The sequence below is a fragment of the Pseudoliparis swirei genome, chromosome 16 (assembly GCF_029220125.1).
Source record: "Pseudoliparis swirei isolate HS2019 ecotype Mariana Trench chromosome 16, NWPU_hadal_v1, whole genome shotgun sequence".
NCBI classification, from domain to species: Eukaryota; Metazoa; Chordata; class Actinopteri; order Perciformes; family Liparidae; genus Pseudoliparis; species Pseudoliparis swirei.
The window spans coordinates 2459135-2530020 of NC_079403.1; the positions used below are offsets into that span (position 1 = coordinate 2459135).

The 70886-nt window shown below is 41.6% G+C and overlaps 7 protein-coding genes across 13 annotated transcripts in view; 1 reads left to right on the forward strand and 6 right to left on the reverse strand.

Moving 5' to 3' along the window:
- The window catches only part of cip2a (cellular inhibitor of PP2A), a 16485-nt gene extending 15019 nt beyond the window's left edge, over positions 1–1466 (reverse strand). Inside the window, exons 1-3 of one of the 2 annotated variants that reach the window (XM_056434631.1) lie at positions 1423–1466; positions 1104–1218; positions 708–810 (exon numbers count right to left, since the gene is read on the reverse strand). In XM_056434631.1, coding sequence (XP_056290606.1) covers positions 708–810; positions 1104–1205 — 205 coding nt within the window. In that variant the 5' untranslated portion in view covers positions 1206–1218; positions 1423–1466. Of the gene's footprint in view, positions 1–707; positions 856–1103; positions 1219–1422 lie in introns of both variants that reach the window. The other variant, XM_056434630.1, reaches the window with a different exon arrangement.
- A 1962-nt stretch (positions 1467–3428) lies between these two features.
- si:ch73-264p11.1 (uncharacterized protein LOC100000923 homolog) lies at positions 3429–6498 on the reverse strand. Its single transcript, XM_056434169.1, has 4 exons — positions 6337–6498; positions 4196–4259; positions 3697–3928; positions 3429–3630 (listed from the first exon to the last, which is right to left on the reverse strand). Exons 1-4 carry the CDS (start codon positions 6477–6479, stop codon positions 3587–3589), a joined length of 483 nt encoding a protein of 160 aa, XP_056290144.1. The 5' UTR covers positions 6480–6498; the 3' UTR covers positions 3429–3586.
- A 3892-nt stretch (positions 6499–10390) lies between these two features.
- Positions 10391–12469, forward strand: lipib (lipase, member Ib). Its single transcript, XM_056434661.1, has 8 exons — positions 10391–10442; positions 10627–10677; positions 10809–10898; positions 10981–11148; positions 11450–11539; positions 11652–11751; positions 11827–12000; positions 12385–12469. Exons 1-8 carry the CDS (start codon positions 10391–10393, stop codon positions 12467–12469), a joined length of 810 nt encoding a protein of 269 aa, XP_056290636.1.
- A 1761-nt stretch (positions 12470–14230) lies between these two features.
- On the reverse strand, positions 14231–23952 carry zgc:112982 (uncharacterized protein LOC503771 homolog). Of its 2 annotated transcripts, none has more exons than XM_056434232.1 (11): positions 23762–23952; positions 23453–23495; positions 22262–22915; positions 21166–21915; positions 17785–17954; positions 16707–16827; positions 15800–15872; positions 15592–15713; positions 15131–15242; positions 14866–14959; positions 14231–14494 (listed from the first exon to the last, which is right to left on the reverse strand). In XM_056434232.1, the coding sequence occupies exons 2-11, from the start codon at positions 23485–23487 to the stop codon at positions 14466–14468; spliced, it is 2160 nt and encodes a 719-aa protein (XP_056290207.1). In that variant the 5' UTR covers positions 23488–23495; positions 23762–23952; the 3' UTR covers positions 14231–14465. The 2 variants fall into 2 exon arrangements, with proteins under 2 accessions (XP_056290207.1, XP_056290206.1); XM_056434231.1 differs by having other exon boundaries at positions 22262–22918.
- An 815-nt stretch (positions 23953–24767) lies between these two features.
- map7d2b (MAP7 domain containing 2b) lies at positions 24768–49490 on the reverse strand. 5 transcript variants are annotated; one of them, XM_056433968.1, is made up of 16 exons: positions 49304–49490; positions 48353–48436; positions 43855–44015; positions 40007–40145; positions 37739–37828; positions 34479–34568; positions 31735–31829; positions 30941–31014; positions 30661–30872; positions 30360–30498; positions 30028–30208; positions 29329–29433; positions 29192–29255; positions 28488–28659; positions 27000–27270; positions 24768–26417 (listed from the first exon to the last, which is right to left on the reverse strand). In XM_056433968.1, the coding sequence occupies exons 1-15, from the start codon at positions 49338–49340 to the stop codon at positions 27003–27005; spliced, it is 1911 nt and encodes a 636-aa protein (XP_056289943.1). In that variant the 5' UTR covers positions 49341–49490; the 3' UTR covers positions 24768–26417; positions 27000–27002. The 5 variants fall into 5 exon arrangements, with proteins under 5 accessions (XP_056289943.1, XP_056289942.1, XP_056289940.1 ...); XM_056433967.1 differs by having other exon boundaries at positions 27000–27249; positions 31735–31853; XM_056433965.1 differs by having other exon boundaries at positions 31735–31853.
- A 4747-nt stretch (positions 49491–54237) lies between these two features.
- On the reverse strand, positions 54238–65623 carry eif1axb (eukaryotic translation initiation factor 1A X-linked b). Its single transcript, XM_056433735.1, has 7 exons — positions 65465–65623; positions 63725–63808; positions 61857–61960; positions 61597–61647; positions 61226–61307; positions 56955–57046; positions 54238–54796 (listed from the first exon to the last, which is right to left on the reverse strand). Exons 1-7 carry the CDS (start codon positions 65478–65480, stop codon positions 54791–54793), a joined length of 435 nt encoding a protein of 144 aa, XP_056289710.1. The 5' UTR covers positions 65481–65623; the 3' UTR covers positions 54238–54790.
- A 2348-nt stretch (positions 65624–67971) lies between these two features.
- si:dkey-226l10.6 (zinc finger and BTB domain-containing protein 24) overlaps positions 67972–70886 on the reverse strand; it is a 2978-nt gene continuing 63 nt past the window's right edge. Inside the window, exons 1-2 of the mRNA XM_056433732.1 lie at positions 70702–70886; positions 67972–69897 (exon numbers count right to left, since the gene is read on the reverse strand). The exon at positions 70702–70886 is cut by the window's right edge and continues 63 nt beyond it. Coding sequence (XP_056289707.1) covers positions 68740–69897; positions 70702–70716 — 1173 coding nt within the window. The 5' untranslated portion in view covers positions 70717–70886 and the 3' untranslated portion in view covers positions 67972–68739. The remainder of the gene's footprint in view (positions 69898–70701) is intronic.

Genomic DNA, 70886 nt, shown 5'->3' on the forward strand with positions numbered 1-70886 from the left:
CATGTGTGAAGGGGGGTGCATGTGTGCGGTGTGAAGGGGGGTGCATGTGTGCGGTGTGAAGGGGTGCATGTGTGCATGTGTGAAGGGGGGTGCATGTGTGCGGTGTGAAGGGGGGTGCATGTGTGCGGTGTGAATGGGGGTGCATGTGTGCGGTGTGAAGGGGTGCATGTGCGGTGTGAAGGGGTGCATGTGCGGTGTGAAGGGGTGCATGTGCGGTGTGAAGGGTGCATGTGCGGTGTGAAGGGGTGCATGTGTGCGGTGTGAAGGGGTGCATGTGTGAGGTGTGAAGGGGTGCATGTGTGCGGTGTGAAGGGGTGCATGTGCGGTGTGAAGGGGGCATGTGCGGTGTGAAGGGTGAGGTGTGAAGGGGGGTGCATGTGTGAGGTGTGATGGGGGGGTGCATGTGTGCGGTGTGAAGGGGGGTGCATGTGTGCGGTGTGAAGGGGTGCATGTGAGGTGTGAAGGGGTGCATGTGTGAGGTGTGAAGGGGTGCATGTGTGCGGTGTGAAGGGTGCATGTGTGCGGTGTGAAGGGGGGTGCATGTGTGCGATGTGAAGGGGGGTGCATGTGTGCGGTGTGAAGGGGGGTGCATGTGTGCGGTGTGAAGGGGGGTGCATGTGTGCGATGTGAAGGGGGGTGCATGTGTGCGGTGTGAAGGGGGGTGCATGTGTGCGGTGTGAAGGGGGGTGCATGTGTGCGTCGCGTACCGAGTTGCGACAGCAGGGAGACGATGGCGCTCGTCAGGGTGGGGATGGTGTTGGGGTTTCCAGCCAGCTCCACCAGCCCCCTCACACACTCGCGGGACATGACCTGACCCGAGGAGAGCAGCTGGTCACATTTGAGGCCCGACACGTCCTATAAACACACAAACAACACTGTCAAGCTTTCATTTAAACATTTAAAGCTACAGACCTACCCATGTGTCATGTGGGTTATAATCGCACGGCTAACGCAGTCAAACTCTGCTGAGGGGGCATGACACCTACATAATTATGACTTCAAATCTCATCTCATACTTATATAGTATAATACTAGAAATGGGCTTCCGTAGCTTTGTTTGTAGGGTCAAAGGTCACGGGGTCGCAGGGCCCTGAACGTCTCACCTCCACCAGCTTCTGGAGCTGCGCGGCGTTCTGCGTCGTGCGGCCGTCTCTGTACTGCTGGACGGCCAGCAGCAGGGACTTCAGGCACGTGGTCACGTCCATCACCGGTGAGCTTCTACAGGTGAGGCAACACGGGGGAACAGGAGCAACTGACGTTAACGTTTCACGACGTCCATATTGAGGCTAACAGTTCACCGCTTCATAACAACAGCGAGTGAAACGACATCTAAACGCGGTAAAAACATTATTTTCCGGTGTTAATATACTTTAAGCCAATACGGTGAATATTAATAGTGCTGTTATGTTTGTGAAAGGCTACCTGTGGTGCTTCTTTTTCGCCGGGAAACAACAACAACAACAACAACCGGCTTCTTTCGGCAGCTACTACTTCTTCCCGCTTCCAGCTTCAAACGGGAAGGAGCGTACCATGTGTGAGAAAAGGCGGAGGGGGGGTCACGCTACAGCTATAACGTTTACATTAATTCGTGTGAAATATAAATGAATTCTGTATACGCCTGAAATAATTGTATTTTAGATCTAACAGAATTAAAGTTAAATGTAAGATTTCCTCGATGAATAAGGCGAACTAAAAAGTACCTTACCCCTTTTCCTGTCTTGGGCGAGGCCATGTGAGTCACGTGACGTGGTGGGGCGGAGCATTACCAGCCGTCGTAGTAAATATATAAAATATAATGCAATACAAATAATAAGATACAAAATAAAATAAGTATACAAAATCAATTATAATGAAGAAAAATACAAATAAATAATTAAATAGAATATAATAAAAATGAAGTCTAATATAATAAAATATCAAATATAATACAAAATAAAACTATTATTTCATCATCATTTATCAGGTCTATGCTGGGTGGTGTACAATGTACTAGTCTACTTTACTTCATGTTTCTTTTATTTTAATCATATTAAAATAAACTTGATTATAATGTCCAGTCCAGATCATCAGCTTTATTTATATATATATATATATATAGCAAAAATAAATATACTTATATTCGAGAACTGTGGTTGATACTATCAGACTCTATAGTTGTAACTAATTTACTGGACTTGTATTCGATTTTTTATTTGAAATGACATTACAGATGTTTTCTGATACATGTGGTCACTAAAGAATTGTGGCCAAGGTGTGTACTGTGTGCTGAGTGTAGATGTGTGTAGATGAGTGTAGATGTAGATGTGCATTTCTGCTTCTGTTTCCGTGTGTGGAAACTGTGGCTAGACCGTCTGGAAACACCAACGAACATATTTATAGAAATATATATTGATGTGCGTGTGTGTGTTTGTATGTATATATATATATACAGGACTGTCTCAGAAAATTAGAATATTGTGATAAAGTTCTTTATTTTCTGTAATGCAATTAAAAAAACAAAAATGTCATGCATTCTGGATTCATTACAAATCAACTGAAATATTGCAAGCCTTTTATTCTTTTAATATTGCTGATTATGGCTTACAGCTTAAGAAAACTCAAATATCCTATCTCTAAATATTAGAATATCATGAAAAAGTATACTAGTAGGGTATTAAACAAATCACTTGAATCGTCTAATTAACTCGAAACACCTGGAAACACATTTTCAAATGTTTGATTTTGTTTTGCTGTTATAAATCTTTTTTTTAACTTGGTCTGAGGAAATATTCAAATTTTATGAGATAGGATTTTAGAGTTTTCTTAAGCTGTAAGCCATAATCAGCAATATTAAAAGAATGAAAGGCTTGCAATATTTCAGTTGATTTGTAATGAATCCAGAATGCATGACATTTTTGTTTTTTTAATTGCATTACAGAAAATAAAGAACTTTATCACAATATTCTAATTTTCTGAGACAGTCCTGTATATATATATATATAGTTAGGTAGGAAAACAGTCACCCTTGTGCTCTGGTTGTTTCTCTCGATGTTTCTTTTGTTTGAGAACAATAAAAGTTTCTGTGAGTTTCCTCTCTTAACATGTGTTAATGTGTCTCAGTCTCAAGTCTCTAGTCTTCTTCTATACAGCATGATGTCATCATTTATACTTTATGGTCATTTAGAGTCAACAGGCTATGAAGCAGGGGGCGCTTTAGGGGCGGGGCTTAATGTGACTGACAGGTTTAATCTTGATTATTAAACCCTGGCAGAAGTTGTTGTACCTAACCTCGTGGTGAGGCCGTGATGCTGACTTCCTGTCTGAAACCACACGTCCTGCTCGCTCCTCACGATGTCGTGTGAAACTAAACAGACGCAGAGCGGGAGTCCCAGAAATTAAAATGTATAATTATGTAAGATATTAATTAAAAAAGCATCACCAAGTGAATTCCATGTATTTATTGTGTCTCTTATCTCGTTATTATTCCCACTATTTATTTTTCAACTGCAAGTGGACGCCACGTGTCCGGCGTGTGTCCGCCTGACGGACGCTCGCCGGCCTGTCAACGTCGGCCGCGCTCCTCGGGGCTCGACGACGTCGGAGACGCTCACGGAGGAAGGACCTCCACGTAGACGGAGGAGTCGGGAACATCTGGAGGAGCACGAAGGAAAGGTCAAGAGGTCAAGAGACGCTGCCGCAGAGACGTGGGCAACGCACTCTGGTACTCGGGCTCGTCCTCCGATGTCCTCGGAGACTCGGGAGGAGCAGGAGGCGCAGGAGGAGCAGGAGGAGCAGGAGGCGCGCGCGGCTCCCGGGGTTTGATCAACATGGCCGTCTTCCTCTTGACCGCGTGGCGCAGCTGAACGCTCAGGCCCTGGTTCCTCTTCTTATAGTGGAGGATCAGATCGTCCAGGGTCTTAAAGAACGTCTCCCCGGCACCTCCTGCTGTCTGGAGGAGCAGCGTGTGAGGAGAAAGAGGAGGGACGCCTCAAAGAGGAGGAACACGTCAAAGAGGAGAGACGCCTCAAAGAGGAGGAGGGACCCCTCAAAGAGGAGGAGGACCCCTTTGCAACGGTCACTCTGTGTCTCACTGCAGTCATTTGATCAAATCCAAAAAGTTAAAAAGAAAAACTGAGATATCACATGGTCACAAGTATTCAGACTATTATCAAAAACAGTTACCACTGTGTGTGTGTGTGTGTGTGTGTGTGTTTACCATGAGAGTGAAGTGTCCAGTGTGTGACTGCATCATTCTGTACGTATGCACCACCTTCTGTTTACTGTAAACAACAACAACATGCAGACATCATTCATCAATTATATTATTGGGAGGATTTTCTTTTCTGTAGGGGTTTTAGTCGTGGATGATACATTTATATATTTGTATATATATATATGTTGTGTATACACACTTCACACACATATATATATATGTGTTGTGTATATACATATATATTCATATATATATGTTGTGTATACTCACTACACACACAGACACATATATATATATGTTGTGTATTTATACATATATATATATATTCATATATATATATAGGTTGTGTATATATACATATATGTTGTGTATACTCACTACACACAGACACATATATATATGTTGTGTATATATACATATATATATAGGTTGTGTATACTCACTACACACACAGACACATATGTATAAATATATTAAATATATATATACACTACCGTTCAAAAGTTTGGGATCACCCAGACAATTTCGTGTTTTCCATGAAAACTCACACTTTTATTTATCAAATGAGTTGCAAAATGTATAGAAAATATAGTCAAGACATTGACAAGGTTAGAAATAATGATTTGTATTTGAAGTATTAATTTTTTTCTTCAAATTTTGCTTTCGTCAAAGAATGCTCCTTTTGCAACAATTACAGCATTGCAGACCTTTGGCATTCTAGCTGTTAATTTGTTGAGGTAATCTGTTGAAATGTCACCCCACGCTTCCTGAAGCACCTCCACAAGTTGGATTGGCTTGATGGGCACTTCTTGAGGACCATACGGTCAAGCTGCTCCCACAACAGCTCAATGGGGTTGAGATCTGGTGACTGGCCACTCCATTACAGACAGCAAGCTGCCTGCTTCTTCCCTCAATAGTTCTTGCACAATGTGGAGGTGTGCTTTGGGTCATTGTCCTGTTGGAGGAGGAAATTGGCTCCAATCAAGCGCTGCCCACAGGGTATGGCATGGCGTTTCAAAATGGAGTGATAGCCTTCCTTATTTAAAATCCCTTTTACCTGGTACAAATCTCCCACTTTCCCAGCACCAAAGCAGCCCCAGACCATCACATGACCTCCACCATGCTTGACAGATGGTGTCAGGCACTCTTCCAGCATCTTTTCACCTGTTCTGCGTCTCACAAATGTTCTTCTGTGTGATCCAAACACCTCAAACTTGGATTCATCTGTCCAGAACACCTTTTCCAATCTTCCTCTGTCCAATGCCTGTGTTCTTTTGCCCATACCAATCTTTTCTTTTCATTGGCCAGTCTCAGATATGGCTTTTTCTTTGCCACTCTGCCTAGAAGGCCAGCATCCCGGAGTCGCCTCTTCACTGTCGACGTTGACACTGGCGTTTTGCGGGTACCATTTAAAGAAGCTGCCAGTTGAGGACCTGTGAGGCGTCTATTTCTCAAACTAGAGACTAATGTACTTGTCTTCTTGCTGAGTTGTGCACCGGGGCCTCCCACTTCTCTTTCTGCTCTGGTTAGAGCCCGTTTGTGCTGTTCTCTGAAGGGAGTAGTACACACCGCTGGAGGACATTTTCAGTTTCTTTGCAATTTCTCGCATGGAATAGCCTTCATTTCTAAGAACAAGAATAGACTGGCGAGTTTCACATGAAACTTCTTTTTTTCTGGCCATTTTGAGAGTCTTATCGAACCCACAAATGTGATGCTCCAGATAATCAACTAGCTCAAAGGAAGGCCAGTTTTATAGCTTCTCTCATCAGCAAAACAGTTTTCAGCTGTGCTAACATCATTGCACAAGGGTTTTCTAATCATCCATTAGTCTTCTAAGGCGATTAGCAAACACAATGTACCATTAGAACACTGGAGTGATAGTTGCTGGAAATGGGCCTCTATACACCGATGGAGATATTTCATTAGAAACCAGACGTTTCCACCTAGAATAGTCATTTACCACATTAACAATGTAGAGAGTGTATTTCTGATTGATTTAATGTTATCTTCATTGAAAAAAACAATGCTTTTCTTTGAAAAATAAGGACATTTCTAAGTGATCCCAAACTTTTGAACGGTAGTGTATATGTTGTGTATATATACATATATATATTCATATATATATATATGTTGTGTATACTCACTACACACACAGACACATGGCTCCCTGGATGCTCTCGCTGTCTCGGATCAGAAAGGCTCCGCTCCTGCTCTTCTTCCCCAGGAGAGCCTCACACTCCGTCTTGGAGATGGCGCCGTGGTAACACGCCGGCAGAGCTGCTGCCATGGCGAGGAGAGACGTCTACCACGACCACCACACACACACACACACACACACACACACACACACACACACACACACACACCCCCACACACACACACACACACAGTCTCAAAGCAGCTTCATTTCTAAGACCTGCAGCCGTACGCTCCCAGTAGGATTGAATTCCGGGGCCATAGAAGTCCAGAAGGAGCTGATGGTGTTTTGCAGCCGCTCAGATGAAAGGAAGAGAAAGGTAAAACGAGAGAGAGAGAGAACACAAAAACAGAAGAAAACGACAGAGGTAGCCTCACAGTTAGTCACAGGAAGTGGAAGTGTGTGTGTGAGAGAGAGAGAGAGAGAGAGAGAGAGAGATTACTTGTGTGAATATCTGCAAAAGCAACATCATTATTGTTGTTAGTATATTTAGTTTATTCTTATGACTCACAACTTGGCGTTTATCCCTTCAGATCCTTTGGCATCATTCAGACGTCTCTCTGACTTCCTGTTTTCGAATGTTTAAGAACGTCTGACTATTGCATATGTGTGTGTGTGGATGCTAGTACCGATGCTACGCTACTAGCATGAATATTTGTTGAAACATCAATTCATTGCCATAAACACCTGCACATCCTCCACCTCCCCAGTCACCCACGGTGTCCCCCAGGGTTCTGTGCTGGGTCCCCTCCTCTTCATCATCTATTATGGTTTCCACTCTCACCGCTACGCTGACGTCACCCGGCTCTACTTCCCCTCCGAGACCGTCACCTCGCTCGCCCACTCCACTCTCTGTCTCACTGAACTATAGCTTAGCTTAGCTTAGTGTAGTTTAGCTTAGCGGAGGTTCTCCAGTTTTCTTTTTTACCCAAACTGTTTCTATATTTAGATTTGTTCTGTCTGTCTCAGCGTTGTGTAAAGAGTCTTTAGGGAGCTAAAGAAGAGCCAAATAAAATGTACTATTATTAATATCATTGCTGTTGTACCCGCCTCGTCCTGCAGGGGGCGCTGAACGCTGCCTCCAGACGGCGGGGCATCTGGGTGGAGCTGAGAGACCTGAACCTCCCCGCAGCGCTGCATGGCTTCAGAGGCCGAGGCCGCCAGGAACACACACACACACACTCGCGCCCCCTGTTGGTTTCGGCTCTGCAGCTCGGTGTTGGGCTCCGCCGTCTGTCGACATGATGCTGATCTGCAATGTCCTCACTACTCAGGAATAAAAGTTATTTTTTATTTTCACGTCCCGTGTCTGACATATTTTTTGTGCGTTTCATTTGTATTTTAGTCGCTCAGATTTCTTTTTGCTTGACATTTCCCAGAAATCTCCTCAGTCAGTCCAACAGGATAAAAGCTGCGTCATGTTTTTAACTTCTGTTGAAGCCGTTCTGAGCGTTCATCCTCTGGGGAACGAGAACGTTCTGTCTGCCTTCATCCGTCAAGTAGTTGAGACATTCCACTGAAAACCACAAATGTTCACCTCATGGTGGCGCTAGAGGAAGACTCAGAGGATCACCAAAGTCCTGAGGGTTTATCCTCTGGAGGCCTGTTGAGATATGACCATGTGACTAAACCGTTTAAAATGCTATATTTGGGCCAATCACAGCCCTTTATTGTAATAAAACACACTCTGATTATTTAATATATTTAAGTGACCCGTCATGTGATCAGAGAATCAGAGCGTCGCTGGTTGTGTAATCTCCTCCTCCGTCATGTGACCCGAGGAGAGGCCTCCAAGGTAAGCTCTGTAAGCCTTAAGTTAACTGGTGACCTCACCTCGACCTTTAACCTGGCGGCTCACCTGCCAATCACTGTCCAGTCCTGTAGAGACGCCTGCAGCATTGAGGTATTTATCATAATCTGGTGCAATAAATCATATTAAATCTGTTGTATTAAATTACATTGAATCTGTTGCATTAAATTATATTAAATCACATTAAATCTGTTGTATTAAATTATATTAAATCACATTAAATCTGTTGTATTAAATTATATTAAATTACATTAAATCTGTTGTATTAAATTATATTAAATCACATTAAATCTGTTGCATTAAATCATATTAAATCACATTAAATCTGTTGCATTAAATCATATTAAATCACATTAAATCTGTTGTATTAAATTATATTAAATCACATTAAATCTGTTGTATTAAATTATATTAAATCTGTTGCATTAAATCTATTAAATCTGTTTCATTAAATCTATTAAATCTGTTGTATTAAATGATATTAAATTACATTAAATCGGTTGTATTAAATCTATTAAATCTGTGTCATTAAATCTATGAATTCACAAGCTGTGGATGCATCTTGTGGATCTGTGACGTGTCTTAGACGCCTTGAAGAATCGATCCCGGTTGAGGTGAATGCTGTGTTGACGATGACGTCATCTTCCATTCATAACTCAGTGATGTTAGCTGCTGGTCTACAGCCTCCATCTGTTGGTGTGTTGGTGTTGCTGTTATTGTTGTTGCTGTTGTAGTTGTTGTTGTTGTTGTTTGAAGACGTAGTCCAGATACCAGAGGTCAATAAAACAACTGACCTGCAATAAAACGCTGACTCTACATCAAGAGCCTCACTCAGCAGACGTTGTCGTTGTGTTCTCCACCGGGAGTGAAAGCCGAGCTAGCGTAGCTTAGCATTACGTCTGCGTAGCTTAGAATTACGTCTGCGTAGCTTAGCATTACGTCTGCGTAGCTTAGCATTACGTCTGCGTAGCTTAGAATTACGTCTGCGTAGCTTAGCATTATGTCTGCGTAGTTTAGCATTACGTCTGCATAGCTTAGCATTATGTCTGCGTAGTTTAGCATTACGTCTGAGTAGCTTAGCATTACATCTGCGTAGCTTAGCATTACGTCTGCGTAGCTTAGCATTACATCTGCGTAGCTTAGAATTACGTCTGCGTAGTTTAGCATTACGTCTGCGTATCTTAGCATTACGTCTGCGTAGTTTAGAATTACGTCTGCGTAGCTTAGCATTACGTCTGCGTAGCTTAGCATTACGTCTGCGTTGCTTAGCATTACGTCTGCGTAGCTTAGCATTACGTCTGCGTAGCTTAGAATTACGTCTGCGTAGCTTAGCATTACGTCTGCATAGCTTAGCATTACATCTGCGTAGCTTAGCATTACATCTGCGTAGCTTAGCATTACGTCTGCGTAGCTTAGCATTACGTCTGCGTAGCTTAGCATTACGTCTGCGTAGCTTAGCATTACGTCTGCGTAGCTTAGCATTACGTCTGCCACATCGACCTCAAGAGTCTGTAAATTACAGCCGGCTGCGTGAGTACAGGGCCGCGGGAGCTATTAATAACCACGACCGGTGGAGGCTCGGCCAATCACAGAGCGGGGATCATTTGATCCTCTTCACTCCAAACTCCAAACCTCACAAGGAATATAAATACATGAATACTAAATAAACACACGTTCTCTTCAGTGTGAGTGAAATCTGAAGAATGAGTTTTTACTTTAAATGTTTTGTTTGAGCGTGAAGGAAAACGTCTGTGAATCAGATCCGTCTTTCAAAAGTTGTTGAACTTTTCATCTTGAAACTCATTTTCTTCACTTCCTTTGTAAAATGTCCACTCCCTCCTTCCTTCCCTCATTCCCTTCTTCCCTCACTCCCTCCCTCCTTCCTTCAGAGCTCCTTCTCTCTCTCCCTCCCTCTTTTCTTCCCTCACTCCTTCCTTCCCTCATTCAGAGTTCCTTCTCTCTCTCTCCCTTCTTCCCTCCCTCCCGCATTCAGAGCTCCTTCTCTCCCTCCCTCTTTTCTTCCCTCACTTACTCCCTCCCTCCCTCATTCAGAGTTCCTTCTCTCTCTCTCTCCTTCGCTCTCTCTCTCTCCTTCCCTTCTTCCCTCCCTCCCTCCTTCCTTCAGGGCTCCTTCTCTCGCTCCCTCCGTCCTCCCCTCTGTCTCCTCTTCATCTCTGGTCTAGGAGGGAGGATGCTGCCCCAAAGTCTTCTGGGTCTTCTGGGTCTCCTGGCGCTCTGCAAAGGTAAGCTGCTGCTCAACGTTGAGGATCCATTGATCGATTGACTGATCTATTGATTGATTGGTGGATGAAAAACATTAAATAAAGTGTGTGACTGCAGACAGTTTATTTTACCCCCCCCCCCCCGATCGGCTCCACTGGGATGTTTAAGTTAAGGTCTGCTGGTATGAAAGTAAATATACACGAGGCCTAACCCTCACCAACCATGTTGTGGACGTGCTGCACACCGACATGAACTGTGAGCTCAAAAACATCAGTTACACTTTATTTAGATGTTTTTGTATTTTTCATCTGATTGTTTACGTTGTTTCATGTGTGTATTCAGTTGTTGTTGTTGACATCATGTTGACATGTTTCCATGGCGATCAGCGTTCGGGCTGCAAGGAGCTCACGGACACATCGACTACTACGCCAACGGGGGGGCCGACCAGCCGGGCTGCCCCCAGAGCATCTTTGCAGGTCAACACACACACACACACACACACACTCACTCACACACCCTCGCCCCCTCTCCCCCCCCCTCTCCCGGTCCTCCCTCCAGGCAAGGCGTACTTCGTGTGTGACTACCAGCGCTCCGTGGTTCTGTTCCTGTGCGCTCTGAACCGGACCTGCAGCCTGACCGGCTACCCGTGCTCGTCCTACGGCGACTTCCTGGAGGGGCGGTGCCTCCGGTGCGAGAGCTTCAGGCCGGCGCCCTGCCCCGTGCTCGGTAGGAGGGACTCGGAGACACGGCGCAGCACCAGAGACGGGCTTTATTATTTTATTTATTTATGAAATGTTTTACTTTTTTTTCGTTTTAAATTGTTAATTACATTATTATTATTATACTGTATATGTATTTTGTATTATTATTTAAATATATTAATAAAATAAATTGTAATAATGTGTATATATATAATTTTAAAATAATTAAATAAAAAGTAAAAGATATAAATAAAATAAATAAACCTGTCTGCTCACCTGAGTGTGCGTGTGTGTGTCTGTGTGTGTGTCTGTGTGTGTGTCTCCAGGTTACGATGTGAGTCCCTGGAGGGAGACTCTCCTCAGATTGGGTCAGACCAGAGTTTTCTTCAGCACCACGTCAGCTCCGCCCTACAGGAGTGAGTCACATGACAGCGAGGACCAGTACGGAGGACCGGTACTAGTGCATAGTACTCTGTACTAGGACCTGTTTGTAGTACTTATATACTTGTGTTTCATCATGCTTTACAGAGCTGGTCTACCTGGTGACCTGGAACCAGTACCTCCGATGGGGGGTGGTCTACATCCGGCTGACCAGTGGCAGAACCTCCACCGAGGTCCGCATCGACCAGTGAGTCTTAAGCCCCCCCCCCCCCCCCCACCATACATAAATGAAGACCTCCTCGGACCCCCCTGTGCCCCCCAGGAAGCTGGTCCGGTTCGAGCAGTACACCTCCACGCGGCTGCTGGCCCAGTTCGACGAGGACCTGCAGCCGGTCCACAAGATCTCGATGCGCATCAACACCGGCAACGTGATCGGCCCCCGGTACAAGATCCGCCTGCTGCGGGTCCGCTTCACGCCGCTGGAGCGCCCCGACAGGTCGGTGCTGGACCCCCCAGTCCTGATGGACCCCCAGTCCTGATGGACCGTGAACAAGCAGGACTGGGGCCTTGGTTCTTTTTCGAAGATAATAATAATAATAATTATTATTATTATAATAATTATAAATGGTATAAAAGCAGCTTGATCAATTTTATTGTTTATTATTATTAATAATTTTAATAAGTATGTTATAAGATTCCTATAAAGTGCTATATAAATCTAATTTATTATTATTATAAAAGCAGATTAGTAAATGTTTAATGTAAATTTAAAATAATTAATATTATTATAAATAATATAAATATTTGTTATAAAAGCAGCTTGTAAATATTTACAGGAAATGAATAATAATAATATTAATAATAATCTTCCCCTCTTCAGGCCTTTGATGTGCCGCTATGACATCATCCTGGAGGAGAACGTGGAGGTGGCGTTCCGACCTTTGCCCTGTAGCTCCGCCCCCTGAGCCCCTCGAGGTTCAGGCGTGAGAAGAGTTCAGGAAGAAGGTCAAAAAACATCTGAAGTTATGAAGATTAAAGTCGAAAGAACCTGAAATATTAAGATTATCGTTGTGAATCCGCCCAGAGACCAAATAAAAACATCAAATACAAGATAGTTAAACTGAGATTATAACGGGACTTTATATTATTATATATTATGATATTATCACTCCGTTTCCCTGTGGGTTTATAAAAATGCTGTAAAACGTATTTTTCACTCGATTATGGAGATAATAATTTATTAATGATTAACCCAGAAACTCAATTTATTAAAATATATTTTTTTCTTAACCCTTGTGTTGCCTTCGGGTCATTTTGACCCGATTCAATATTTAACCCTCCTGTCGCCTTCGGGTCAATTTTACCCGATTCAATGTTTAATGTTGGTGTTCTTTCGGGAGTCAACAAACAAACATAAAGTACCTCACACTTAAACTTGGAAAACAATATTAATTCTAATAAATTTCTGGAGATTTTAATAGCTGGGGTCATATTGACCTCAAGGGTAAAATATGTTAGTAAATATAAAGGCAACAGGAGGGTTAAACATTGAATCGGGTCATATTGACCCGAAGGCGACAGGAGGGTGAAACATTGAATCGGGTCAAATTGACCCGAAGGCAACACAAGGGTTAAATGACGTCAGATTTAAATATTTTATTTTCATTTAAATGCTTGTGAGGCATTTTCCTTTCAATAACAGAGCCAGGATGTTATACTGGAACACATTATACTTTATATTCATAATAATATTAATTAATTGTATTTATTAAAAAGACAATATTTAAATAAAATAATTTAAAAGTATTACATTTTTTAAAAACTATTAACGTGCTGGAGACACTTTTAATTTCCCTTTAAAATCCCACCACGTCTAAATGTTTGGAGAACATTCAACGAGATTTACTCTTTTTGATCGGTCCCATTGATCAGTTCTATTAATCGGTCCTATTAATCTATTGATCAGCTTCTATCCTTGCCCCTGGTGGTCAGCTGCTTACTTTTGGGATTTGAACCATTCACAAGTTGTTTCCCTTCAGCAGCTTATTCACTGAACTGAGCTTTTATTTTGAAACCACTCAGGAAGTGGCTCTTTTTTTACTTCTTTTTTAAAGTGTTTTGTCGGTAAACGTCGTAAATGTTGAAAACGACGACGATCGACTCGTAAATGTGTAAACCGTCGACTTTGTTTTATATTTTGTCTTTTCACTCGAGGTTTGAAATAAACGTTCATTTGAGAAAAAACTGATTCATTTATTTTATTAATTTGTGTGGATCATTTATTTAGTTTATTTAATCTATTTATTTAACTCCAATCTAAAAATGATTTAGTATTAAAGCATCTCTGCCAGCATTATTAGTTGATTACATCATTATTAGTTGATTTCATCATTATTAGGCATAAGACAATCTTAACTTGCACTCATCGTTTATTGGACGTTATATTTACCGAGTTCATTAATTACATTTATCAACATTTCCTGATCTTCATCCTGAAGAAACAAGTTAAATCTCCTTTAATCTTTTTTATTGAAAGTTAATTTCTGACTTCAGAACCGTAGAATTCTCATAAATTAGGTTTACGGTATATTTATATTATTATAAATGACGTTAAGCTCCCCGTAAAACAATAAAACTATTAGTTGAGTGAAATGTTGAGAAATAATTTCAGAGTTTCACAGATGGAAAATATAATTATGCACAAATAAATTAAAGTGAGTAAGAAATGTGACGAGTGTTGAATTTATTCAGCCGCAGCCGAGGCGGTGACACCGAGACAACAACAACAACGTCAGTGAGCAGCTCAACAGCGTCGGCTCAGAACTGAAAACAGTTTGAAATAAAGACAAAAAGAACAGAGACGTGAGAAAGAAAGATGGAGAGAATGTGAGCTCTTCATCGCCGCTGCTCCTCTTCATCGGTTTACACTCATTTCATTCTTTCACGAGGTCAAGAGTTCAGTCACCAGTTATTGTTGTTGTTGTTAGGACCTGAGAGAGAGAGAAGCTTTTTTATTATTATTATTATTGTATTAAAGATATAATACAAATATAATAAATATATAAAGCTGGATTAAATATAAAATAAAGATATATTAAAAATATAATAAAGATATAAAGCTGTATTAAATATATATTAAAGATATAATAAAGCTGTATGAAATATATAATAAAGATATAATAAAAATATAATAAAGATAAAATGAAGCTGTATTAAATATATAATAAAGATATAATAAAAATATAATAAAGATAAAATGAAGCTGTATTAAATATATAATAAAGATAGAATTAAGATATATTAAAAATATAATAAAGATATAATACATCCGTATTAAAGATATAATAAAGATATATTGTACCTGCGGCTCCGCTCCGGTTGGATCTCTCGGCGTCGACTCGGCTGACAGGGCGAGAGTTCCTGCGCTGAGCGTACGGAGCTCCTCTCCTCGGAGCCTAGAGACAAGAGGTCAAGAGGTCAACCACCCACCGGGTTAGGATCACGTGACCTTCTGACCCTCACCTCGTGACCTACTAACCTCTGACTGCTCACCTCGTGACCTCTGACCCTCGACTCACCTTGTGACCCTGTGACCTCATGACCTTGACCCTGTGACCTCTGCTCACCTCGTGACCTTCTCGTCTCCGGCTGGTGTCCTCCATCCAGTTGGAGAACCCGTCCTCCTCGTCGTCCTCCTGCGTCGGCTCGTCCTGGTCGCTGTACTCGAAGCTCGGCATGCTGGGAAAACACGTTTTAATTCATTATGAGTGAGTGGATAACGATCGCAGCTTTATTTTTAAAAGAGAGATAAAATAAATCCGATGCTTAATTAGCTTGAGTAAATATATTTAATAATCTTAATGTATCATCTTGAAATAAATTTTAAAAACACTTTCGAAATATTTTTACAGTATTTCAAAATCGTACTCTCTTTGATTGTGTCAGTAATAAAGTCTTGAACACAGGCTGGAGGCCTCTGGCCTCAATGTCTTAGAATGCACTAAAGGAAGAATCTCATTGGTTGCTAATCCAATGGAAGAATCTCATTGGTTGCTCCCTCCCAGGCATAACGGGGGTGTAATCCCACCTGCCGGGCCCCAGGGGGCGCTGCGCCGCGCCGCTCCCCGATATCGTGACCGTGACCCCATCCAGACGCTCCTGGCGCCTCCTCTCCAGGTCGTGCCTCAGGTCGCCCGGGCCTCGGACCGGCTGTCGTCAATAACAACGGAGAATTAAAAACAACAACAACAACAAATAGAGTCAATGTTCTCGCGGTCGTCATGACGCCCGTTTACCTGCAGAGGGCCGAGCCTGGAGAACAACGGCTCGTCTTCGTCGAGCAGAGAGTCGAGATTAAAGCTGAAGCCTCTGGAGGAGAAAGAGCTTTGCTTTATGATATTATATATACATATATATATTCTATAAATATATTTGTTATATATATAAACATTTTATATATATATAAATATATAAATATATGTTAATAAAAATATATATATATATATTCTATAAATATATATTTAAAGAAATATATATAAATATATTCTATATATATAACATAAATATATTCTCTAAATATATATAACATATATATAAATATATTCTCTAAATATATATAACCTTTATAACATATATAAATATATTCTATAAATATATATAACATTTATAACATCTATAAATATATATATATAACATTTATAACATCTATAAATATATTCTATAAATATATATAACATTTATAACATATATAAATATATTCTATAAATATATATTTAAAAAAATATATATAAATATATTCTATATATATATATAACATATAAATATATTCTATAAATATATATAACATATATATATAAATATATTCTATAAATATATATAACATATATATATAAATATATTCTATAAATATATATAACATATATATATAAATATATTCTATAAATATATATAACCTTTATAACATATATAAATATATTATATAAATATATATAACATTTATAACATATATAAATATATTCTCTAAATATATATATAACATTTATAACATCTATAAATATATTCTATAAATATATTCTATAAATATATATAAATATATTCTATAAATATATATAACCTTTATAACATATATAAATATATTCTATAAATATATATAAATATATTCTATAAATATATATATAAGATGAAGACTCCGTGGAGACGTACCGGTTGGCGCTGAAGCGTTGGTCCAGCGTCAGCTCCTCCGACTCTTCTTGGGCGTAAACGTCTTTTCGGACCGTTGAGAATCGTTCGTTCAGGGAGACGCCGCCGCCTCGGAAGTATTGATCTGTGGGCGCCATGGCAACGGCAGGACGGAGAGTTTAAGGGTCTGGAGACACTTTGTTGAGACGCTAAGCGAGACATGTTAGAGTACTGAGAGATATATATAAATACATTTACATATATAATATATATAAATACATTTACATATTATATATAAATACATTTACTAAAATAATATATATAAATACATTTACATATATAATATATATAAATATAAATACATTTACTTAAATAATATATATAATACATAAATAAATGTACTTGTATAATATATAAATACATTTACTTATATTTTATATATAAATATATTTACTTATATAATATATATATAATACATAAATAAATGTACTTATATAATATATCAATATATTTACTCATGCATTTAATTTGATAAATTACCAAATCATTTTAAAATTACAAAACACGACAAATAAGGAGGAGATAAGGTGAGGGAGAAAGAGTGAGAGGAGACAAGGAGAGGAAATAAGGTGAGGGAGAAAGAGGGAGAGACAGCAAGGAGAGGATAGGAGAGGAGAGAAGGAGAGGAAATAAGGTGAGGGAGGAAGAGTAAGAGGAGACAAGGAGAGATAAGGAGAGGAGAGGAAATAAGGTGAGGGAGGAAGAGTAAGAGGAGACAAGGATAGATAAGGAGAGTAGGAGAGGAAATAAGGTGAGGGAGGAAGAGTAAGAGGAGACAAGGAGAGAGGAGGAGAGGAGAGTAGGAGAGGAAATAAGGTGAGGGAGGAAGAGTAAGAGGAGACAAGGAGAGATAAGTAGAGGAGAGAAGGAGAGGAAATAAGGTGAGGGAGGAAGAGTAAGAGGAGAGAAGGAGAGATAAGGAGAGGAGAGAAGGAGAGGAAATAAGGTGAGGGAGGAAGAGGGAGAGGAGACAAGGAGAGGAAATAAGGTGAGGTAAGAAGAGTGAGAGGGTAGGAGAGGAGGACAGAGGAGAGGTGCCCACCCTTCACCAGGTGCACCAGGCTGATGATCTGGCGGGCGAAGCTGGCGGTGTGGACCGAGGACTCGCGGTACGTCCCCGAGTGCTCCAGCATGGGCAGGAAGTCGAGCCGCTGGCGGCCGACGTGGGCGAGGTCCACCGCCAGCTGCCGGTCGGACGAGAAGCTGGGCGAGCTGCGAGGGGGCGGAGCCAAAGCAGCACGCACGTCACACCGGCTCCGGTAAACAACGACTTGTTTGTTTGTTTGTTTATCTTTAGCTCCACTCCTCTGGCTCACTCCTTGGAAACATAAATGTTCTAATGTTGCGCAACATGTGGATGTTTGTGTGTAAACAACAACAAATAAACAGCTTACCTGAAGGACTTACCTTCCCAGATCCACGTCCGATTTTAAACTTGAAACTTGAAACTATCGCAAACAAAAAGACGGCGAGCGGCGATTAAAGAAAAGAGCGGCGAGCCGTTTGGCATCCCCGCCGGCAACGCCGTCTTCCATCGCCGTGGAGACGGCGACGTGTTGGTTCTCCGTGTGACAAACGACGAATCAAGAGAAACACGGACGCTGCTCCTGGAGGTCGATCCTCGACTTTGAGAGACGGGAGAAAGTTCTTCTGTTCTGACATCGGTGCTCCAGGTTCCTCCGGTTCTCATCAACTTCACGCTTCATTCCTCTTGTTTGTCAGTTCCACGACTCTCAACACGACTCAGTTATGTTCCCGGCTTCCACTCTTCTTCTCGTTTTATACCTGCAGCTTCCACTCTTCTCTTGTTTTATACCTGCAGCTTCCATTCTTCTTCTCTTGTTTTATACCTGCAGGTTCCACTCTTCTTCTCTTGTTTTATACCTGCGGCTTCCTCTTCTTCTCCTCATTTTATACCTGCAGCTTCCACTCTTATCTTGTTTTATACCTGCGGCTTCCACTCTTCTTCTCTTGTTTTATACCTGCAGCTTCCACTCTTCTTCTCTTGTTTTATACCTGCGGCTTCCACTTCTTCTCCTCGTTTTATACCTGCAGCTTCCACTCTTATCTTGTTTTATACCTGCGGCTTCCACTCTTCTTCTCGTTTTATACCTGCAGCTTCCATTCTTCTTCTTCTTCTCGTTTTATACCTGAAGCTTCCACTCTTCTTCTCGTTTTATACCTGCAGCTTCCACTCTTCTTCTCGTTTTATACCTGCAGCTTCCATTCTTCTTCTTCTTCTCGTTTTATACCTGCAGCTTCCATTCTTCTTCTCTTGTTTTATACCTGCAGCTTCCATTCTTCTTCTCTTGTTTTATACCTGCAGCTTCCACTCTTCTTCTTCTCGTTTTATACCTGCAGCTTCCATTCTTCTTCTCTTGTTTTATACCTGCAGCTTCCACTCTTCTTCTTCTCATTTTATACCTGCAGCTTCCATTCTTCTTCTTCTTCTCGTTTTATACCTGCAGCTTCCACTCTTCTTCTCTTGTTTTATACCTGCGGCTTCCACTCTTCTTCTCGTTTTATACCTGCAGCTTCCACTCTTCTTCTTCTCGTTTTATACCTGCAGCTTCCACTCTTCTTCTTCTCGTTTTATACCTGCAGCTTCCATTCTTCTTCTCTTGTTTTATACCTGCAGCTTCCACTCTTCTTCTCGTTTTATACCTGCAGCTTCCACTCTTCTTCTCTTGTTTTATACCTGCAGCTTCCACTCTTCTTCTCGTTTTATACCTGCAGCTTCCATTCTTCTTCTCTTGTTTTATACCTGCAGCTTCCTCTTCTTCTCTTGTTTTATACCTGCGGCTTCCACTCTTCTTCTCTTGTTTTATACCTGCAGCTTCCACTCTTCTCTTGTTTTATACCTGCAGCTTCCACTCTTCTTCTCTTGTTTTATACCTGCGGCTTCCACTCTTCTTCTCTTGTTTTATACCTGCGGCTTCCACTCTTCTTCTCTTGTTTTATACCTGCAGCTTCCACTCTTCTTCTCTTGTTTTATACCTGCAGCTTCCTCTTCCTTCGCCGCTCTTCCTCTTCCGTTTCTCTCCGTTTCTCTCCGGTTCTCTCGGCTTCACGTTCTCCTTCCTCCGGCGCCGGTTTATTCGGCGCTTCTTTCCTCCTGTCCATCCGTCGCCATGACGACGATGTTCACGGAGGGAACCGGCTCCAGTGTTTCCGCGTTGAAGATGTTTACGTTTCTCTTTGATGACGTTTCAGTCCCTTTGATGTTTCTGTTCTTTGAAGTTCTTCTTCTTCACGGTTTCCTGCCGTTTATTTTCTCTCTTTTTCTTCTCCTCTCGGTTCCTGACACAAGCTGAAGGAAACTAAACGCCTGAGTGGTCAGAACATGGTGGCTGTGCTCCTCTTCTTCCTCCTCCTCCTCCTCCTCTTCTTCTTCCTCCTCCTCTTCCTCCGGAGGCTGAAATGAATGAACGACGCTCTTCAAAACGTCTTTCACTCTTCGACCAATCGGATCGTCTTCCAGCGACGCCAGCTCCTCCTCACCGGTCGGTGATGAGCCACCGAGCGGCGTAGTGTCGTTGGTCTCCTCTTCCTCCTCCTCCTCCTTAGATCTGGTTTTCCCTCCAGTCTCATCTTCTTGTGGAGAGAAGTGGGAGGGGCCACAAGAAGCCCCTCCCACTTCTCTCCATTGCAGTTTCCCGCCGGTCATTTCTTCTTTTCTCAATTCCACGCGTTCAAATCTTCGTCTTCCGTCGACGCCGCTTGAGGAAAATTAAATATGAAGTTTCTTCACGGCGACGCCCAGATGATGAGAATCAGAACCGGTTCCTCGAGGCCTCGGCGCCCCGTCAGAACCGTGGAGCCAGGTCTCGCCGCTCTGACCTCCGGAGCGGTCGGATCCATTTCTGCAGAAAACTCCTCTTCGCACACGCCGGCGCGGGTCGAAAAAGTCGTGCATCCTCTGGTCGGCCTTCGGGGGGCGTGGCCTCTCGCAGCCAAAAGAAGAGGAGAACGATCTTCTTCTTCTTCTTCTCCCACCGTGTGAATCTCCAGACACGTGAGAGTTGAAGGTCTCCGGCTGGTGAGAGCTCCTCTCGTAGAAAACCTCCAGAGACGCTCCTCTTCCTCTTCTTCAGTCTCGTGGAAGCGTTCCTGGTGTCTTTAACGTCTCTTTATTTATTCAACTATTTTATGAACTACGTCCATGTAGGCGAGCGCGTGGCGTGAACCTCCACGACCGGCAGGTTCTGGTTCCCGTGACGTCACCGTGGAGAACCTCCCGGAGGCGTCCTGGTGGCTCCGTGAAAAGGTTTCCTCCTCCTCCTTCTTCCTCCTCCTCCTCCTCCTTCTTCTTCCTCCTCCTCCTCTTCTTCTTATTCTTCCTCTTCCGTGGGCAGCTTGAAGAGAAGTGTGAACTTTCCCCTCCCCCCTTCGTCATTAGATGATTACATGTTTCATACTCTACCTGTTGTTGTTGTTGTTGTTGTTGTTGTTGTTGAGCGGTCGGCTCATGTCGACTTTGATGGTGAGCGTTTCCTCGGCGGCGCCGCTCTTCTGCTCGCTCCAGCCTCGCTCCCTCTGGCGAGGCATCTTGGGGTCCGGGTCGCTCCTCTGAGGCCTCCGGGGCCCCTCCCCCTCCCCCTCCGCCCAGTCGGGCTCCCCGTCGGCGGGCTCCTCGAAGGCGTCTCCCCTGAAGGGTCGGCACGCCGGTCTCTGCTCTTCGCGAGGAAGATCTTGGTACCCCTGGGAGGACGGCTGTGAGCGCGGCTGAGTCCGGAGCGGTCCGGTTCTGCCGCCTTGGCCGCGGCCGATCTGGCCTCTCGCCGGGTGGGGGGGCCCCCCCCTCCCCCCGTGGGCCGCCGGGCCGTATCGGGCGGCGTTGGGCCGGTCCGGCGGCGGCGCGGCGCTCCTCTTGGCGTCGTGATAGTCGGAGTCCCTCCAGGCGTCTTGGAAGTGGCGTCCTCTGGCGTCTCCCCGCTCCTCCGGCGCCCCGAAGCGCTCCGGAGCCGAGCCGGCCGGGCGGGGGGGCGGGGGGCTCCTCGGCCGCTCAAAGTCCTGGCCGGGGTCCCACCGCGGCGGCTTCCCCCCGCCGCCCGCGATGCCGTGGTCGTGCTCCACGACGAGCGGCCCCGAGTGCCGGGCGCCGCCTCCAAACTTATCTTTGGGGGCGTCGCCCGAGTAACGCTGCTCCCCAAAGTCCTCCTCATGTCTGAACCTGTGGCAGCACAAGAGGAGGTGACACGGTTCAACATTCAGCATTACTCAGACTTCACATGAGGATTCATGACGCGCGACATTAACTCGGGACACATTCTACATCAAACATCTCACGACGAGTTACAGCTTAAAACTACGAGCTGCTGCCGGCGCCTTCAAAGAAGAGCGACGCGAGGAGAGCGCACGCCATGCAGACGACGAGGCCGCCCTGCGTTTTGCATTATGGACAACGAGGTGACCGACAACGAGGATTCTCTCGGCGCTACGGGGGAAATCAGAAAGATGAGAATTCCTCGGCATTCTTCGTTTTCCTTTTTTTTCAAAGCATTTCTCTGAACATTTACCCCAGGTGAGCGCCGTCATCCATTTCTCTCCTCTGCCTTTTAAAGGCGGGGTTCCTCTCCGGGAGGGCCTCCTCTCTCCGTTTGTCTCTGCTGGGGCCCTGTGGGGGCCTCCTTCCTCTCTCCCTACCTGCTCCCCCTCTTTGGTCTTCCAGCCTCCCACCAGGACTGAGGTCCCTGAACCTCCCTCGCCCCCTGCCCGGCTCCCTCTGCTGGTGGTCCGGGTGGCCCCTCGGTGCCGGCGGCAGCTTTTCCCTCATCACCCTCGGAGGTGACGGAGCCAACCTCGGTCTGTTTTCAAATCTCTGAAAGAGCTCTCGAAAGCCTCCTCTGCGCCGGTCTCCGCTCCCTCCTCTTCCTCTTCCTCTGCCTCCTCCATCATCACGCAGCGGAGAGGGCACGGGGTCTTCATCAAAGCTCGTCACACTGTGATGTGGCGACGGCCTCCGCCGGTAGAACTCCTCCTGGTTCGGATGGCGCTGCTGCCCAAAGTGCCGGTCATCTGGGAACAGGGGGGATCTCCTCTGGGCGTCGGGGCGCATGTCCTCCCCAAAGTAGTTCCAGTGGTCTTCGGCGTCTTCTCGGGAGCGGTGGCTCCTCGCCGACGGACCCCCGTTAGCTTTGTGAGGATCGAAGTCTGGTTCGTCCCACGGGAACCTTCTGGGGAGAAATAAATGTTGGGGGGAAAAAAGTTAAGCGTTCACGTTGTGAGGTTATTTTTATTTATTTTTTTAAGGTAGAAGTTATCACATATTGTATTTATTCAAAAACATAATATTTTTCTTTTTAGTCGTCTATTTATTACGTTTATTATTGTTAAAGATTAGGTTCAAAAAATTAAATGTCATCATTATCACTTATGTTCTTGAATATATATATATATACACACAAATATACATATAAAAGTTGATTTCACGTTCCGTTATGTTTAAAGTTATCATACTTTCTACATTTCTTTTTATTTATTTATGTTTTCACAAAACAATATAAATGTGAATGTACCTATAATACTGCAACTGTATTTTAAGTTTTATTTTAATTTGACCATTTCTTTTTCAACAAAACAAATAATTATTTCGTCCATACTTTGCAGATAAATATTTTAAAAATCTTACAAATATTTATCCTAAAAAAAAAAGATCTTACGTTTTAACTCGTATATGAAAATGATATGCCATATATAAATGTAATTACCTGTAACGTGGCGATCCGGACCGCGGCCTTGACATGTGTGAACCTTTAATGAACAGTGTTTTAGTTTAGTCACATTCATCTTTTCGTCTTATTAAAGTACATTTTGTTGCTTTGTTGACAAACTTCTTCCTCAGCCACGAGCTCCATTACGTTTAAAGTCACGACTTCCGGCTCACGAGACACATAACAGCGCGTTTAACATTTTACACATCTATATTAAACCCCAAAAACTATCAGAACATTTTCAAAATAAACAATACAGTAAGCTAACTCCTAGCCGGCTAAGCTAGTTAGCAGTTAGCTTCTCACCTTCGTCCTCGTCACGCCCCAGACTGTCACGCGCTGACTGTCACGCGCTCACTTTAGCTACAGCGGGGACCGGAAACACCCCAAAAAACACGCGAAATAACCGTTTGTGCTTTCGGACTAAACACCTCTTTACTGCCAAATAAAAAACCCAAAGCGAGCTGAGAGTTTATCTTTGAAGGCTGCGAGAAAGAAATGGCTGCGAGGGATCGTCACTTCCGGCGAGGAGCTGTGCCAGCGTGGCCACTTCCGGCGCAGTCTTTTCAGAATAAATGTATAAAGTTGTGCAAATCCTTTTTATATATATATATATTATATACATGTATGTATACATAAATATATAATATATTTATTTAAATAAACAAATATATAAATATATATGAGGTCCTGGATCCCCGTGAGGGCCTACTTGAAGCAGACGTAACGTTGTGTATTTATATTGTAGTACTTTGTGTAATTATATTGTAGTACTTTGTGTAATTATATTGTCGTACTTTGTGTATTTATATTGTAGTACTTTGTGTATTTATATTGTCGTACTTTGTGTATTTATATTGTTGTACTTTGTGTATTTATATTGTCGTACTTTGTGTATTTATATTGTTGTACTTTGTGTATTTATATTGTCGTACTTTGTGTAATTATATTGTCGTACTTTGTGTATTTCTATTGTCGTACTTTGTGTATTTATATTGTTGTACTTTGTGTATTTATATTGTCGTATTATGTGTATTTATATTGTAGTACTTTGTGTATTTATATTGTAGTACTTTGTGTAATTATATTGTCGTACTTTGTGTATTTATATTGTCGTACTTTGTGTATTTATATTGTCGTACTTTGTGTATTGTGCAGATTGTACCAGGAAAATAAAAAGGAAATGTTAAAATGTTCTTTGGTTAATACACGTGACCTGTTTCCATGTTGAAGGTCAAAGGTCAAAGGTCAAAGCTGTATTGGGTCGTTATGATGAACTGTATGCAGGAAGTAACACAATAAAAGTCCTGACTCCGTCTTTTGCAGATGAGTTTTATTCCAGTGCAGCGTCAACACAGTGAGATAATATGATAAAGAGTCTGCTTGAAGCTCGACGCGACACGTCTCGTGAAGGTTAACATCGCACACAGGTTTGTTTACTACTTCCTGTTGCCCAAAGCGTCCGGCGGCCATGTTTATATATATGTATACGAGTATCTACTTATCTCACCACCACGAATGGCTCCACGACGTCTCGGGTTCCATGCACCACGTCTACAATGACATATTCCACCAAGCTGCGGGAAATCATATCGATGAACACCGCGGCCATATTTATTTTGTGTTTTACTTCATATACAAGAGGAGGGGGGGGGGTTCACATCTTCAGTCATGTTTACCTATAAAGACACGAAGAAGAGAACAAGGAGATGAAGTTCATTTTAAAAGCACTAAAGCAACGTCTTCACCAGGAGGGGGCGTGTCTGACCGATGATGTCATCAAGCCGTTGGGATTCCAAGAGGCCGACTCACACGTATCTTGTTGACAGCCCAGAAGAAGAAGAAGAAGAAGAAGAAGAGTGTATTCCTCACCAGAATGACACCGGACCACAATGTGAGGAGGGACTCACAATTAAATACGTCTGTATATTTTAATAGTGTTATTTTCCCCAAAACATAAATCATAAATGTGTCTTTTTAAGTGTCACATGCATCTCAGAGGGCCGAGGCCTCAGGGGTGGTGAGAGGTGGAGGCTCTGACCAGGTGAGGTATATTCTAGCTGTGGGGGGGGGGGGGGGCGCAGGTACAAGTACACGTTGCTGATCGACAGGAGAAAGAAACTCGGTGTTTATGTCTCGTGATGTTTTCTTTTCTTTTGTCGTTAAGCAGGAGGTGAACACACACAGGAGAGACTCCCAGATGGTGTGTTCAGGTACAACCAGTAACATCGGCTTCCCCTCCGGATGAACTCTCCCCTGACTCAGATATTTACAGCTTTACAAAGAGCGCGATGAGAGAGATTAAAAGCGGGCGACACTTTGATAGTTGCAGTTTGGGGGCAGTGCAGCCGGGAAATAAAGATCCAACAGGAAGTGAAATAAGATTCAACAGGAAGTGAAATAAAGACTCAACAGGAAGTGAAATAAAGATCCAACAGAAAGTGAAATAAAGATTCAGCAGGAAGTAAAATAAAGATTCCACAGGAAGTGAAATAAAGATTCAACAGGAAGTGAAATAAAGATCCAGCAGGAAGTAAAATAAAGATTCCACAGGAAGTGAAATAAAGATTAAACAGGAAGTGAAATAAAGATCCAACAGGAAGTGAAATAAAGATCCAGCAGGAAGTGAAATAAAGATCCAGCAGGAAGTGAAATAAAGATTCAACAGGAAGTGAAATAAAGATCCGACAGGAAGTGAAACAAGGATAAGAGGAGTGTCTGGTGCTTTCTATTGGATGGTTGGCGTGAACATTGATCTTGTATATTTTAATCACCTGTAACATAAATAATCTATTCCTTAATACTAGCTGTTGTTGTTTACAGTGTGTTTATGTAGTGTTGTTGTTGTTGTCCCGTGTGCACTGCCTCACAGCGTCAGGACGGATGAGGAACTTTTGTTCCTCGTGGAAATGTTGATGCTTCTTGCTCCGCTCGTCCCGTTGCTATGGAAACCGGCCGGCTCCTGAGAGAGAGAGAGAGAGGGAGAGAGACAATACAATTAAATAAATTACAATAAGTAATTAATTAAAAGATACAAAAAGATAAATTAAGATATATTCAAATAAGATCTGATGGAATATGATAAATTAAGATGAAATAAAAAAAGGTAAATTAAGATAAATTAAAATAAGATACAATAAGATAAATTAAGATGAATAAAACTAAAATACAATAAGATACAAAAAGATAAATTAAGATAAATACAAATAAAATACAATAAGATAAATTAAGATAAATTAAAATGAGATACAACAAGATAAATTAAGATGAACTCAAATAAGATACAATAATATAACTTTAGATAAGTTAAGATAAATTAAAATAAGATACAATAAGATAACTTTAGATAAGTTAAAATAAGATACAATAAGATAACTTTAGATAAGTTAAAATAAGATACAATAAGATAACTTTATTCAAATCAAGTGAAGTTGTTGTGCAGCCGTTCCAGTGGTACTGAGTGCTAATGTGAAATAAAAGACTATCAATAAGCAGATATCCATCAATAAAGAGGGTTAATGGTTAATGGGGGGGGGGTCTCTACCTGCTACTGGACGTCCAGCTTATTGGGCCCGATGCTGTGGAGGATCTGGGAGGACTCGGAGGCCGCGCTGTAGGCCTGGATCAGCAGGTTCTTGTTGAGGTCCCCCACCCCGCTGCCGACCTGCAGCCGGGGGTACGCGGCCGAGCGGCCCTGGGCCTCCAGCTCCAGCAGCTGCTCCAGGGGACAGTCGGGCCCCTCGGCGAGCGGCGAGAACTCATGAGCGCTGGGCTGCTCGTCACGGGACACCGGGCTGACGGACACAGATGGAGAACTTCAAGACACGATGGGGACGGAGACACGGGCGATTCATTAGCACCGAGTTCACACGACAGACACGTAGGAGACATGTAGGAGACACGTAGGAGACACGTAGGGGACACGTAGGAGACACGTAGGAGACACGTAGGAGACACGTAGGAGACACGGGCGATTCATTAGCACCGAGTTCACACTACAGACACGTAGGAGACATGTAGGAGACACTTAGGAGACATGTAGGGGACACGTAGGAGACACGTAGGAGACACGTAGGAGACACGGGCGATTCATTAGCACCGAGTTCACACGACAGACACGTAGGAGACATGTAGGAGACACGTAGGAGACATGTAGGAGACACGGGCGATTCATTAGCACCGAGTTCACACTACAGACACGTAGGAGACATGTAGGAGACACTTAGGAGACATGTAGGGGACACGTAGGAGACACGTAGGAGACACGTAGGAGACACGGGCGATTCATTAGCACCGAGTTCACACTACAGACACGTAGGAGACATGTAGGAGACACTTAGGAGACATGTAGGGGACACGTAGGAGACACGGGGCGATTCATTAGCACCGAGTTCACACGACAGACACGTAGGAGACACTTAGGAGACACGTAGGAGACACGTAGGAGACACGGGGCGATTCATTAGCACCGAGTTCACACGACAGACACGTAGGAGACATGTAGGAGACACTTAGGAGACATGTAGGGGACACGTAGGAGACACGTAGGAGACACGGGCGATTCATTAGCACCGAGTTCACACGACAGACACGTAGGAGACATGTAGGAGACACTTAGGAGACACGTAGGAGACACGGGGCGATTCATTAGCACCGAGTTCACACGACAGACACGTAGGAGACATGTAGGAGACACTTAGGAGACATGTAGGGGACACGTAGGAGACACGTAGGAGACATGCAGGAGACATGTAGGAGACACGTAGGAGACACGGGGCGATTCATTAGCACCGAGTTCACACTACAGACACGTAGGAGACATGTAGGAGACACTTAGGAGACATGTAGGGGACACGTAGGAGACACGTAGGAGACATGCAGGAGACATGTAGGAGACACGTAGGAGACACGGGGCGATTCATTAGCACCGAGTTCACACTACAGACACTTAGGAGACATGTAGGAGACACGTAGGAGACACGTAGGAGACGTGTAGGAGACACGACGGTTATAACCAACGCAGACGTCTCACCTGACATCCATCGACTGGACTCCGTCCGACAGCTCGTCCAGGAAGCTCTTGGTCCCCAGGGGCCCCAGCAGGGTGATGGGGGCCGGAGTCGGGACCTGGTTCTGTGTGGGGACCTCGTCCTCTTGGGGGACCTCGTCCTCCGGGGCGACCGCCGCCTCCGGCATCGAGTCGGCTGCGGACACGACAAGTCGAGCTCAAAATCGTGTGTGTGTGTCCGTGCGTCGCTTCCCTGTCAAACCACCAGGGGGGGCCACACTCCTCAGATGCAACACTGCTGACTCACTGCAGGGAGACTTGTTTAATTATAGAGAAAACTAATTCTTTATTTTTTCTCTTTGAATCTATTTAGAATTTATTTTTTCATTTATTTTATTTCATTTCTTTCATTTCATTTATTTTATTGGTTTTCCTTTTATTCATTTAAATATATTTTTTAATTTAAAATTTTGTGTTTTGTATTATTATTTATTTATTTTGAAGTTCTCAACTCACTTGGTCAATATAAAGTATAATATTATGAAACCTTTCATTTTAAAACCTGTGATTGAGTTTAGGGTTGTATAGATATGAATATACTTGTTTTGTGTTATATTATTATTCTTTGTGTTTATTTACCTTTATGTTCTGTATGTGCGGCTGATGATCTACATCATATATATAATTATATATGTCTAAGGAAAGGAGGCGATGCGTTCAAGGTTCACCTGCAGCGCCGGACATCGGCTCCGCTTCGCTCTTGCGTGTCCTCTTCATGATCTCCTCGATCCTCTGAAACGAGACCGACAGGTGAGACTCACACCTGGCTTCACCTCCTCATGGACGGTAAAGGAGGCGTCGCTACCTTCTTCCTCTGCAGCCGCTCCTGCTCCTCCTGGAGGTGCAGCAGCTCTCTCTCCTGCCGCTTCCTCTCCGCCTCCCGATGGGCTCTCAGCACGGCCTCCTCCCTCTGAAACAGAGGTCACCAGAGGTCATTAGAGGTCATTACAGGTCATCAGAGGTCATGTTTATAGCAGCTGATGCATTGTGCTGCACTTTTAATAATCCTTAACTCAAAGTGCTCCCCCAGATTTAGTTTTTTCTTCGTTCTTTTCTTTAATTGTTCTCCTGCATTAATTTAGTTGATTATCTGAATAAATCACCAGAGTTATATTTATTTGTATTAATTATTTAATTAATTTAAAGAAAATGAATAAAACCAACAATCAATACTATTAATGTGATATTAAAATCATCACATATAAATAAATGATCAAAACTGCCCACCAATAGATAATAATAACAATAAACAAATAACAACCACAATAACAATAATAATAAACCATAACCATAATAGTAATAACAATAATAATAAATAATCATTAATAATAATAACAAATAATAAACAATAGTAAACCATAATGACAATAATTAAAAATAAATAATAGTAATAATAATAAACAATAATACAAAAATAATAACAATAAAAAAATGATAATAATAAATAACAATAATAACAATACTAATAAATACTAATAATAAATCCATCATTGTGTGTCCTGACCTCTCTGTCCAGCTGGTCCTGCATGTCCTTCCAGCGCTGCTCCTTCTGCCGTCTCTCCTCATCCTCTCTGCTCCTCCTCTCCTCCTCCCTCCTCACCTTCTCCTCCTCGGCCTGCAGCGCAGCTCTCTCCTGCCTCTCCTTGGCCTCCTGCTGCCTCCTCTGCTCCTCCTCGGCCCTCAGCCTGAAGGATGAAGAATTACTTTCAGGAATATATTTACAATTTTCAGATGTTTTACATAAAAATGACTTTTACAACCACAAGAGACTCATGACTATCAATCAATAACTCAATAAGGATCAATCAATAAGGATCAATGAAAGCCTCCACCCGCCTCTCCTCCTCCACCCGCTGCCTCTCCTCCTGCTCCTTCTGTATCCGGGCCAGACGGCGTCTCTCGGCCAGCAGTCTGGACGCCTCCTCAGCGTCCGTCGTCCCGCCAACGCTCCGACCGGAGGGCGTGCTGGGAGACTCTGGGGGGGAGGAGGGTAATATGATTAGTGATTATTTCTCCAGGATGATGAATTGACATACACACACAGACACACACACACACAGACACACAGACACACACACAGACACACACATACAATCACACACACAGACACACACACACACACACACAGTGCCTCTACCTGCGTTCAGTTCTCTGCTGGTGGATTTGGGGATCTTTCTCTCCGAGGTCTCAGATTTGGTGGATTTCCTCTCCAGGGTGCTGTGACCTTTGACCTCGGGGTGACCCCTGTCGTCGGTGCCGGGGGTCGTGGCCCTCTGCCTCAGCGGGGAGGGGGGGTACTGGCCACCGGGGGAGCAGGGCGACTGGGCGCGACTCCTGTTCGACCTCACCCTGAAAACCAGCAGGACGGCGTCAGGGCCCCCTGACTGTGTGTGTGTGTGTGTGTGTGTGTGTTGTACCGTTTGGGCGTGGCGGGGCCCTTGCTGTTGGCCCGGAAGGATGAACTGCGGGCCGGTGCGTTGGGATTCTCCCCCTGTGTCACATTTACAAATAACAACAAGAAAACATTTGGTTAAACATTAGAGACGCTGTATAGTCTCTGGTGGAGACCTGTCAATCACCTTAAGCCCCGCCCCTAAAGCGCCCCCTGCTTCATGGCCTGTTGACGCTAAATGACCATAAAGTATAAATGATGACATCATGCTGTATAGAAGAAGACTTGAAACTAGAGACTGAGACAGAGTCATGTCTACAATGTTTACTGAGGGAATACATCAAGAGAAGGAGAGTCACTATAGAGACTTCTATACAACCAGAGGAGCCCCCTGGTGGTCAGGAGAGAGAATGCAGCTTCAACACATGAAACATATGAAGCGCACACATGTGTGTGTGTATGTGGGTGTGTGTATGTGTGTGTGTGTGTATATGTGTGTGTGTGTGTATGTGTATATGTGTGTATGTGTGTGTGTGTATGTGTGTGTGTGTGTATGTGTGTGTGTATATGTGTGTGTGTATGTATATGTGTGTGTATGTGTGTGTGTATGTGTGTGTGTGTGTGTATGTGTGTATGTGTGTGTGTATGTGTATATGTGTGTGTGTATGTGTGTGTGTATGTGTGTCTGTGTGTGTGTATGTATATGTGTGTATGTGTGTGTGTATGTATGTGAGTGTGTATGTGTATATGTGTGTATGTGTGTGTGTGTGTGTGTGTGTGTGTGTGTGTGTGTGTGTGTGTGTGTGTGTGAGGGCTGACCGTGGGTGTTTTGGCTCTGGACGTCTCATCAGGGAATCCAGCGATGCTCCTGCGGTTGGAGGAACTTCTGTTCGGTCTGTGGTTGTTGGGGGACGCTGTTCGATGGGACACAAAAGACACTGATGGTCACGAAACGACACACACACACACACACACACACGCAAACACACACACAAACACACAAACAAACCATGAAGTGGACACAAACAAATCAGAAACTTCCAATAAGTGAAAAAGGAACTTTCTTTTGTAGCCAGTGTGTACCTGTAGTTTTGTAGCTGGTGTGTACCTGTAGTAGTGTAGCCGGTGTGTACCTGTAGTTTTGTAGAATTGTAGCCGGTGTGTACCTGTAGCTTTGTAGTTGTGTAGCCAGTGTGTACCTGTAGTTGTGTAGCCGGTGTGTACCTGTAGTTTTGTAGAATTGTAGCCGGTGTGTACCTGTAGTTTTGTAGTTGTGTAGCCAGTGTGTACCTGTAGTAGTGTAGCCGGTGTGTACCTGTAGTTTTGTAGAATGCGGTGTGTACCTGTAGCTTTGTAGTTGTGTAGCCAGTGTGTACCTGTAGTTGTGTAGCCGGTGTGTACCTGTAGTTTTGTAGTTGTGTAGCCAGTGTGTACCTGTAGTAGTGTAGCCGGTGTGTACCTGTAGTTGTGTAGCCGGTGTGTACCTGTAGTTGTGTAGCCGGTGTGTACCTGTAGTTGTGTAGCCGGTGTGTACCTGTAGTTGTGTAGCCGGTGTGTACCTGTAGTTGTGTAGCCGGTGTGTACCTGTAGTTGTGTAGCCGGTGTGTACCTGTAGTTTTGTAGCCGGTGTGTACCTGTAGTTGTGTAGCGGTGTGTACCTGTAGTTTTGTAGCGGTGTGTACCTGTAGTTGTGTAGCCGGTGTGTACCTGTAGTTTTGTAGCCGGTGTGTACCTGTAGTAGTGTAGCCGGTGTGTACCTGTAGTAGTGTAGCCGGTGTGTACCTGTAGTTGTGTAGCCGGTGTGTACCTGTAGTTGTATAGCCGGTGTGTACCTGTAGTTGTGTAGCCGGTGTGTACCTGTAGTTTTGTAGCCGGTGTGTACCTGTAGTTTTGTAGCCGGTGTGTACCTGTAGTAGTGTAGCCGGTGTGTACCTGTAGTTGTGTAGCCAGTGTGTACCTGTAGTTGTGTAGCCGGTGTGTACCTGTAGTTTTGTAGCCGGTGTGTACCTGTAGTTGTGTAGCCGGTGTGTACCTGTAGTTGTGTAGCCGGTGTACCTGTAGTTTGTAGCGGTGTGTACCTGTAGTTTTGTAGCCGGTGTGTACCTGTAGTTTTGTAGCCGGTGTGTACCTGTAGTTGTGTAGCCGGTGTGTACCTGTAGTTGTGTAGCCGGTGTGTACCTGTAGTTGTATAGCCGGTGTGTACCTGTAGTTGTGTAGCGGTGTGTACCTGTAGTTGTGTAGCGGTGTGTACCTGTAGTTGTGTAGCCGGTGTGTACCTGTAGTTGTGTAGCCGTGTGTACCTGTAGTTGTGTAGCCGGTGTGTACCTGTAGTTGTGTAGCGGTGTACCTGTAGTTATGTAGCCAGTGTGTACCTGTAGTTGTGTAGCCGGTGTGTACCTGTAGTTGTGTAGCCGGTGTGTACCTGTAGTTGTGTAGCCGGTGTGTACCTGTAGTTGTGTAGCCAGTGTGTACCTGTAGTTTTGTAGCCAGTGTGTACCTGTAGTTGTGTAGCCGGTGTGTACCTGTAGTTGTGTAGCCAGTGTGTACCTGTAGTTGTGTAGCCGGTGTGTACCTGTAGTTGTGTAGCCGGTGTGTACCTGTAGTTGTGTAGCCGGTGTGTACCTGTAGTTGTGTAGCCGGTGTGTACCTGTAGTTGTGTAGCCAGTGTGTACCTGTAGTTGTGTAGCCGGTGTGTACCTGTAGTTGTGTAGCCGGTGTGTACCTGTAGTTTTGTAGCCGGTGTGTACCTGTAGTTTTGTAGCCGGTGTGTACCTGTAGTTTTGTAGCCGGTGTGTACCTGTAGTTGTGTAGCCGGTGTGTACCTGTAGTTGTGTAGCCGGTGTGTACCTGTAGTTGTGTAGCCGGTGTGTACCTGTAGTTGTGTAGCCGGTGTGTACCTGTAGTTGTGTAGCCGGTGTGTACCTGTAGTTGTGTAGCCGGTGTGTACCTGTAGTTGTGTAGCGGGTGTGTACCTGTAGTTGTGTAGCCGGTGTGTACCTGTAGTTGTGTAGCCGGTGTGTACCTGTAGTTGTGTAGCCGGTGTGTACCTGTAGTTGTGTAGCCGGTGTGTACCTGTAGTTTTGTAGCCGGTGTGTACCTGTAGTTGTGTAGCCGGTGTGTACCTGTAGTTTTGTAGCCGGTGTGTACCTGTGGTTGTGTAGCCAGTGTGTACCTGTAGTTGTGTAGCCGGTGTGTACCTGTAGTTGTGTAGCCGGTGTGTACCTGTAGTTGTGTAGCCGGTGTGTACCTGTAGTTTTGTAGCCGGTGTGTACCTGTAGTTTTGTAGCTGGTGTGTACCTGTAGTTGTGTAGCCGGTGTGTACCTGTAGTTGTGTAGCCGGTGTGTACCTGTAGTTTTGTAGCCGGTGTGTACCTGTAGCTTTGTAGTTTTGTAGCCAGTGTGTACCTGTAGTTGTGTAGCCCGTGTGTACCTGTAGTTGTGTAGCCGGTGTGTACCTGTAGTTGTGTAGCTGGTGTGTACCTGTAGTTGTGTAGCCGGTGTGTACCTGTAGTTGTGTAGCCGGTGTGTACCTGTAGTTGTGTAGCTCTGTAGCTGTCTCTTACCTCTCTCAGGTGAATGGAGGGCAGCGGAGGAGTTGGAGAGCTGCTTGTTGATTGGCTGATCCATCGCAGGAGTAGACAGGAAGTCACTGACTGAGGAAACAGAAGACAGTGAATCAAAGGCCTGACTGTAATCCGAGGAAGATGTAAATGTCACGTTCAATGACCCCTGAAAAAACAAACACCGTCACGCAACCGACACAAAACTGCCGCGTCACTCTGAACACGAGCCGGCCGATCGACGCCCTGAAGGAACCTTGTGACGCGAGGACAGAGAGGCAGCCGCCGCAGTCAACCTTTACATTTGTTCACGTATGTTCTGTCTTCGTTGTGAACGTGACACGGTGACGTCAACAGAACGTTATGAGTCAGATTTTATGACTGAAAATAGAAAATATTACATAAACGTTTCTCATCACGTTCTTATCTTCTTCTGAGGTTTCCTCAATGTTTATAAAAATAATCTTTGACATTTTTACTAATTGTGATTTGTAATTTTGGTGAAACTTGAAAAGTGAAGAAAAAACAACAACATGGATATCTGTGTGTGTGTGTATGTGTGTGTGATTTGATCTGATCTCGGTGGGGTGTAATACGTTTTACAGACCGGCTGAGACCGCTACAGGGTTAATGTCTGGTATCATATATGTGTGTGTGTGTATGTGTGTGTGTGTGCAGCTCCCTGCTGGGGATATGTCTGCATCACTAAACACGGCCCTGGGCAAGGAAGACAGGAAGTTTGGCAGCCCTTTGTTGTATGAAGGGCGGGGGTCTCTTCAAGATTCAAGATTCAAGATGTTTTATTTGTCACATACACACACAGGGTGTGCAGTGAAATGAAAGTGGCATGCTCAGCAGGAATGTGCAAGGGCAACAAGTACACGCTATTTACAAATAAAAAACAACACAATATTTACAGTAAGTGTGTGTGTGTGTGTGTGTGTGCCTAAGAGGGGCAGTTGTGTGGGTCTATGTGGGGGTCCTGGTGAGGTCGGAGTTCACAATCCTGATGGCCTGAGGAAAGAAACTCCGTCTCAGTCTCTCTGTTCTTGCAGCGTGACTACGGAGGCGCCTGCCTGACCGCAGCAGCTGAAACAGTCTGTTGTTGGGGTGGTGAGGATCCTTCATGATCCTGCCGGCTCTGGTTCTGCACCTCCTGGTGTACAAGTCCTGCAGGGTGGGGAGTGTAGTTCCAATAGTGCGTTCAGCCGAACGCACTACTCTCTGCAGAGCCTTCCTGTCCTGAGCGGAGCAGTTGCCAAACCAGGCTGTGATGCTTCCTGTCAGGACGCTCTCTACAGCTCCAGAGTAGAAGGACTGAAGGATCCTGTGTGTGTGTGTGTGTGTGTGTGTGTGTGTGTGTGTGTGTGTGTGTGTGTGTGTCTGTGTGTGTGTGTGTGCAGACACTCATCCTAACAGGAGAAGTGGTAATACTGCATGTAAACTGTGAACTATTTATGATAATGATGAACAACAGCACCCACGTTCCTCTCTCTGTTGCACACATATACACACTAATACACACACAAACACACACATGTACACATGGTTAGTGTGTGTGTCACATGTCTGTTCGCCTTAATGAAGCTGCTTAATTTAAAACGTCAGTCATACGATTTATAATTTTTCTTATTATGAATGTAAACATTTTTTTTAAATTCCCATCCCCGTGGGAGTCAGTGAAGTAACCACAAGGGGCCGCATCAGTTACGATAAGAAAAGAAAAAGAAAAAACAATCATGTTTTGCTTCGCAGGATTTTTGTCTGTTTTCTGCCCGACAACAAAAACATATCAGAAGACAATAAGGAATTAATTTGCATCAGCTTACTTAATTACAATTAATTTGCCTCCTTTAAAACAAACCTTTGGGCGGTTTTGCTTTTAAAAACACTTGAGAGATGATGACTCGTCGTATTATTTAGAAATGAGACAGAAACATGACGATTTATAGAAAAACATAATCACCACGATGACCTCATCTGATGACACAAGTCAACACAGTTTGAACACGTTTAAAATTAGTCCTGGCTCACAATCTAAATCACCATCATCTTCAGATGTCATAAACACACAAAACACACGTCATAAACACACAACACACACGTCATAAACACACAACACACACGTCATAAACACACACAACACACACGTCATAAACACACAACACACACGTCATAAACACACAACACACACGTCATAAACACACACGTCATAAACACACAACACACACGTCATAAACACACAACACACACGTCATGAACACACACGTCATAAACACACACGTCATAAACACACACGTCATAAACACACACGTCATGAACACACACGTCATAAACACACACGTCATGAACACACACGTCATAAACACACACGCCATAAACACACACGTCATGAACACACACGTCATGAACACACACGTCATGAACACACACGTCATAAACACACGTCATAAACACACACGTCATAAACACACACGTCATAAACACACACGTCATGAACACACACGTCATGAACACACACGTCATAAACACACACGTCATGAACACACACGTCATAAACACACACGTCATGAACACACACGTCATGAACACACGTCGCGTAAAACACACGTCATAAACACACACGTCATGAACACACACGTCATATACACACGTCATGAACACACACGTCATAAACACACACGTCATGAACACACACGTCATGAACACACACGTCATGAACACACACGTCATGAACACACACGTCATAAACACACACGTCATAAACACACACGTCATGAACACACACGTCATAAACACACGTCATGAACACACACGTCATAAACACACACGTCATGAACACACACGTCATAAACACACACGTCATAAACACACACGTCATAAACACACACGTCATGAACACACACGTCATGAACACACACGTCATAAACACACACGTCATAAACACACACGTCATAAACACACACATCATGAACACACACGTCATAAACACACACGTCATGAACACACACATCATGAACACACACGTCATAAACACACAGCAGGATGATCAGCCGACGGGACAAAGAGCCAAACAAAGACATGCAGGAGAACAGCTGCAGGTGAGATGAGGGAGGAGGGGGGGGGAGGAGGAGGAGGAGGAGGAGGGGAGGAGGGAGGGGAGAGGAAGAGGGGAGGAGAGGGGAGGAGGAGGGGGAGGAGGGAGGAGGGAAGAGGGGGGGAGGGGTATCAGCATGACACACACAGAGTCATGTGATCTGTACCGTGACGGGTTTGTCTGGCGCTGGAAGCAGCAGGAAGCTCATTGGGCTGAGCGGAGCCAATGGCAGGGCAGGGCGGGGCCTTAGGGTTACCTGGGCAGCAGGTGAGGCAAGAGCGGAGAAAGCAAAGCGTTACACACTCACAAGCACACACACACACACACACACTCACTCGTACACCTGCTTCAACACACACACTAAGACAGCGGACACACAAGATTCGACACACGTGTAGGAGCCATTTCTATACGTTATTTTAATGCTTTTATTTATTTCTATTTTCTGAGAATTTGTGCCCTCTACAGGTCAAAACGCCAATAAATAGGAGCGTGACCTGGGGGAGGGGCGGCTGACTGGGAGCACACAGCTTTTGACCTTGCTGTCTAATTATGTTGCTGGAGGAAAGGCCTCGCTGCTTTTTTGTGCTCTGAAACTTTATTTGTTGTTTTATTTTCTACCCACACGTTGTGCCATCCATTTTGGTAATAAACCCACCACTTGGAACTGTACTTGGACCGCTTTGGATTTCATTTATTTCATAACACAAGCGTCAAAGAACCCCCAGTCACCACCAACAAACGTGACTAACAAATGGACACTCAGGATAAATGGTCACTATAACACGTGTAACACAAAGATAACACGTGTGTACCCCTTTAAATCGTGTTTCATCTCTTCCTCCGTCGTGTTCCATCTCTTTCTGAAGTGGAGGAACATTCTTTCTCTGGTTCTTTTGGAGACGTTGGGATCCAGCAGCTCGTCTCAGGCGGCCGACATGAGACGAGCTGCTTCTGACATCTCAGTTCAGTTTCTTCTGTTCACCACATTCAGCCGGTAAACGTCGTCGGTGTTTCTGATCGTCGTCGTGAAGCGGTCGGATACAGACGGTTGACTTATTGATTATTATTGGCCGATCGATTGCTCCATATTTCCTTCGGTCTTCAAGAACATAATTCATCTGAACACGGAGCCGTGATGGAACTTCAAAATACACCCGTGTTTGTTTATGTGGACCAAGAAAGAAATACGCAGCACACACACACACACACACACAGACACATACACACACACACACAGAGACACACACACACACAGACACACACACACACAGACACAGACACACACAGACACATACACACACACACAGACACATACACACACACACACAGACACACACACACACAGACACACACACACACACACAGACACACACACAGACACACACAGACACATACACACAGACACACACACACACACACACACACACACTAGTGAGTCCTTGTCCTCTAATCGAGCTGTAAGATGAGCTGCTGCTGTTCCTGCTGCAGTGAGCGTTCTGCTGGGCCTCACAGATCCCAGATCAGCCTCTGGACCCTGATCCCGGGTCAGCGCCAGGACGGATCGGGGCGGGCCGCGAAGGATTGATGCAACACGGACGCAGGAGGTTTAGAACCGGGCCTCGCGACGGAGGCCCGACATCTCGTCGACAACAAGAGGAAAGAATAGGGAATGAAAAGAGAGAGAGAAGGAGGGGACGCGGCGGAGGGCGAGGAGCGGCGAGGAGCCTCAAGGTTAGACGGAGAACTCGTCTGGGAATCAGAGCCGCCTCCGAGCTCGGGGGAAGAAAACAACAGAGCGACAATAACACGCGCACACACACATACACACACACGCACACACGCACACACCAACATACACACGCGCACACGCACACACACGCACACACCCACACACACGCACACACGCACACACACACACGCACACGCACACACACACACGCTCACGCACACACACACATACACACACACGCACTTACACCTGTAGCTGAGTTAAAGCAAAAGCAGCAGCAGATGAGGCTTCAGTGTGTCTGGCTACACACGGATGATAAAACACACACACACACAGACACACACACACTCACACACACACACACTCCTCACCCCGATGAGGTGGAGACACAAAGCAGCTCCTGCACTGCAGCCTCCACACCCTTTTCTCCTCTCTTCAACCCCGTCACTCGCGACTGTTTATCCACCTCCGCTTCTGTCGTCCCCACCCTTTCATCCAGACCCCCCCCCCCCGACATCCATCCCCCGACATCCATCCCCCGACATCCATCCCCCGACATCCATCCCCCGACATCCATCCCCCGACATCCATCCCCCCCCCGACATCCAGACCCCCCCCCTCCAATTAGTTTCCGCCCGGTTGCACATCTCAAACCAACCCTTCCAATGACATCATCACCAAACAGAAACCCGTGGTACTCACCCTCCACTCCGTCAGGCGGTCCTCCCCATGTCCAGCGTTTGGGCCTGTTATCCAGGTGGTCTCCTCCTCCTCCTCCTCCTCCTGCTCCTCGTCTCTCGGGGCCCGCGGCTCTCCGGCGGACCAGGGCCTCCAGCCTCTCCTGCTCGTTGCGTTCGGAGATGGGGAAGAAGAGACACTCTCTTACTGAGCCGTCGCTACGCCGACGGTTGCCCGGCGATGCGCACGGCGAGTGCTGCGCCGCGGTTAGCGCCTGCAGCAGCATCGACCCTCCGTCCTCCATCGTCTGCCTCGATGGTCACAACACAGCTCCCTCTCTCCGTCTGCCTCTCCCTCTAGGTAACACTGACTCCCCCCATCCCCCGCTCTGTCTCTCCCTCCCTCCCTCCCTCTCACAGAGCAGTTTAGCCAGATGGGAGGGGACAGAATGCAACCCGTCACACATCCTCCCCCCCCACACACACACACACACATGCATGAACACACACACACACACAGACGGGGTGGGTTGGATATTGATACTGGTTGCATTGGTTTTTATTTTCAGCGCTCCTTCCCTCTCTCTCTTCTTCTTCTACACACATTATAATGTACTATAACACATTATAATGCACTATAACACATTATAATGTACTATAATACATTATAATGTACTATAACACATTATAATGTACTATAACACAGTATAATGTACTATAACACATTATAATGCACTATAACACATTATAATGTACTATAACACAGTATAATGTAGTATAATACATTATAATGTACTATAACACATTATAATGCACTATAACACAGTATAATGTACTATAACACATTATAGTGCACTATAACACAGTATAATGTACTATAATACATTATAATGTACTATAACACATAATGTACTATAACACATTATAATGCACTATAGCACATTATAATGTACTATAACACATTATAATGCACTATAACACATTTTAATGTACTATAACACATTATAATGTACTATAACACATTATAATGCACTATAGCGCATTATAATGTACTATAACACATTATAATGCACTATAACACATTTTAATGTACTATAACACATTATAATGTACTATAACACAGTATAATGAACTATAACACATTATAATGTACTATAACACAGTATAATGTACTATAACACAGTATAATGAACTATAACACATTATAATGTACTATAACACATTATAATGAACTATAACACAGTATAATGTACTATAACACATTATAATGAACTATAACACATTATAATGAACTATAACACATTATAATGTACTATAACACAGTATAATGTACTATAACACAGTATAATGAACTATAACACATTATAATGTACTATAACACATTATAATGAACTATAACACAGTATAATGTACTATAACACATTATAATGCACTATAACACATTATAATGTACTATAACACATTATAATGTACTATAACACATTATAATGCACTATAACACATTATAATGCAATATAACACATTATAATGTACTATAACACAGTATAATGCACTATAACACATTATAATGTACTATAACACATTATAATGTACTATAACACAGTATAATGTACTATAACACATTATAATGCACTATAACACATTATAATGTACTATAATACATTATAATGTACTATAACACATTATAATGCACTATAACACAGTATAATGTACTATAACACATTATAAGGCAAGGCAAGGCAAGTTTATTTATATAGCACATTTCATACATGAATGCAATTCAAAGTGCTTTACAAAAAATAGATCAAGAATAAAAAAAAAAAAAAAAAAAAAAAAAAAAAAAAAGTGCAAATTAAGGCAAAAGCAAAAAAGGCAAAAAAGCATAAAAAAAAAGAAAATAAAAAAAAAAAAAAAGATAAAAATCTAAGTGCAAACTTATTATCCTTCTACCGTGTCTTGTTATTTTAGGATTAATTTAGAACAAATTTAAATTTTAAAGGCAAGAATAAACGTTTTGTTTTGTTTTGAAGTTTGTCTAGTGCAGTCAGGTCTAAGCCTCTCGGAAGTTTGTTCCAACTGTTTTGTGTGTGGTATAATAACTGAGCTTTCTTCACCCCCCTTGTTTTTAACCTGGGAACAGTATACTGTGGACCCCCAGTGTTATAATGCACTATAACACAGTATAATGCACTATAACACAGTATAATGCACTATAACACAGTATAATGCACTATAACACAGTATAATGTACTATAATACATTATAATGCACTATAACACATTATAATGTACTATAATACAGTATAATGTACTATAATACATTATAATGTACTATAACACATTATAATGCACTATAACACAGTATAATGTACTATAACACATTATAATGCACTATAACACAGTATAATGTACTATAATACATTATAATGTACTATAACACATAATGTACTATAACACATTATAATGCACTATAGCACATTATAATGTACTATAACACATTATAATGCACTATAACACATTATAATGTACTATAACACATTATAATGCACTATAACACATTATAATGCACTATAACACATTTTAATGTACTATAACACATTATAATGTACTATAACACAGTATAATGAACTATAACACATTATAATGTACTATAACACAGTATAATGTACTATAACACAGTATAATTAACTATAACACATTATTATGTACTATAACACATTATAATGAACTATAACACATTATAATGTACTATAACACATTATAATGTACTATAACACAGTATAATGTACTATAACACAGTATAATGAACTATAACACTATGTAATATACTATAACATAGTATAATATACTATAACACAGTTTAATATACTGTAAAATACACACATACAAATACATATATATACAATAGAATATTCTAAATATGGTTTGAATTAATTGTTCTTTTCGAACTCAGTGAGAGATAATAAATTATCTGAATAATAAATAATAAAATAATAAATTAAATAAAATAATACATTTAATAAAATAATAAAATATATTCACATTTTGTGGCAAAATAATAATAAATAATCCTCATGGTCCTATATATATATATATTTGGGCGTTCGTATCATAGCTCAAACAATTATTTTGATGCGTTCAATAAAACACAAATTCAAAATGTAAATCATATTTTGCATGTCAAGATTTCTTTGGTGAAATATGTTTATATATATATCAACGTCTCTTCCGGTAAACGCACGATACGCTGAGGGTGATGTCATCGCCCTAAGAGGCTGACCAGTCATTATGTCATTGAGTTATGCATATGAGTGTGATGGGGGAGGGGCTCTGTTAGCATGCACACAGGGCCTTTAAATCAATGAGACCAGAGGTCTTTAACTCTCTGAGGACCAGGAGGGGCTTGTTAACCCTTCGGTTGCTGCTGAGGAACTGATGAGAACAACATGAGTCACTGGTTCTCAGCCAATGACAATGAGAGGTGTTCATGTTGGAGGCTGATGCTGCTGCATGAGGAAAAAAAGGCTATGCTTCTTGTGTTAGAGCTGCATTCTCTCTCCTGACCACAAGGGGGCGACTCCTCTGGTTGTATAGAAGTCTATGCTTCATGTGTTAAAGCTGCATTCTCTCTACACACCACCAGGGGGCGAATATATATATATATATATGTATATACATATATATATATGTATATACATATATATATATATATATATATGTATATACATATATATATATGGTATATTGATATCCAAAAACATTTTGGGATATAAATAAATACAAAGTCTAAATATTGAACACAACTGTGAAATTATAAGTGTCCGCTTCCTCCAACATGTAGTGAATGCATCGTCATCACGCCGTGACCTCTGACCTTCTCAGCCTCCTTCTGCTGCCGTCTCTTTTCCCCGGCAGCCGCCCGTCGCTGCTGCTCCTTCCTCTTCTGCACCTCCATCTTCCTCCCTCGCTCCTCGGCAGAGCGATCCAGCTGCTGCTGCGCACGGCGGTCCTTATCACGCAGCGCCTCCTGCATCTCTGAGCACATGAAGGAACACTTCATCCTTTAGTTTATCATTCATCAACACATGAAGGAACACTTCATCCTTTAGTGTATCATTCATCAACACATGAAGAAACACTTCATCCTTTAGTTTATCATTCATCAACAACACATGAAGGAACACTTCATCCATTAGTTTATCATTCATCAACACATGAAGAAACACTTCATCCTTTAGTTTATCATTCATCAACAACACATGAAGGAACACTTCATCCTTTAGTTTATCATTCATCAACAACACATGAAGGAACACTTTATCCTTTAGTTTATCATTCATCAACAACACATGAAGGAACACTTCATCCTTTAGTTTATCATTCATCAACACATGAAGAAACACTTCATCCTTTAGTTTATCATTCATCAACAACACATGAAGGAACACTTCATCCTTTAGTTTATCATTCATCATCAACACATGAAGGACCACTTCATACTTTAGTTATCATAACAATTCTTCATCAACACATGAAGGAACTCTTCATCCTTTAGTTTATCATTCTTCATCAACACATGAAGGAACACTTCATCCTGTAGTTTATCATTCATCATCAACACATGAAGGAACACTTCATCCTTTAGTTTATCATTCATCATCAACACATGAAGGAACACTTCATCCTTTAGTTTATCATTCATCATCAACACAAAAAGGAACACTTCATCCTTTATTTTATCATTCATCATCAACACAAAAAGGAACACTTCATCCTTTAGTTTATCATTCATCATCAACACATGAAGGAACACTTCATCCTTTAGTTTATCATTCATCATCAACACATGAAGGAACACTTCATCCTTTAGTTTATCATTCATCAACAACACATGAAGGAACACTTCATCCTTTAGTTTATCATTCATCATCAACACATGAAGGAACATTTCATCCTTTAGTTTATCATTCTTCATCAACACATGAAGGAACATTTCATCCTTTAGTTTATCATTCATCATCAACACATGAAGGAACACTTCATCCTTTAGTTTATCATTCATCATCAACACATGAAGGAACACTTCATCCTTTAGTTTATCATTCATCAACAACACATGAAGGAACACTTTATCCTTTAGTTTATCATTCATCATCAACACATGAAGGAACACTTCATCCTTTAGTTTATCATTCATCATCAACACATGAAGGAACACTTCATCCTTTAGTTTATCATTCATCATCAACACATGAAGGACCACTTCATACTTTAGTTATCATTCATCAACAACACATGAAGGAACACTTCATCCATTAGTTTATCATTCATCAACACATGAAGAAACACTTCATCCTTTAGTTTATCATTCATCAACAACACATGAAGGAACACTTCATCCTTTAGTTTATCATTCATCATCAACACATGAAGGACCACTTCATACTTTAGTTATCATAACAATTCTTCATCAACACATGAAGGAACTCTTCATCCTTTAGTTTATCATTCATCAACAACACATGAAGGAACACTTCATCCTTTAGTTTATCATTCATCAACAACACATGAAGGAACACTTCATCCATTAGTTTATCATTCATCAACACATGAAGAAACACTTCATCCTTTAGTTTATCATTCATCAACAACACATGAAGGAACACTTCATCCTTTAGTTTATCATTCATCATCAACACATGAAGGACCACTTCATACTTTAGTTATCATAACAATTCTTCATCAACACATGAAGGAACTCTTCATCCTTTAGTTTATCATTCATCAACAACACATGAAGGAACACTTTATCCTTTAGTTTATCATTCATCAACAACACATGAAGGAACACTTCATCCATTAGTTTATCATTCATCAACACATGAAGAAACACTTCATCCTTTAGTTTATCATTCATCAACAACACATGAAGGAACACTTCATCCTTTAGTTTATCATTCATCATCAACACATGAAGGACCACTTCATACTTTAGTTATCATAACAATTCTTCATCAACACATGAAGGAACTCTTCATCCTTTAGTTTATCATTCATCATCAACACATGAAGGAACACTTCATCCTTTAGTTTATCATTCATCATCAACACAAAAAGGAACACTTCATCCTTTAGTTTATCATTCATCATCAACACATGAAGGAACACTTCATCTTTTAGTTCATCATTAATCAACAACACATGAAGGAACACTTTATCCTTTAGTTTATCATTCATCATCAACACATGAAGGAACACTTCATCCTGTAGTTTATCATTCATCATCAACACATGAAGGAACACTTCATCCTTTAGTTTATCATTCATCATCAACACAAAAAGGAACACTTCATCCTTTAGTTTATCATTCATCATCAACACATGAAGGAACACTTCATCTTTTAGTTCATCATTAATCAACAACACATGAAGGAACACTTTATCCTTTAGTTTATCATTCATCATCAACACATGAAGGAACACTTCATCCTTTAGTTTATCATTCATCATCAACACATGAAGGAACACTTCATCCTTTAGTTTATCATTCATCATCAACACAAAAAGGAACACTTCATCCTTTATTTTATCATTCATCATCAACACAAAAAGGAACACTTCATCCTTTAGTTTATCATTCATCATCAACACATGAAGGAACACTTCATCCTTTAGTTTATCATTCATCATCAACACATGAAGGAACACTTCATCCTTTAGTTTATCATTCATCAACAACACATGAAGGAACACTTCATCCTTTAGTTTATCATTCTTCATCAACACATGAAGGAACATTTCATCCTTTAGTTTATCATTCTTCATCAACACATGAAGGAACATTTCATCCTTTAGTTTATCATTCATCATCAACACATGAAGGAACACTTCATCCTTTAGTTTATCATTCATCATCAACACATGAAGGAACACTTTATCCTTTAGTTTATCATTCATCATCAACACATGAAGGAACACTTCATCCTTTAGTTTATCATTCATCATCAACACATGAAGGAACACTTCATCCTTTAGTTTATCATTCATCATCAACACAAAAAGGAACACTTCATCCTTTCGTTTATCATTCATCATCAACACATGAAGGAACACTTCATCTTTTAGTTTATCATTAATCAACAACACATGAAGGAACACTTTATCCTTTAGTTTATCATTCATCATCAACACATGAAGGAACACTTCATCCTGTAGTTTATCATTCATCATCAACACATGAAGGAACACTTCATCCTTTAGTTTATCATTCATCAACAACACATGAAGGAACACTTCATCCTTTAGTTTATCATTCATCAACAACACATGAAGGAACACTTCATCCTTTAGTTTATCATTCATCATCAACACATGAAGGAACACTTCATCCTTTAGTTTATCATTCATCAATGACACATGAAGGAACACTTCATCCTTTAGTTTATCATTCATCATCAACTAATGAAGGACCACTTCATACTTTAGTTATCATAAAAATTCTTCATCAACACATGAAGGAACACTTTATCCTTTAGTTTATCATTCATCATCAACACATGAAGGACCCCTTCATACTTTAGTTATCATAAAAATTCTTCATCAACACATGAAGGAACACTTTATCCTTTAGTTTATCATTCATCATCAACACATGAAGGAACACTTCATCCTGTAGTTTATTATTCATCATCAACACATGAAGGAACACTTCATCCTTTAGTTTATCATTCATCATCAACACATGAATGAACACTTCATCCTTTAGTTTATCATTCTTCATCAACACATGAAGGAACACTTCATCCTTTAGTTTATCATTCATCAACAACACATGAAGGAACACTTTATCCTTTAGTTTATCATTCATCATCAACACATGAAGGAACACTTCATCCTGTAGTTTATCATTCATCATCAACACATGAAGGAACACTTCATCCTTTAGTTTATCATTCATCATCAACACATGAAGGAACACTTCATCCTGTAGTTTATCATTCATCATCAACACATGAAGGAACACTTCATCCTTTAGTTTATCATTCATCATCAACACAAAAAGGAACACGTCATCCTTTAGTTTATCATTCATCAACAACACATGAAGGAACACTTCATCCTGTAGTTTATCATTCATCATCAACACATGAAGGAACACTTCATCCTTTAGTTTATCATTCATCAACAACACATGAAGGAACACTTCATCCTTTAGTTTATCATTCATCAACAACACATGAAGGAACACTTCATCCTTGAGTTTATCATTCATCATCAACACATGAAGGAACACTTCATCTTTTAGTTTATCACTTCATCAGCACGATGAAGACAACAGCGGCAGATTTAGAGGCGATGAAGAGAAGTTTTACCTGGCGGGCCGCTGTGATTGGACGGGGATCGAGCAGGAGACGCGTTCCTACTGGTGACCATCGGCTCGGGGGGAGGAGCCAGCGCTGGATATTTGAGAGAAGACAGTCAGACACGAGTCATGCTTCAAGAATACAGCTAAAAAAATACATATATATAAATACATATATATAAATACATATATAAATATGGGGTCCAAGTGGTCAACTAACATATTGCCCCCAGGGTCAGGGGTCAGCGAGAGCTGTCAATGCAGGGCCCTGGGCCTTCTTCCTGTTTTGTGTCTATTTCATAAAGTGTCCATTAAAGCATCTCTGCACACACACACACACACACACTTATTATATATGCTAATGCATATCTGAAGTCCCGAGCACTTCATCTTCACTCAGAAATGACATGACAAAAAGATAAATCAGCTGAGTCACAAGTTGTTTTAGAGCTGCTGCATTAGTGAAGGAGGAATGAATGAGAACATGTGTGGGATATCAAAAAGAACATACCGAGACTGCATCTCACCAAACCTCCATATCTATATATATATATATGTGTGTGTGTGTGTGTGTGTGTATATAAGTATATTATTCCGTAGAGGCTAGTCCGTCGCAGCCATGTTGTGTGTGTGCACTGCGGGTCGAAAGGCGTCACGTGCTGCAGTAACACTCCTTAAAAACTACAGGAAGCTCGACGCCTTCCCTCGCTTACAGGTGACGTCATCATGTTACATGTGAAGTGCGATGCGCGCCATGACATTCAGGAGGACATGGCTGTATGTAGATATGGAGCTAGTCTCAGGGGGCTCGTGCCTCTCCTTGAAGAACTAGGCGTGTGCTCCTGCGCGTACACAGCCACAGCAGTAAACAACACAACAGTCAACAACACAACAGTAAACAACACAACAGCCCATTGTCGGCCACTCTTCGCGGTTAAAGCTCGGCGGGTGAGTTGCTCACCTGTCATGTCGGCGCAGCTCGGGGCCACTTCGGTCATTTCAAACGGCCGTCGAACGTGTTCATGAGACCTGAAGGAGCCTGAAGGAGGACCGGAACCTGAAGGAGGACCGGCGGAGCTCCACAATGACTCAGGGAGAAGGAGGGAGGACAATATGATGCTAGGAGAGAGGAGAGAAGGAGGGGAGGGGAGGACGGAGGGTAGGACCGTTTATGCGAAGAAACGGTTGGGTCTACTTTCTATCTACCTTAAGAAATACCGTTAGACGTTTAACAAAATAATTATAATAACTAGTATGGGGGATGTAAATGTATCTCCCGTTTTCCCTAAAAAAATGTACAACAAATATTTACTCAAGGAGAATGAATGTAAGTGAATCACTTGTTTCGTCGCGTAACTACATATCTACGAACCTGTAAGCCGCGTCACTCACAGTTGGCTAATTTACATATTAATGCGCCAAAAAACCGCTTACGCCCTTATGCGTCGCCTAGCAACCAGCTGCTGGAGACGACGTAGCTCCGCGGAAGAAACCGACCGTTGGAGTAAAATTACAATGAATACGGTTATTTTTATTTGTATCCATGTATGTCATCGATTTTAAAACGGGACATTTTAGATAAAATAAATCTCAAAGGATATTAAACATTTTATTGAATATTCATGACTTTTTTTTCATGACAAAGGTGTGTTGTCTCTCTCTCTGTCTCTCTCTCTCCCCCCCCCCCCCCCCCTCTCTCTCTCTCTCACGTGCCGTTCTTTGGATGTGATGGAGCGCACGTGCACAAGCGACTGAGTTACGTCATAGTTTAAAACGAACTGAGGCAGGCTGCTGTTCAAGATTCAAGATTCAAGATGTTTTATTTGTCACATACACACACAGGGTGTGCAGTGAAATGAAAGTGGCAATGCTCAGCAGGAATGTGCAAGGGCAACAAGTACACACTATTTACAATAAAAAACAACACAATATTTACAGTAAGTGTGTGTGTGTGTGTGTGTGTGTGTGTGTGTGTGTGTGCCTAAGAGGGGCAGTTGTGTGGGTCTATGTGGGGGTCCTGGTGAGGTCGGAGTTCACAGTCCTGATGGCCTGAGGAAAGAAACTCCGTCTCAGTCTCTCTGTTCTTGCAGCGTGACTACGGAGGCGCCTGCCTGACCGCAGCAGCTGAAACAGTCTGTTGTTGGGGTGGTGAGGATCCTTCATGATCCTGCCGGCTCTGGTTCTGCACCTCCTGGTGTACAAGTCCTGCAGGGTGGGAGTGTAGTTCCAATAGTGCGTTCAGCCGAACGCACTACTCTCTGCAGAGCCTTCCTGTCCTGAGCGGAGCAGTTGCCAAACCAGGCTGTGATGCTCCCTGTCAGGACGCCTCTACAGCTCCAGAGTAGAAGGACTGAAGGATCCTCTGGGAAACTTTAAATTTCCTCAGCTGCCTGAGGTGGTAGAGGCGCTGCCTTGCCTTTCTCACCAGAGTGTCTGTGTTCGTTGACCATGTCAGATCCTCGGTGATGTGGACTCCCAGGTATTTATACCCGCTCACCCTCTCCACAGTAGTCCGTTAATCCCCAGTGGTGAGTACGTCCTCTGTTGTTGTACCCTCCTAAAGTCCACAATCAGCTCCTTAGTTTTGGTGACATTCATGATGAGGCTGTTGTCCTGGCACCAGAGTGACAGATCAGCAACTTCCTCCAGGTAGGCCTTCTCGCGTTGTCGGAGATCAGGCCCACCACCACTGTGTCATCCGCAAACTTGATGATGGTGTTGAGCTGAACCTGGCCACACAGTCATGTGTGTACAGGGAGTACAGTAGGGGCTGAGGACGCAACCCTGGGGATCCTGTGTTCAGGGTGAGGATTTGGAGGTGTGTCTGCCCACCCTGACCACCTGTGGCCTGGCGGTCAGGAAGTCCAGGATCCAAGCACACAGGGGGGTGTTCAGTCCCAGCTCAATCAGCTTGCCGGCCAGTCTGGAGGGGACTATGGTGTTGAAAGCTGAACTATAATCAATGAACAGCAGTCTCACATAGCCCCCCCTCTGGCTGTCCAGATGAGAGAGTGTGGTGTGCAGTACCTGGGAGACAGCATCATCCGTGGATCTGTTTGGGCGATAAGCAAACTGCAGCGGGTCCATGGAGGAAGGGAGGAAGGCGCAGATGTAGTCCTTTATCAGCCTCTCAAAGCATTTCATGACCACCGAGATGATTGTTGACTTGCAATATGGGTCACACACGCACGAGCACGCACAGTCAAGGAACATGCAAGCTCTAAAAATAACTACACTAAATATGTATTATTATAATTATTGGAGACCATGATATATAAAAACTACTCTCCTTAAACCAGTTGACCTTCTTGGTCATCAGAACATGTCACGTGAACTTAGAACTTCTAATTCAGAAAAAGTGTTTATACACATATTTATATATAAATATACAGATGTATAAAATAAATTTAAAAGACATTAAAAGAAAAGCTAAAGAAATTATGAAATATATAAAATTGAAAAAATATATAAAATAGTGTGCATTTTCTTGAAAAAGCAACTTGTACAATTTTTAAAATATATATAAATATCTTTAAAGATATATAAATAAATATCAAAAATATATATTAAAAGAAAAGCTAAAGAAATAAAGATATGTAAATAAATGTCAAATTAAATATATTAAAACAATATATATATTTTTCAAGATTAACATGTAGAGTAAATATAAAAATGTATATTAGAAAAAATATATCAAGAGTGTATGTTTTGGAAAAAGCAATTAATAAAAAAATATAGAGCTAATATAAAAATATATATTAATAAAAAAGCAAAAAATTGATTTCTATATATAAATATAATTATCTTTAAATAAAGGTATACATATGTATAAATATATTAAAAGAAAAGCCGATATATATAATAAAAAAAGATTCACATGTATAGAGTAAACATAAAAATATATTTTAAAATATATAAATCTATGAATTAAAAAATATATAAATAATATTAAAAGAAAAGCTAAATATATAGATGCATGTAAAATATAATAAATTCAAACAAATATATATTTAAAAAAGATTAACATGTATAGAGTAAATATTTAAAAAATATTACAAGAAAAAAAAAATATATAAATAAATATTTTTAAAAAGCTCAAGATATATAGAAATATGTAAAATAAAATATATTTTTTAAAAAGATGAATACAATTACAAGAGTAGGGTGAAAGCAGGACTCAGCAATTTGCTCAAGGGCACTTCGGCTGATGGTGTCTGTCTTCCCTCTAGAGACAGAAATAGCATCAGCTCGAGGTCGCTTCGGCATCCCGACCTCGAGCTTCAGCTTCCCGCTCAGACTCGACGTCGCCCCCTCCAGGCCGGCGAGGGAAGCGTCTCCGTAAATCACGACGCGGCTTAGTGGAGTTAAGTATGGAGGACTCAAAATGACTTAAGTATAAATAAATAAATGCAAGAATAAATATAGGAATAAATAAATAAATGCTTAAATAAATGCTTAAATGAATAAATAAATGCTTAAATAAATGTATAAATAAATACAATAATTAATAAATCTAAGTTATAAATCAACAGGACATCATGAAATAAATATATCTCTACATTTCTGTATTTCTTCATTTATTTATTTATCTATTTATGTGTCCACACGTATTTCTTCATTTATTTCTGTGTGACATTTACGTGTGCGTATATTCAAATGAGCTGGTGCGGTCCGAACCTCTGTCTAAAGCATGATTGGTCACAGGAGGAGTGATGCACCTGGTGTGTTGTGCTCTACTACTTCTGCCTGGCACATGAAGCTGAAGTTGGCTCGCTCAGCTAACCGTTAGCAGAAGTTAGCCTAGACAGCTTTTTGACTTCAGCTGTTTATCATTTCCAAGTACACTGAGTACAGACTCGTGTTTTCTTGGAGTCTGGTCTTGTGAGTCTGGTCTTTGGAGTCTGGTCTGGGGAGTCTGGTCTTGGGAGTCCGGACTCTCGAGGACGCAGGACGGTCTTTCTGGTCTTGTGACGTCACCACATCAACAGTTCTTGCTCATGAATTTACTCCAATTATTCACTGTAAAATACTTTACAGTGGAGTGGAATGTGTTGCGGTGTTCACTGTTGTTTGGCGTAGGCTACGAATAAACGGTAATAACTACGTCTCCAGGGCTCTCAAGTCTCACGCATTGAGCGTGAGACTCACGCATTTCGGTCTTATCTCACGCACTCCCGCCACACATCGAATTCCTCACGCTGAAAAAACCTCTCGGCTATTTAATGCTTGAATGCAGGGGTGCTCAATACGCCATCGATTGTTCCGCTGCAGAGCTCCGACGCCGGTCTGCGCGCATCGGGATGGAGCAAAAAAATAGTCACTAGCACATTTATTCTTGTATTTATTCATGCATTTATTTATTTATACTTAAGTCATTTTAAGTCCTCCATAGTTAAGATCTTTATTGGGAACCAGCCTTAAACATCACGGTACACTTCATTTTCCTTTCTCCCATTTCAGGGTCACAGCCCCTCGAGGTCTAGAGCGGAGGTTCCCAAACTGAGGCTCACCCCCCCTTCAGGGGACCAGAGGAGGTGAAGAAGAGGAACATTCACTGTATATGTGGTGACTAGATGGAGCTGTGAGAGATCTGAGGTTGTTACCGGAGATTGTGTGTGTGTGTGTGTGTGTGTGTGGGGGGGGAGAGGTTTGGGAACCGCTGCTCTAGAGACGGCCGTAGCGCAGCGAAGAGTTCAAAGACAACACGAACAAGGGAAACCGTAGAATTCATTTAGATTCTTCTTCTCATTCCAGGGAGAAGAATCACCTTCATGGTCCGAGCCCCAAAAACCAGTCAGTGGAATAATGAACAGAACTAATTAAAAAGGAGCCGAACGCAAATGTTTTCATAATAAACTTCTTATGGTCTCGGCTAAAAAAAAAAAACATTAAATAAATGGTTTATCTTTTTATTGACGAACCCAGAGATTCTGTACTTTTTGCTAAACTCCACAACAGCGTGAAATTAATTTAAATACATTGTTAAAAAGATGGTGTGTATGCAGTCACGGTATCGGTGTTAAGTTTCTTTGATAATCCAGAAGAAGAAAAACTAAAAAGATGTGAAATTGTCCGTTTTTTGTTGACGTTTGAAGCAAAATAAAGTAAAATAAAATAAAAGAGGTGAACATCCAGACGTGCGTCCAGATATCCTGAACACGACGCTGGTGATCAGCTCAGCGGACCGCGAACGCTCGATATCAATGACGGTCTCATCTTCAGTCACGTCAACAAACTCCACCCAAAAAAAATAAAAGGTACTTGTGTCGTTCCTTTTCTCCCCTCAAAACAACAACAACAACAAAGACGTCTGCTGGTGGTAACAAACTGGAATAATTGAACGTTTAATTAACTGTATTGGTTGGCAGAGGCTGATCTTAATAAAAAAAGCATCATCATCATCTTCATCATCGTCGTGTCGTGTCCAGTAAAACCTCCAGCAGCAGCTTCAGATCTGGAGAAGAAGAACAGGAGTTACACTTTAGTCCTTTATGGACTCGGGTCAGATCGTTAAGCGGTTTATCTTATGATATATGATGATATTCCTTTATTCGTCCGTGGGGAAATTTCAAAAATCACAGCAGCGGTGCACATGAGAGCATCAATAAAAATAAATATAAAATACAAAACAAACAAAATTCTAAAAAATAAATATATTATATTGCTTAACCCTCCTGTTATGTTCGTTTCTTACATACAGCCGTGATGTTCCCGGGTCAATTTGACCCGGTTAATGTTGAATCATCCAAAAGTGGTCAGAAACCAAAACATTCTAAAAACTATAGTTTGTACATCATCACCAACAACATTACTAACAATTAAATCAGTTTTTAGTGGAATTGAGTTATTTACCCCTCCATAGATCAGAGTTCAATCAGGAGCACTCACTCGTTTTAATGAAAAATACATGTTCAAACAATTTTTTAGGAACATTGAAAGAATCTAAATCTAAATCGCATTGTTCTACCATAACATGTATTTTCTCCTAAATTTTATTTGCATTTTGTAATTTTTTTTTTTTCATGGGGTGATGTAGATAAATAGAGATGAGACACCTGTGCTGTTCAGGGTCATAATGACCCGCCCACTAAAAATCAAGCCAAATGAGTCATAAAGGATTTGTATTGAAAGTAAACCTTAGTTATGTTTATTTTTAGTGTTAAGATGCATAAATTATATGATAAAAGATGACCAAAGGCCAGCACACAGTCATCCTCTTGGTGCAGTCGTATGTATCTGCAGAGTGTAATGCTGTAGGACTTCTCAGCAACCATTTTGTATGTTTGGCCCTCCCCTGCTAAGGCGTGCGTGGAGTTTTCCCACAGGGAAAACTAAAGGTTCCCGTCAAAATAGTATCTGTATTTCTCGCACAGCTGGGGTCGTTAGAAAGAGAATGTGTGTGGGTCTGAGATTGGGATGAGACAGGGTGTGTCTCTCCCAGTCAGACAGACAGTATATTATAAGTACTATACTACATATGTATTAGTTGTGACATGAAAGAAACCCTCACATTAGTGTCCCATGTCCAATAAAGGTGTCTTGAGGGGGAAAGTTAGAAGATGAGAAACATTGTTTTGTCTGTAAAGTGTGCTTCTCATGTAGGGTGATGGGCTCACAGCAGGATAGAGATGGTTCCCATAACAACCACCTGATTCTTTTGTTTGAAGTTTGAAATGTGACAACTTTATATATGGGATTGTGAACGGGGTGTGTGTGTGCTGATATGTGTGTTTGTGTGTGTGCTGATATGTGTGTGTGTGTGTGTTGGTGTCTGTGCGCGCGTGTGTTTGTGTGTGTGTTGGTGTGTGTGTGTGTGTTGAAACTTGGTGGGAGGGAGTAAGAAAGACTGTCCTACATTTACAAAGAAAGAAATAGTCTAAACATGACTCTTCTGATGACTTTTAGCCTTGACTTTCACAGCCGGGTCAAATTGACCCGGGAACATCATCTTATATAAACCTGCAGGGGGGGGTTGCAAATACATGATTTTTTTTGGTATTTTTTTTTACGTTGATTACACTAAATAAGGTAAGCAGAAGAAGTTTTATACAGAAAGAGTACTTAGAAGTATTTTTCCGAGATTTTCAAACTTTGAAACGGGTCAATTTGACCCGCAACATAACAGGAGGGTTAACATAATAATCGTTCTTCTTTAAAATAAAAATAAAAAAATCACCGTACAAATGCAATAATCGGTCCAGGTCTCTTAGATATTATATGTGTGTATATATATATATATATATATATGTTATGTCGATTTTGAAGTTGCATCATGGTGCATTCATGCTCCATTTAGTAAAAATATATTGAATATAATTATATCTAAAAATATATTTATATATTGAATAGAACTGTATCTAATATATATATATATATATATATATAATGTTGAATTTGAAGTTGCATTATGGTGCGTTCATGCACCATTTAGTAAAAATAATGTATTGAATATATAATATATTCTCTATATATATCTATAAATATATTATAGCTATAAATATATTCTTAATATATATACACACACACATTTATTATGTTTATTCTGAAGTTGCATCGTGGTGCGTTCGTGCTCAATTTAGTAGAAGAGATAAATAACGAGTTTAAAGTCTCACGTCATCGATGTCCTCGTCGTCGTCGCCGATGTCATCAAACTGGATCTCGTCGTCGTCTCCGGGCCCGAAGGTGTCCGTCTCGTTGATTTTGGCTGCGAAGAAAGAAAAACGTCATTCATGTGTTCATAAGCAAAGCGTCATAAGTCATTCATGTGTTCATAAGAGCATCATAACAGTCATTCATATGTTCATAAGAGCGTCATAACGGTCATTCATGCGTTCATATGAGCATCATAACAGTCATTCATGTGTTCATAAGAGCGTCATAACGGTCATTCATGTGTTCATAAGAGCGTCATAACAGTCATTCATGTGTTCATAAGAGCATCATAACAGTCATTCATGTGTTCATAAGAGCATCATAACGGTCATTCATGTGTTCATAAGAGTCATAAGTCATTCATGTGTTCATAAGTCATAAGTCATTCATGTGTTCATAAGAGCGTCATAACGGTCATTCGTGTGTTCATAAGAGCATCATAACAGTCATTCATGTGTTCATAAGAGTCATAAGTCATTCATGTGTTCATAAGAGCGTCATAACGGTCATTCATGTGTTCATAAGAGCATCATAACAGTCATGCATGTGTTCATTAGAGCATCATAACAGTGATTCATGTGTTCATAAGAGCGTCATAACTAGGGCTGCAACAACGAATCGATAAAAATCGATTATTAAAATAGTTGGCAACGAATTTCATTATCGATTCGTTGTGTCGCGCGATTATTACGGCGCTCAATAAGTCACGGAGTGTAAACAAAGTAGATTTGAGCGCAGAGCGGCGCAGGAGAAACCAGAGCGGAGGGAGAGACGGAACGCTGCGTTCTGAGAGCCAATCAGCGCTGAGCTGCTCCTCTGTTGATGAATCTAATTGGCTGCTGCTGCTCACGTGGCGCTGGATGCGGAAGTCCTTCACGTAGTCGGAGACATTCACGGAGCTGAGTGCGCCTCCGGGTGACGTTATGAACCCCGACACCAGGGCGCTACATGTCACGACGTGTGGCATTTCCACAAGAGTATAACGTAGAGAACATGGTTATTTATTCCGTGGCAGATGGCTGAAAATATTTTTCCATGGAGAAAGGCAACGGAGATAAGCCACGCCCCCTCACCGTATGAGGCGTTTAACCCATAAATAGCCAACTCAGGAGAGTAAACCGCTGTCAGTCTGTTTGTGACGGTTCATCCACATGCTGACCAGTGAACAGGTTTCATGCTGACCAGTGGATCTCCAGGACCTTTCCATGACTTTAAACCAAATTTTCATGATTAAACATTTAATGAAAACTGTGTAGACATGAACAAGTGAGAAGATGTAGTATTTAAAATAACAATGAGAATTCCAAAGCATACCGTATATATACCGTGTAAATTAACATTTGAATAAAACAAATTTGCATTACTTTTCCAAATATTTTGGGATTTTATTTTTTTCAATTACTTTTCTAGGCCTGCTAATAGCCATTTAAAAATGCCATGACTTTTCCAGGTTTTCCATGACCGTACGGACCCTGTTTTGAATAAAGGGTTGAAAATTACAGTGTTTTTGTTTCCGATTAATCGATTAAATAATCAACAGATTAATCGATTATCAAAATAATCGTTAGTTGCAGCCCTAGTCATAACAGTCATTCATGTGTTCATAAGAGCGTCATAAGTCATTCATGTGTTCATAAGAGTGTCATAAGTCATTCATGTGTTTATAAGTGTCATAAGTCATTAATGAGTTCATAAGCGTGTCATAAGTCATTCATGTGTTCATAAGAGTGTCATAAGTCATTCATGTGTTCATAAGAGTGTCATAACAGTGATTCGTGTGTTCATAAGAGCATCATAGCAGTCATTCATGTGTTCATAAGAGCGTCATAACAGTCATTCATGTGTTCATTAGAGCGACATAACAGTCATTAATGTGTTCATAAGAGCGTCATAACAGTGATTCATGTGTTCATAAGAGCATCATAACAGTCATTCATGTGTTCATTAGAGCGTCATAACAGTCATTCATGTGTTCATAAGAGCGTCATAACAGTCATTCATGTGTTCATAAGAGCATAACAGTCATTCATGTGTTCATTAGAGTGTCATAACAGGCATTCATGTGTTCATAAGAGCATCATAACAGTCATTCATGTGTTCATAAGAGCGTCATAACAGTCATTCATGTGTTCATAAGAGCATCATAACAGTGATTCATGTGTTCATAAGTGTCATAACAGTCATTCATGTGTTCATAAGAGCGTCATACGTCATTCATGTGTTCATAAGAGCGTCATAACAGTGATTCATGTGTTCATAAGAGCGTCATAACAGTCATTCATGTGTTCATAAGAGTGTCATAACAGTGATTCATGTGTTCATAAGAGCATAACAGTCATTCATGTGTTCATTAGAGCGTCATAACAGTCATTCATGTGTTCATAAGAGCGTCATAACAGTCATTCATGTGTTCATAAGAGCATCATAACAGTCATTCATGTGTTCATTAGAGCGTCATAAGTCATTCATGTGTTCATAAGAGCATCATAACAGTCATTCATGTGTTCATAAGAGCGTCATAACAGTCATTCATGTGTTCATAAGAGCATCATAACAGTGATTCATGTGTTCATAAGAGCGTCATACGTCATTCATGTGTTCATAAGAGCGTCATAACAGTGATTCATGTGTTCATAAGAGCGTCATAAGTCATTCATGTGTTCATAAGAGTGTCAGTCATTCATGTGTTCATAAGAGCATCATAACAGTCATTCATGTGTTCATAAGAGCGTCATAACAGTCATTCATGTGCATTAGAGCGACATAACAGTCATTAATGTGTTCATAAGAGCGTCATAACAGTGATTCATGTGTTCATAAGAGCATCATAACAGTCATTCATGTGTTCATTAGAGCGTCATAACAGTCATTCATGTGTTCATCAGAGCGTCATAACAGTCATTCATGTGTTTATAAGTGTCATAACAGTCATTCATGTGTTCATAAGAGCGTCATAACAGTGATTCATGTGTTCATAAGAGCATAATAACGGTCATTCATGTGTTCATAAGAGCGTCATAAGTCATTCATGTGTTCATAAGAGTGTCATAAGTCATTCATGTGTTCATAAGAGCGTCATAAGTCATTCATGTGTTCATAAGAGTGTCATAAGTCATTCATGTGTTCATAAGAGCATCATAAGTCATTCATGTGTTCATAAGAGCGTCATAACAGTCATTCATGTGTTCATTAGAGCGTCATAACAGTCATTCATGTGTTCATAAGAGCGTCATAACAGTGATTCATGTGTTCATAAGAGCGTCATAAGTCATTCATGTGTTCATTAGAGCGTCATAACAGTCATTCATGTGTTCATAAGAGCGTCATAACAGTGATTCATGTGTTCATAAGAGCGTCATAACAGTCATTCATGTGTTCATAAGAGCATAACGGTCATTCATGTGTTCATAAGAGCGTCATAACAGTCATTCATGTGTTCATAAGAGTGTCATAAGTCATTCATGTGTTCATAAAAGCGTCATAAGTCATTCATGTGTTCATAAGAGTGTCATAAGTCATTCATGTGTTCATAAGAGCATCATAAGTCATTCATGTGTTCATAGGAGTGTCATAACAGTCATTCATGTGTTCATAAGAGCGTCATAAGTCATTCATGTGTTCATAAGAACATCATAACAGTCATTCATGTGTTCATAAGAGTGTCATAACAGTCATTCATGTGTTCATAAGAGCGTCATAAGTCATTCATGTGTTCATAAGAGTGTCATAACGCTAGCTACGAGCTAGTTTAAACATGGTTATAATGGCTAATTTATTATTTCTTGGCCTACTTTTATGAATGCAAGACTTGCAATCAACGTTCCGGTACTAATCTGAGTTCAGGCTGCTCGTCATCATCGGTCTCCCCGTGTTCAGGGGGACCGGTGACGGTCTCCCCGTCGCGTCCAGCCTGACGCTGGTGTGCTCCACACGGGTTCACAGTCACACACGGCCACGCCTCCGCTGTCAGAGTTAAATATGAGAGGCTATCGTGACCTGCTGACAGGGCGGAGTCACCTGAGAAGTTCACAACAATAGTTTTTTTCAATTTCAATCGGCTCAGGCACCGGAAAGAAGCACCGAAATGTGCGTTGCGTTTCGGTCCGGGTAATACCGGTTGTATTGGAACCGGTACCATATTGGCACCGGGTTTCGGTACCCAACCCTAGTCATAAGTCATTCATGTGTTCATAAGAGCGTCATAGCGTCATTCATGTGTTCATAAGCTCACCGTGCTCGGGCAGCTCGCCGTACGCCTTCAGGCTGCGAGCCTCGTCCGCGTTGTACTTCAGGATGACGTCGGCTTTGTTGTCCTGAAACAAAGTTAAAGATGTTTAAATAAAGTTATTCTATGAATAATCCTCCTGAAAGCTGTGACACGGCGTCTAAATATTCAAGAGATTGAAAATAATGGCGGAAAAGAGACGGAAATAAAGTTATGAAACAAAATGATCATCAATTAAAAAACATTTTAAAGTTTTTTGTGCTATTTAATTAATATAATATTAAATTCTGATGTGAAAGCAACTGGAAGCCAGCAGAGGAATACAAGGAGTCTCCCCTTCAGCGCAATGCATGATGGGATGTGTAGTGCCAACGCACCTGGTAATCCCTCAGGCCGACCAGGATGATGTCCGACGTGTTGATCCACACCTACAACACAGGAGAGATTATCCAGAGACACACACACACACAGAGAGACACACATAGAGGGGGAGACAGACACCCACACACAACGACAAACACAGAGACAGACACACACAGAGAAAGACACAGAGAACGCGCCAACTCAGCGTTTCGTAGTTTTTTTTCTGTGTGCTGGCTGTGTGTGTGTTGTGTGTCTGATATGTGTGTGTTCCTACCTTTTTCCGGAGCTTCCCTCTGATGTGGCAGAGCCTCTTGGTCCCGTCGAAGCACATGGCCTCCAGACGGCCGTTCCCCAGCATCTTGATCACCTGAGCGTATTCTGGAGGAGAGCGCCGTTAGCAGAGCGCCGCTAGCAATTCAATTCATTTGTATAGCCCAATTTCACAAATTACAAATTAGTCTCGGAGTGCTTTACAATCTGTACACATAGACATCCCTGCCCCAAAACCTCACACCGGACAAGGAAAAACTCCCAAATAACCCTTCAGGGGGAAAAAAAGGGAAGAAACCTGGAGGAGAGCAACAGAGGAGGATCCCTCTCCAGGATGGACAGATGCAATAGATGTAATGTGACCAGAAGGACAGATTTAGAGTTTAAATACATTCAATGAATATGACAGAGTGTATGAATAGTTCATAGTAGGCATATTCCACGATGGAGACCTCCACGATCCATCAGGCAGATGGCGGTGGGGAGGAGGAGTGGGCGGAGTCTCAACAGTGGGCGGAGTCTCAACAGGACAGAGCTCCGTTGGCAGAGCTCCGTTAGCAGAGCGCCGTTAGCAGAGCGGCGGGTTCTCCTCTAGTAAAGCTCATCACACGCTTTAAATTTACTTAATAAAAACGGCAAAGATGACAAATATATGAAATTAAATATTTAACACGTTTTTATTAGATAAGGTAACGTATGGAAATACATTTTAAAAAGCCCCTCCTTCGACCAATCACCTGTCGGACATCCTGGTTTAAGAGAATAAAATATAACTTTATAACATTTGTTGTTATACAATTTATACTAATTCTATTCTGACTGATGTGATGGAAAAGAACCGGATGGTTCTGCAGCAGTGAAGGAAGCGCCCTCTAAAGGACTCATGTGGTCACATGACCATCGTTTCCACGACAACCAGCTGATGAGCATCGCTGGAGGAGACGGTGGAGTCAGACCGATGGAGTCAGACCGATGGAGACAGACGGTCTTCAGGCCCTTTGGGAGTTCTTGTGTTTATGATCGATGACTTTACCAAATGTTTGTTCACAGACACGGTCGTAATATTTAATTATGTAGGATTGAGAGAGAAACTCTGGATTTATTTCCAAATAAAGCTAAAAGTTTAACTTTCACAGTGAAATCTACAGACGCGTCACATTCATATTTTACGAGAGGATTCAAGGTTTTCAGAATATTTGTTCCTGCTGGAATTAAATCTAACAGAAATATGACCGATAACCATTTTATATATAGGAACAGTTGAATCTCTACATCTAAAAAACAACCATTGGTATTATTACTAATTATAAACCAATTAAATACAAACTCATAGTTCAGTCTATGAAAACATGCTCAGCACAAAATGCAGCCAATTTCTATCGAATGAGTTTAAGCTCAATGTGAGTTTAAGCTCAATGTGAATTGAAGCTCAATGTGAGTTTAAGCTCAATGTGAATTGAAGCTCAATGTGAATTGAAGCTCAATGTGAGTTTAAGCTCAATGTGAATTGAAGCTCAATGTGAGTTTAAGCTCAATGTGAATTGAAGCTCAATGTGAATTGAAGCTCAATGTGAGTTTAAGCTAAATTTGAGTTTAAACTCAATGTGAATTTAAGTTCAATGTGAGTTTAAGCTCAATTTGAGTTTAAACTCAATGTGAGTTTAAGCTTAATTTGAGTTTAAGCTCAATGTGAGTTTAAACTCAATTTGAGTTTAAGATTAATTTGAGTTTAAGCTAAATTTGAGTTTAAGCTAAATTTGAGTTTAAACTTAATTTGAGTTTAAGCTCAATTTAACCAAGCAGAATCATTTCAGCTGCGGACAGGAGGATAACCAGCGCGTCCACACAGTTCCGAGCAGAAGCAGAACCCACCCTGTCCGTCCTCCTTGAACACCAGCTCTCTCTTCTCAGACTCATTCTCGTTCTTTCCACGTCGACGATTCTTTCCTCCCTTTCCTGAAACAGAGTTACACTCGTTTATCAACACGACATTTAATCACATTCTGAGGTCGGCGCGTTGAAGGTGAACCGGGACGTGAACTCGAGTTCTGGAAGTAACGACACGTTAGAAGCCCTGAATGTTTTCATACGTCTGAACTCTTCCTTCGTTACCTTCGCATTGAAATGCAGACGGTTGTGTTTTGATCACTGTGTATTTATTTATATGCGTGTTACTCGCATAACTCAAAAAGTATTAAACCGAATCGCATGAAATTTGGTGGGATTGGTAATTATCCGCAGACCATTTGATTAGATTTTGGGATCAATCGGGTCAAAGGTCAAGGTCATGAAAAGGTCAACATCTTCTTTTTACCATAGCGCGGTCAATTTTTATCCAATTGGCAACTAATGCCAAAATGTTCATAATTCAATGCCCAATCTTGTGATATGTGAAGGTATGCGCTCTACCGAGAGCCCGTTCTAGTTTACTGTGTTTTATTCCAAATTATTCATACAAAATATATCGAGCTCTTGTAAGATGATGCTCGTCAGAAATTAAAGTACTCAAAAGTTTATAGAAGTTAAAACATTCGATTAATGTAGAAAAACAAAAGACACTTAAAATCATTATGAGTTGATAGTTCAGAATGAGCTCCGGGTTACATGATAATAATAATAAATATTGTAGAACAGTCACATTACCCTTTCCTGATCATACTTAGATACTCAAACATAGTGTTAGTAGTTTTACTCACTAAATAATGTGAAAGGATCTGAATTATTCCTCCACTACAGCACATTAATAACTTTAAACATGCGTTTATAAGCTTTATATGATATACTTTTTTCCACAGTTATGTTTAATTGAAGGCTGTTAAAGTACAAAAAGAACATAAAGAGGCAACTGATACATAAAGAGTTAAACACATAGAAATAAACATGAATATAAATAAAGTTGAGTTTCAAAATGAAAAACAAATATTTCATAATTTTATGTAATGTGACAGATTGAGAAAGAGGTTAAAGAAACAGAACTTAGCTTTGTTACCCCAGAAACATAATGTATACACTATATATCAGAATGACAGTCACATGGGACATGTTTCTATTATTTAAACATTAAAAGTAACGTTTGTAAAGTTGTACTAAAGGACTTTATAACTTTAGAAAAGGATCTGAATGAGAGCCGCTAACGTGTCAGTTAGCGGCTAGTTAGCTCATCTAAGTTACATTATGGTCAAGTTCGATCTTTAAAGGAATACAATGACCAGTCACGTGGTTATTGTGTGTGATCGGGGAGTCATCGAAGTGAAAGCGGGTCCCAGCCCTCTCGGGCACCCCGGGGTGCCGTTACACTGCGGCTAGCCAGCTAGCTGTGTCAGCTCGCATGCTAGCTCGCGAACAGGCACTAAAGTGTTTAATATCGTTAATTATATTTACGGAACTTCATTATTACCAGAGCCGAATTTACATTTAGTGAGTAGGTTACACACAGCCGCTTCTAACGGAGTAAAATCCTCTTCATTTGAGGAATTACAAGATAAATAAAGCAAATAAAACGAGCTAAGTAGTTAGCCGGCCAGGTGTCACGTTTTCACTGGGTGCGTTTTAACGGCACGCTCAAAAACGGACAATTAGCTTCGGAAAACACGTCTGAGCCACTTTACTCGCCTTTATTCTTGGGCATATTCTTGTCCCGCCTCGGTCCCGCTCGTCCCACTCGGTAGAAACGACTCACGGATCACAAACACGGAGCAACGGCCGGATCTAAACGGACTGAACGCGGCGAGAAACGAGCTAGTCACCGCCGATACGCTGCGCCGGTTTGCGCATGCGCCTGCCGAGGCATTCAAAACCACGATGCTTTATTGTTACAGATGAATGTTACAGAGACAATGGACACCTTCTTTCATCTTCTTTTCTTTTGTTTACAATTTCTCATTGACGTCATGACAGAAGCATACGGATATAAATGAGATTTAAATAAATAGAATACAAAGGCTAAGACCTCTTTTGTAAAGGACATTCTGATATATAGTGTATACATTATGTTTTTGGGGTAACAAAACTAAGTTCTGTTACTTTAACCTCTTTCTCAATCTGTCACATTACTTTACATAAAATTATGAAATATTTGTTTTTCATTTGGAAACTCAACTTTATTTGTCTTCGTGTTTATTTTTATGTGTTTAGCTCTTTATGTATCAGTTGCCACTTTATGTTCTGTTTGTACTTTGTGTGTTAAATGATTTTACCAAAGAGAGATTTATATCTAACAGCCTTCAATTAAACATAACTATGGAAAAAAGTATATATAAAGCTTATAAACACATGTTTAAAGTTATTAATGTGCTGTAGTGGAGGAATAATTCAGATCCTTTTACATTATTTAGTGAGTAAAACTACTAACACTATGTTTGAGTATCTAAGTATAATCAGGAAAGGGTAATGTGACTGTTCTACTTTATATATTATAATTATTATCATGTAACCCAGAGCTCATTCTGAACTATCAACTCATAATGATTTTAAGTGTCTTTTGTTTTTCTACATTAATCGAATGTTTTAACTTCTATAAACTTTTAAGTACTTTAATTTCTGACGAGCATCATCTTACAAGAGCTCGATATATTTTGTATGAATAATTTGGAATAAAACAAAATAAATGAAGGAAGTGAGTTCAGACGTATGAAGAAAACATTCAGGACTTCAAACGTGTCGTTACTTCCAGAACTCAAGTTCATATCCTGGTTTATATGTGTATACAGGACTGTCTCAGAAAATTAGAATATTGTGATGAAGTTCTTTATTTTCTGTAATGCAATTAAAAAAACAAAAATGTCATGCATTCTGGATTCATTACAAATCAACTGAAATATTGCAAGCCTTTTATTCTTTTAATATTGCTGATTATGGCTTACAGCTTAAGAAAACTCAAATATCCTATCTCTAAATATTAGAATATCATGAAAAAGTATACTAGTAGGGTATTAAACAAATCACTTGAATTGTCTAATTAACTCGAAACACCTGCAAGGGTTTCCTGAGCCTTGACAAACACTCAGCTGTTATAAATTTTTTTTTTACTTGGTCTGAAGAAATATTAAAATTTTATGAGATAGGATTTTAAAGTTTTCTTAAGCTGTAAGCCATAATCAGCAATATTAAAAGAATAAAAGGCTTGCAATATTTCAGTTGTTTTGTAATGAATCCAGAATGCATGACATTTTTGTTTTTTTAATTGCATTACAGAAAATAAAGAACTTTATCACAATATTCTAATTTTCTGAGACAGTCCTGTATATCTATATCTATGTGTGTGTGTGTCTGGGGAGAGCTGTTTTTCGGTGAACTGGCCCTTTAATTCCAACACAACGCCCATCAGACGACTTGTTGTTGTTGTTGTTGTGGTGGTCCTCACTGACTGACGACAATCAATAAAAACAAACGTTTCTCTCCTCAGACGATTAAAATAAAACTTCCTGTCGTCTGAACGTCCGTCAACTCAAAAGGGATTTTATAAATATGAAATATATTCAGTATATACATTTACACATATGTATGTATGTTTATATATATATATATATATAAATAAATATATATATACACATGTTGTTTGCCTCGTCTATGTACAGCTCTGGGATAAAGGAATGTAAAAGGATTTGTGTTTTTCTGTAATTATTTATCTTTGTCTTCTTCTCTTTCTCTCCTCCACCTCTTCCTCCGTTTCCTCTTCTCTCCTCCTCTTCCTTCTGCTGCTACTCCATCTCTCTGTTGGACTTTCTATTAAAAACAATAAAAAGTTAGTTATTTCGCCTCATTGAATAAAACCAACATACACTATTGTTTATTTATATAAATCATTGTTTTCACATTTTAATTTAAACAATATGTTACCAAAATATAAGTTTGGTTCTTTGAAATAAACGGGACTGAAATTAATTATTTTACCAATATTTAATTATTTTAATTCCAAAGTGATTTAGTCCAACTTCTTTTATTCTGACTTTATAAACCACGTACATTATAATAAAAAAATAAAATGTTCAGTTTTTTTTACATCGGTTTAGCAGCTGTTGGTCACATGACCTTCAGGGGGCGGAGCCTGTCGCTGCAGAAGACCTGAGGATGGAAAGAAGGAACTTAAATGTTTAGGTGGAGTCAAATAAAGACACAACTACCTGGATCACTGAGTTTTATTTTCCATCCATTTTACTACAAATCACATAAACGTTGATGTTTTAAATCGTCACACTACTTTGTGCAGTAAAAATAGATCAAACTCTGAGTTATGTTGCTTTAAAAAGAATAAACACCAGAACACAAAATCATTAAACTGACGTTTAACCACCTGAAGTTCATCGAGACTCACGTCGTCTTAAAAAGGTTTCAAAATAAAACTCATTGAATAATGATCATGATACTGGCGTGGCTATTTTGGAGTCCTTTTTTTTCTCCTTCCAATATAGAAACACTAAACGAGAGGCTGGTGATACATAATCACATTCACACGGAGATTGTTAAAATAAACCTGTTCATTGTTCCTGGGAGAAGGAGAGAGGACACGAAGAGTTTCAGAATAAAAGCTTTCGGAAGAAGCAGCTCCACTCAATCAACAGCGTCGACTCAAACACCAACGAAGAAGAAAGGAACGGCGTTGACGCAACCTGGGTCTCATTTTCTTTTTTTAAATAAAGTAATTTTAGCCGGACCCCCAAATGTTTCATCTTTAACGTCACAGACGGTTCCATCTGGGTTCTGGACGTCCATCGAGTAATGAGGACACTGTCCCTTTAAATGAAGCACAAAGACCCACACTGTCTTTGATCCTCACCGATTAGTTACAACCCACCGACGGCAAATCTTCAAACCAAAAGATCGGAAACGCCAGAAGATCCACGACGAGACAGGAAGTCGCCGTTTACCCCGAAACACCCAAAACGGCGTCAGAAGTCGGAGTCGTCCGTGGACGAGTTATCGGCGTCGCCTTCGAGCGTCTGGGGGCAACTTCCTCCCGACTCCTGGGGAAGCTTCTCCTCCCTCTTCTCCTCCTCCTCCCTCTTCTCCTCCTTCCTCTCCCTCTTCTCCTCCTCCTTCCTCTCCCTCTTCTCCTCCTCCTTCTTCTCCTCCTCCTCTTTCTTCTTCCTCTCCTTCTCCTCCCTCCTCCTCTCCTTGCGGCCGTGGTTGCGGACGTGGACGTCCAGCCCCCGCTCCGTCATCTCGTAGATGCGACAGCGGCCGCAGAAGAACGGCGACACGCCGACGTGGCGGAACTGGTCGGCGAGGTACGAGGCCAGCGAGCCGAAGTCTTTGTCGCACACGTGGCAGCGCGGCACCACGCCGGCGTGCTCGCGGGTCAGGTGGCCCTTCAGGCCGATCCGGGAGCCGCGGTAGCTGGGCGCCGGCGCCGGGCAGAGCGTGCAGGTGAAGGCGGCGCCGCGGTGGGCGTGCCGCTTGGTGTGGGCGTCGAGCTCCGCCTGCGTGCGCACCGGCTGCCGGCAGCTGGTGCAGAAGAAGCTCTTGTTGCCCTCCAGGAAGTGGAGGTGCTTCAGGTGCACCGCCAGGCCGGACGCCCGCTTGAAGGTGCGGCCCGGCGGCGGGCACAGCGAGCACAGCAGGCGGCCCGGCGGCGGCGCTGCGTCGCCGCCGCCGGGCTCCAGGATGTACATGTTGCTCACGAGCGGCTGCTTCTCCTCCTCTTCGTCGTCCTCTTCCTCCGCCACGCGCTTCCTCTTCTGCCTCGGCCTCCTGGGCGGTTTGGCGGCCGCGGGGCTTTCGGGCGCCGCGGGGCGTTTGAGCGCCGGGAGCGACCGGTCCACGGACATCGTGAACTGGTAGCTCTCTCCCTCCTCTTCGGGATTAGAGTACTCGATGACGTAGACGCCGTCCTCCTCCTCCTCCTCCTCCTCTTCCTCGGGCATGGAGTAGTCCATGTCGTAGTACGCCGCCTTCGCCCTCCCCCCGGCGTGGGAGCGCTCCTCGGCGATGTGCGTGTCGTCGATCCTCACCACCGTTATCTGGTCCATCCCGGTGGCGACGCCCCAGTTTGCCGACGCCGCTTTCCCCGCCGGCCGGCCGGCGACCGCCGGGCTCTCATTGGACGGCTGCACAGGAAACAGACGGTGAACTTTGTGTTCTTTAGCTTTTCAGACAATTAAAATGTTTATTTATACTTCTGTATGTATAATATTTCAGTTACTACTGTTTTTTACTGCTTCATTAAAATAATCTTCTTTTTTACTTTGTCACGAATAAAGAGTTACCATAAATATTTAGAAGTATTTATATCGTGTTTGTTATTGTTTGTATTTCACCATTTTAAATTGATTTGCTGAAAGTGGATAGATTATTACGAAACAGTATTTAATTTAAAACATTATGATATGGTACTCTGATATTATATATTATATACATATTTGATATAAATAAAAGTGCCAAATAATACTATTAGTACTATTGTACTACTATATATAGTATATTTAGATGCAGATACTTTTGTACTCTCAAGTAAACATTTTAATTCACTTCTTAAGTTAAATGTTTTATATATATATATACACATATATATAATTATATTATTATGTTGATGTTGAAGTTCCATTATGGTGCGTTCAATCTCTATTTAGTAAAAATAATATATATGTCCTGAATTTAAATGTTTACTTGAGTAAAAGCACAAAAGTATCAGCATCAAAATAAACTATATATACAAGTATATATAGAAGTATACAAGTCCTCGTCATTCAGAATAGTAAATGTTATTGTAGTCGAATCATTGAAGCATGAGAATGTTGCCGCGGATTTTAATGACTTTATAATGTGTGTAAAGTACAAAGTAAAGCAAAGCGGTGTCGTTTAATGTATAATATTAAATAATAACTATATATATAAAAAACATGTTCACTCACCATGAAGTCAGACATCACAAAGAGCTGCAGCGCAGCAGCGACAACGTGACTGAGAGTTTCCCGCCGGAAGTCGCTCTGTTCTTTGACTCTGCGTCACGTGACCGTGTTGACGGTTGCAGTGAAGATGATAAACCGAGTGAAGTGACAAGAGGAGGTCGTTCGGCTCGAGCTCTCCACTCGCGCCT

What these genes read in the sequence shown, in the direction of transcription:
- si:ch73-264p11.1 (XM_056434169.1), bottom strand. Translation starts at nt 6,479, where the DNA reads ATGGCAGCAGCTCTGCCGGCGTGTTACCACGGCGCCATCTCCAAGACG. An exon ending in CTGGACACTTCACTCTCATG is followed by an intron (nt 3,929 to 4,195) that starts GTAAACACACAC and finishes CTGCTCCTCCAG; the next exon opens with ACAGCAGGAGGTGCCGGGGA. An exon ending in GGACGAGCCCGAGTACCAGA is followed by an intron (nt 3,631 to 3,696) that starts GTGCGTTGCCCA and finishes GTGCTCCTCCAG; the next exon opens with ATGTTCCCGACTCCTCCGTC.
- lipib (XM_056434661.1), top strand. Translation starts at nt 10,391, where the DNA reads ATGCTGCCCCAAAGTCTTCTGGGTCTTCTGGGTCTCCTGGCGCTCTGC. An exon ending in GCTGCACACCGACATGAACT is followed by an intron (nt 10,678 to 10,808) that starts GTGAGCTCAAAA and finishes CATGGCGATCAG; the next exon opens with CGTTCGGGCTGCAAGGAGCT. An exon ending in CCCCCAGAGCATCTTTGCAG is followed by an intron (nt 10,899 to 10,980) that starts GTCAACACACAC and finishes TCCTCCCTCCAG; the next exon opens with GCAAGGCGTACTTCGTGTGT.
- zgc:112982 (XM_056434231.1), bottom strand. Translation starts at nt 23,487, where the DNA reads ATGTCAAGGCCGCGGTCCGGATCGCCACGTTACAG. An exon ending in GATGACGGCGCTCACCTGGG is followed by an intron (nt 21,916 to 22,261) that starts GTAAATGTTCAG and finishes GTGCTGCCACAG; the next exon opens with GTTCAGACATGAGGAGGACT. An exon ending in GGAGACGAGAAGGTCACGAG is followed by an intron (nt 14,960 to 15,130) that starts GTGAGCAGAGGT and finishes TCTTGTCTCTAG; the next exon opens with GCTCCGAGGAGAGGAGCTCC.
- map7d2b (XM_056433965.1), bottom strand. Translation starts at nt 49,340, where the DNA reads ATGACCGAAGTGGCCCCGAGCTGCGCCGACATGACAG. An exon ending in AGCAGAAGGAGGCTGAGAAG is followed by an intron (nt 40,146 to 43,854) that starts GTCAGAGGTCAC and finishes CGCAACGAGCAG; the next exon opens with GAGAGGCTGGAGGCCCTGGT. An exon ending in CGCCAGACAAACCCGTCACG is followed by an intron (nt 34,569 to 37,738) that starts GTACAGATCACA and finishes CTGTTTCCTCAG; the next exon opens with TCAGTGACTTCCTGTCTACT.
- eif1axb (XM_056433735.1), bottom strand. An exon ending in TCGGCCTGAGGGATTACCAG is followed by an intron (nt 61,308 to 61,596) that starts GTGCGTTGGCAC and finishes ACTTTGTTTCAG; the next exon opens with GACAACAAAGCCGACGTCAT. An exon ending in CGGCGAGCTGCCCGAGCACG is followed by an intron (nt 57,047 to 61,225) that starts GTGAGCTTATGA and finishes CTTTCTTCGCAG; the next exon opens with CCAAAATCAACGAGACGGAC.